Source organism: Dama dama, chromosome 20 (genome assembly GCF_033118175.1).
Source record: "Dama dama isolate Ldn47 chromosome 20, ASM3311817v1, whole genome shotgun sequence".
NCBI classification, from domain to species: domain Eukaryota; kingdom Metazoa; phylum Chordata; class Mammalia; order Artiodactyla; family Cervidae; genus Dama; species Dama dama.
In genome coordinates, this window is record NC_083700.1 from 107,157,423 (window position 1) to 107,222,421 (window position 64,999).

The following is a 64,999-nucleotide window of genomic DNA, read 5'->3' on the forward strand; positions in this document are numbered from 1 at the left end:
GAATAGTTATATACATCTTAGTGTTCTTCAGAGAAACAGAACTAACACACACACACACATTTTTGAGGGCAGAGGGGCACACTTTTGATTAAAAAGGAAAATAAAGCTTCCACATATTTGGAAGAAAACAAAATATGGTTATAACTGCTATTAAGGAAGAATTGAGCAGACACCAGTACAAGGTAGTTAAATAAGATGAATGTAAAAGAGTAAGTCTATTTGAGGCAGGAAAGTGGGTAGTCCATGGAGTTGATATAGACTTCTTCAAGGGACATACTGGTAGAAACTCAGGTGGAGGGACATACTGGTAGAAACTCAGGTGGAGTCTAACAAGAGAACAAGAAGAGAGGGCTTTTTGGTTTCATATGCATATATAAATTTAAACATGCATGTTGGAGACCTTTCAGGGTGCTGCTTCTCCTGAAGATTCTTGTAATGTCACTGTAATTATTAAGATAAATTTTTATCCATCTTGGTTTAATGGCTATTTTGTAAGTTTGCATGAACTAAAAAAAAAAAAGGCAAGGAGGCTCATAGGGAGACTCACTCGAACAGTGTTCCATATGAGCTGGCCTGGGACTGTAGTAATCTAGGAACATATATATATATATATATATATTTTAAATAATATTTTATATATATAAGTGAAAGAAAAGTGTTAGTTGCTCAGTTGTGTCCGACTCTTTGCAACCCCATGGACTGTAGCCCGCCAGGCTCCTCCATTCATGGAATTTTCCAGACAAGAATACTGGAGTGGGTTGCCATTTCCTTCTCCAGAAACATTTTTCAACTTGCTTATTGCCCTTGCCATCTCCCTAGAAAATTTGGCCTGCCTAGAGAGGAAGTAGAATAACTTTAACATCATTTCCTAGATATAAAAATGGATGAGATAAGATGCTTACTTTTTACTTTTCTAATTTTTAATGTTTCTAATAGATGGTAAGCACTCAGTAAAATGGTAGATAATACATACTGATAATTTTAATTTGGTATTGCATATTTAACTTATATGCAGAGTACATCATGAGAAATGTTGGACTGGATGAAGCACAAGCTGGAATCAAGATTGCCAGGAGAAATACCAGTAACCTCACATATGCAGATGACACCACACTTATGGCAGAAAGCGAACTAAAGAGCCTCTTGATGAAAGTGAAAGAGGAGAGTGAAAAAGTTGGTTTAAAACCCAACATTCTGAAAACTAAAATCATGGCATCTGGTCCCATCACTTCATGGCAAATAGATAGGGAGATGATGGAAAACAGTGACAGACTTTATTTTTTTGGGCTCCAAAAATCACTGCAGATGGTGACTGCGGCCATGAAATTAAAAGACGCTTGCTCCTTGGAAGAAAAGCTATGACCAACCTAGACAGCATGTTAAAAAGCAGAGACATTACTTTGCCGACAAAGGTCTGTCTAGTCAAAGCTATGGTTTTTCCAGTAGTCATGTATGGATGTGACAGTTGGGCCATAAAGAAAGCTGAGCATTGAAGAATTGATCCTTTTGAACTGTGGTATTGGAGAAGACTCTTGAGAGTCCCTTGGACTGCAAGGAGGTCCAACCAGTCCATCCTAAAGGAAATCAGTCCTGAATATTCATTGGAAGGACTGATGCTGAAGCTGAAACTCCAATACTTTGGCCACCTGATGTGAAGAACTGACTCATTTGAAAATACCCTGATGCTGGGAAAGATCGAAGGCGGGAGGAGAAAGCGACAACAGAGGATGAGATGGTTGGATGGCATCACCAACTCGATGGACATGAGTTTGGGCAAACTCTGGAAGTTGGTGATGGACAGGGAAGCCTGGCATGCTGCAGTTCATGGGGTCACAGAGTCGGATATGACTGAGCAACTGAACTGATAATGTTATACATACTATTGTCTAGGTCTTTATGTACCTACTAATAAATATATTACCAACAATTTATTGTTAGCAGAAAATATCTTTTATTCTAATTTTACCAAAGTTTGAAAAATCAGGCACAAAAGTTAAAGCTTTAGCAATGCTTTGGTATTTGATATCATTTTCTTAATTTGATATATTATTCTGTTGCATTTCATAAATTTCCTAGTATTAAAACACCTTTACATTCCTGGCATGAATTCCAATGGGAAGTAGTTCATCATTTAGTAACATTCTTACAATAGAAAACTTCACATGTAAAAACTGAGTTAACAATACAATGAATCCCTACGTACCCATCACCTAGACTTAACAACTATGAAATCATGGAAAATTTTTCATCTTGATCCTCTCATACTCCCTCTCTTCTATGATTATTTTGAAGCCCCAGATTACATGTTGGTAATTTCATGACTAACGGCTTAAGTATTTTTCTCTAAAAGTGAATTTTTAAAAAACACATAACCGCAATGTCATTATAAATATCCATTTTTTACAGCTGCTTAAAGATCTAAACATGGTCTACACAAACCACAATGTCATTATAAATATCCATTTTTTACAGCTGCTTAAAGATCTAAACATGGTCTACACAAAGATATATGGCTCCTACTTCTATTTTTAAAATAACAGCTTTATCGAAATATAATTCATGTATCATAAAATTCTCTTTTGAAAAAGTATTTCCTCTTTGGCTACACTAGGTCTTCGTTGCTGCACTTGGGTTTCCTCTAGTTGCAGTGCTTGGGGGCTCCTCTAGATATGTGGGGTGCAGGCTTCTTAAGTGTGCTGGCCTCTCTTGTTGCAGAGCACGGGCTCTGGGGACATGGGTTTTAGCAGGTGCGGCTCATGGGCTCTAGAGTGCGGGCTCAGTAGTTGTGCATGGATTCAGTTGCCCCGCAGCATGTGGGGGTCTTCCCAGGCCAGGAATTTAATTGTGTCCCCTTTTAAACCACTGGGCCACCAGGGAAGTCCCTCAATCCCCTCATTTTAAAGTGTACAATTCAGTGACATTACCCTCAGGACTGTAATGCAAATTTTTTTTTCAGTTATACACATACATGTATTCTTTTTCAAATCCCACTGCTCTGTTAGAGGATCCTCTGCCATTTTTTCCTTGTCAGTTTTTGCTGAAGTCTTTATCCTGTGCAGTTTCCTAGGATTTGGACTTTGCTGGTTAATCCCATTGATGTATGTTCCTCTGACCCCCTACATTTCCAGTAAACCACCAGCTAGCTCTCGGGTTTTGACAAGATTCCAGATTGAATTATTTGGCAAGATTCATAGCTAGTGTTATATCAGGCAACATCCAGTCAGGAGACTGGAACCATATGAGTTATTTGAACTATATGACTAGGAAGGCTGAAGAGCACCAAGGAGGTACCACAGCAGCAGCAACTGCAACTAGTTGCTAAGACTGGGAGAATAAAAAAGCTGAAATTAATACTCAGCAGCCCGAGAGTCCTATGGAATGGAAGTTCAGATCTCTGAGAAGGATGCCTTTCTTAACTAGTGCTAATACCAATTAGGAAGTACACAATGTCTGACTGTATTACTGGTATTAGCATAGGTAATCATTAAGGTAATATTCTAATTTTACTCATTTAATACTTGCAAAGCTTTATCACCTCTTACGTTAATGCCTCTCCTATTAATCTGGTTATCTGAACCTTATTCTAATAGATTCCTCATGTAGGGTTCATGGAAATAATGTTCTATGAGTTAGAACATTATTTTTCTAACTATTGATGATAGTTTGTGGCTTGCTATGCTTGAAAGTCCATTTGGTTGGATATAAAATCCTGTTTGCGGACTTCCCTGGTTGTCCCATGGTTAAGATTCTGGGCTTCTAATGCAGCGGTGCGTGATCCCTGGTCAGGAAACGAAGATCTCACGTGGTGTGACCAAAAAAAAAAAAAGAAAAATCCTAAGTTCATGTTACTTCATTATCTTTTAACATAGTGTCACTATCAGAAAGTATGAAAATGATCAGATTTATCTTCCCTATAAGTGACCTACCCCCTTGCTTTTTTTTGAGGGCCTGGACTCCCAAGGACTTTTTCTTTTAAAAAACCCTTTCAAAATTGTTTCATTCTCTTTTTTAGGCCATGACTCAGCACTGACCATTCTGGGTCAATGTTCCTAGGTGTACAGTGTGTCTTCCCAATATATAAAGTATTTCTAATTTCAAGCAAGTTCTCTTGATTCAGTGTATCAGAGTTCAGTCAGAACAGAAACCATACTAGTTATCTGAACAGAATATAATTTGCAATCTCGTGGACTGTAGCCCACCAGGCTCCTCTGTCTATGGAATTCTCCAGGTAAGAATACTGGAGTGGGTTGCCATTTTCTTCTCCAGGGGATTTTCCCAACACAGGGACTGAATCTGTGTCCCCTGCTTGGCAGGCAGATTCTTTACCACTGAGCCATCAGGGAAACCCAAGGAGAGAGCAGCTAATATCCTGAAATGAGAGAACGAAGAAAGGAGTGGAATTAGAACAGCCTCGTGGAGCTGAAAGTTAAGGCACTGAGGAGGGATGGTGCTTGTGCTGGTCTCTGAGCTTGGACCTAAGACCAAGATCCCTGAAAAGCGGCCGCTTGTATCTCTGACAGTAGGCATGATGAAAAGTGCTTCTTCAAGTGTTATAAAAACTGCAACCTGATTCAGCTGAGGCTAGGGAAGAAAAGTGCTGGATCTAACAGCACTGGCTGGAATAATGCTCACAAGAATCACAAGCAGACATAAAGCCCACAGAAAGTAGACAGGATGAAACATAATCCTGTTTCCTTCAGACCCGCCTTCTCCCTCTAGTGACCCCCTATTGACAGAGGCTAATATAAATACAGCTAGAGCAGAAATGGGGTCACAGAGTCGGATACAACTGAAATAACTGAGCATGCACTTACGCAGAGCAGAAACGTGCAGGGTTCCAGCTTCATCACCACAAGACTGAGGACAGAAGGGTGGCTGTATAGACAACAGCATAATAACCTGCACCAAGTTTTTAGTATTTGCTCTTTTCCATTGCTTTGGATTTCTTCGCAGACTCCTTTTTTTAATGGATATCAGGTTTTCAATGACGTATCACTTTTCTTGATTTAAAACATTTTCCTTTTTTCCATTTCCATCTATTTCTCTTAGGAATTATCAATTGTTTATTCACGTTTGAGTTCCTTCTAGTTTTCACTTTGACTTTTATTCCTTTTAACTTCTAATACTTTCCTGAATTCTTTGCATTTATTTTTACACCTTTTATCCACTCACCTGAGCATTTCTAATTCTAGTTTACACTGTTCTTTTACAATTTTACCATCTAACCTTGGTTTGAAACAGTAGGTTGTTTTGTAAGGATTTAGTTTTATATTCTTCTAATTTTCTATCACATTCCACAATTCTATTGATCAGTTTTAAATACTTTTTAAAAAGGGATAGAATAAAAATAAATAAATAAATAAAATAAAAAGGGACAGAATAACTTTTCTATCCTTGTGGTTCATGAAATATATTATTTTCACAAAGTGACTAAAATAGATGACCTAGTTCTGACAGCTGCTTCGTTTCTCCCCCACTTCATTCTGTTCTTTCCTTTGCCCCTACTGTCCATTCCTGCTCAAACTGGTGTTTACAGCCAGCAGTTTCTCCTTGAAAAGGCTGTTTTGGAAGAAAGCTTACATTTATTAGTTTCAAAACAAGTTTGGAGTTTAGCAGTCCTCTTAAACACCTGCATGTTAGCAGCGGCAGGATCCTTCACTTTCTGCGGCTGCTTTGAAACTGGCCCGCCACACTCTCCTGTGGCGATGTTTCGGGAGATCCCCTTTCTCAAGGCCATGGATGTCCCACTGCTTTCGTCTGTGACCTTCCCCACAGATAGCTGGCGCTGCTCAGGTTTTACAGCTGCTTCTGAGTCTGTCACTTATTTTGGGATTTTATTTTGGGATTGTGGGGATACCGTATCAACAAGACTTGCTACAGATGCCACGCATAGATTTTTGCTTTTATGAAGGAATCTGGGAGATTAAGAGTACACAGCTATTTCTGTCATCTTCTATTCTTCAATGTACTCCTGGTAGTGAACTTTTTATTTAGAACATCTGTGATAATGGTTTGTATAAAAGGTAGTAGAACATAGTGATTAGAAGCATGAGCTTTGGAGTCACATTCTCTGGGTACAAATCCTAGATTCATCCAACATTTACTAATTACGTGATCATTAACTTCTATGACTTAATTTCTTCCATAAAATAATTGGTTGTGAGAAGTGAAATAACAAGCACTGAGAAAGGTACTAAGGTTAAATAGTAAACATTCAACAAAGAAAGTGGCTTTTTTTCCTTGGCTGCACTGCACAGACTATGGGATTTTAGTTCCCCAACCAGGGATTGAACCTGGACCCCCAGCAGCAAAAGTGCTAACTACTGAACCACCAGGGAATTACCAAGAATCCCATTTTAGTTATTGTAGTTCTCATTTTCCTCTTTCTCAGTTCTAAATTTATTACTGACTTTAGACTACATTTGGCAAAAAACACCCAAGCTCTTGAAATCACAAATGCAAACTGCTAGAAAATAATGAAAATGAGACAAACACATGGTAGGCAAAGGTGACTTCAGAGGAAAGGTCACAGTGTTAAGCACTTTCATACAAAACAGAAAGAAATGAAAATGTATGCAATAAGCATGGAATGCTAAAGATTAACTCCCTTCTATTAAAGCAGAAATCAATGGATTAAAAAAATAGGAGTAAAGTGACAATATTAAATGTTGGCAAGGATGTGGAACAACAGATACAGATATTATCTGTAGATATTATCTGGGAGTAGAAAAATGGTTCAACTAGAAGTCTAATGCACAGTCTTGACCCATCAAGTCCACTTCAAAGAAAGTACCTCAGAACAGACCTTCCCAACTTCAGGCCAGCTGGGTAAAACCTGAAGTGGCCACTTAAGAGACAGCTGGACCACAAAGAAGGCAGAGTGCCAAGAATTGATGCTTTAGAACTGTGGTGCAGGAGAAGACTCTTGAGAATCTCTTGGACAGCAAGGAGATCAAACCCAGCCAATCTTAAAGGAAATCAGCCCTGAATACTCATTGGTAGGACTGATGCTGAAGCTCCAACACTTTGGCCACCTGATGTGAACAGCTGACTCACTGAAGATTCGGACACGACTTGGCAACTGAACAACGTAAGTGGCCTCAGCTCTTTCAAAGCCTCATCTTTTATCCTATGCAGCATACAAATATTCTTTTCTGTATTATAATCTATCTATTGGAGCAACCTCCAAGCAACCTCTTCTAATATTTTTGATTTCCACATGAGAAAGCTAAGCTTCACTGGAGTCAAGGCCTTATTTTATTCTCTGCTGGATCTCTGCCAGCTAGAAAAGTGTCTGGTGTATCATACATGCTGAAAAAATATTTGCTGGATGTACAAGTGTATATCACATACACAAAGGATCACTGCAGTATTATAAAAATACAGAATCAGATTATGTGAAATGCCTATTTAAATAAAGGATGAACATGTATATTCATATTATGGAATGGGGAAAGGGACAACAGAGGATGAGATTGGCATCATCCATTGGTTTGATGGCATCACTGATTCTGTGGACATGAGCTTGAGCAAACTCTAGGAGATGGTGAAGGATACGGAAGCCTGGTGTGCTGCAGTCCATGGATTGCACAGTCAGAGAGGACTGAGCGACTGAACAAAAACAAATTCAGCAGTTAGAATGTATCAACTAGAAATCCATGTATAAATCTCAAACACTAAGTGAAAAAGGCAAACTGCAGAAAGATAAGTAGAATGTAACTTAAAGATTTATATAAAGTTTACAATCAGGTGGAGCAAGGCTATGTATTAAGTATAAAATTATATATGCATGGAATGATGCACACCAAGTGTGAAGACAGAAAAAGAGTTCCATCAGAATTATTTCAAAAAATAGTCACATTCTCATAAAGCAGATTAGGAATTCCTACTGTCACCCAGCTATGTGTCAACCAAAACCACAACAAAATTTAGTTTTAATGTTTAAATGTGAGATTTCACAGAAATGGAAATTCAAATGAGATTCATGTGATCCCTATCAAATTACCAATAGCATTTTTCACAGAACTAGAACAAAAAATTTCATAATTCATATGGAAACACAAAAGACCTTGAATAGCTGAAGCAGTCTTGAGAAAGAAGAGTGGAGCTGGAGGAATCAACCTTCCTGACTTCAGATTACACTAAAAAGCTACAGTCATCAAGATAGTATGGTACTGGCACAAAAACAGAAATACAGACCAATGGAACATGATAGAAAGTCCAGAAATAAACCCATGCACCTATGGGTACCTTATTTTTGACAAAGAAGGCAAGAATATACAATGGGGCAAAGACAGCCTCTTCAATAAATGGCTTGGGAAAACTGAACAGCTATGTGTAAAAGAATGAAATTAGAACACTTCCTAACACCATACACAAAGATAAATTCAAAATGGATTAAAGACATAAATGTGAGACCAGAAACTATAAAACTCTTTTAAGTGAAAACAAAAAACTCCACTGAGATTTCATCTCCACAGAGATTAGTATCAGTCAGTTCAGTTGTGTCTGATTCTTTGTGACCCCATGGACCGCAGCACACCAGGCTTCCCTGTTCATCACCAACTTGCAGAGTTTACTCAAACTCATGTCCATCAAGTCGGTGATGCCATCCAACCACCTCATTCTCTGTCGTCCCCTTCTACTCCTGCCTTCAGTCTTTGCCAGTATCAGGGTCTTTACCAATGAGTCAGTTCTTTGTAACAGGTGGTCAACATATCATTGTTCAAATAACACTTTGCAATAATCAAAATGTTTATTAATACTTAATAAAGATTCAAGGAAACAGGCACTCTCACATTGTTGGTGGGACTATAAGATTATACAATCCTTATAGAAAGCACTTTGCCAATATCTATGAAAAATAAAAATTTGCAAATCTTCTGACCTAGTAATTCCAGTTTAAAATTTTATTTTATAGCAACTCACTAATGTGCAACGGGACCTATGTACAAGGTTATTAAATGCAGCATTATCTGCAATTTAAATAGACTGGAAAGAAAATGTTTATCAGTAGGGACTGCTCCAATATATTATGGTACATCCATACAATTAAATCTTATGTGGTTATTAAAAAAAGACTCAAAAACTCTATGTACTGATATATAGAACATGAGAAAAATGTCATGTTAAATGAAAAAGGCAAGCTGAAGAACAGCGTGTACTGCACAGTACATTTACAACTAAATATCTCCAGAATGATATTTAAGAAACAGAGAATACTTGTGGGAGGGGGAAATGAGTATTTAAAAAGGGATGGAGCCTTTTCACTATGTATCATTCTATGTCATGAATTTTGAACCAAGTAAATGCTACATGTTCTGATGAAAAACCTTTTTTCTTAAAAAGACACACATATGAAATAAAAACTGTAATATACAACAGAAATCAAAATTCTTTCAGGTGAATTCAAGTTAGCAAGTACTATATTTCTTTCACCTGAAGGATAAACTTTTCCACAATTCCACTGAGCCTTTCAGGTTCCATCAGTTTATCTACCAATTCCTGTTCAACAGCCATTAGGGCTAAGCCACTAAGCTTTTCTTGTCCCCTGGTACGACATAAATATGTTTTAAGACGAGACAGTGTAGAAAATGAGTTTTCAACACTTGTTGAAGTGACTGGCCAAGACAAAGCAATATATAATAGCTTTGATATGCAAGGAATATTATTGTGAAGACCATGCTGAATAAATAAATGGCCAAGATTGCTGAAGTTGATAAAATCATATTCCAGGACAAAGTTGAGCTTTGCATAGTGCCGATAAAATCTAAGTTCTGGGATGATGTCTGCGTCAAATTTATAAAATTCTTGGACATCTTTGGCTGTTGCTTCATTTAAGGGTTCATTCCATTTAAGTAACAGTTCTGAAATTTGCTTCATTTTATAATAATCAAACTCTAAAAAACACAATTTTAAATTTTGCAATACAGTATCCAAGCCTTGGTAATAAATATTAACTTTGTATTGTTCTTCTGTTGAGGTAGGAAAAAACATACTGTCTGAATTGCCAGGATCTATAGTTTTCTGAATTTTTCTTCTTTTCTGAAATGAAGGTCTTTCAACTTCAAAACCTTTACAGGTTATTTTTTGACATATTTCCTCTGCTCCATCCCAGATAGTTTTGAAATAAGTATCATTTCTTTCAGATGATAAACACTCCAAAATTGCTTCTATTTTTGAAGACAAAGAAAAAATGTCTATTGTTTCACTTTGAAACTCTTTGGAAAGAATTCCTATAACACTTAGTATTCGATAAAGAAATTTCAAACAAAAGATAAATTCAAATTTGGAAACCAACGCCAACAAATCACTCAATTCATCAACTAAACTTGTGTTTGAAGAATGGTTTGATAGAACTTCCAGCGTTTCAATGATTTCTGGAAGACCCTCAATCACAGACAGTAATGTATTATCATGGGCTGTCCAACATGGTTGTGATGTGTGTTTCTTGCATGTTTTGTTTTGACTTAGGTTATAAATGTTTTGAAAATTTACCGACATTTCCCCATGAATAGTGCTGAACAAAGAACTGAGAGTATTTAGAGCACTTCGGAGCTCTTTTACTTCTTTACAAAACCTAATCACTGCTAAATCCAAACAATGTGTGTAACAATGCAGGTATAAAGCTCTTGGCTCTTCCTTCTTAAATTCTGCTGCAATTTTATTAAATTTTCCCCTCCAATTACTGGTGCTATCATAGGCCTGGCCTCGTATTTTATTCAAATCAACTCCAATTTGCTGCAGGTAAGCTTTGATACTCCTGTGTAAGTTGGTCCCAGTTATCTCTTCAACATCTATAAAACCCAAAAATCTTTCTTTAATTAATACAGCCTTTGATGTTTTCTGTGGGTATCTTACACAAACTGAGAGCTGTCCTTTAGTGGCACTATCAGTTGTCTCATCACATATTACTGAAAAAGCTGAGGAGACATTGATCTCATTTACAATATCTTGCAATATTTCAGTCTTTATTATTTCAATAATATCATTTTGAATTTGTGTACTATTATAGAAGTCAACTTGTGAATTCATAAGTCGAAATATTTCTTCTCCTTTATCTTTTGCTCGGATTTCTAACAATTCTAAAAAATTGCCTTTATTCACAGATGAAATAGACTGGTCATTTCCTCTTAAGAATAAACATTGTTTTCCAAGAAATAAAATATTTTCAATTATAAGCTTTAGGTACATTTTATTTCCTTCAATCTCTTTTGAATGATTAGATAAACTGTCATTAACAGCTTCATCACAAAATTGGTATTCTCTCCAAAACTGCAATGACTTTAAATGCATTTCACTTTTTTCATGCTTTCTGAATTTTTCCAGAGTTTTTTTCCAACTGGAAATTCCTTGCACTGTAAGTGACTCTCTACCATAGTTAAATTTTTTCTGGCAGAACAACTGGCATGAATAACAGAATATTACATCCTTTTTAATACTGTTTTCTAATCGTTGAAAATTTGAACACCAAGATTTTTTAATACTTCGTGATTTACCTTTAACTTTACGTATTTTGGATGTAAATTTTGGGTGACGTAGTCTGTCACTTTTTTTCATGGATTTCATATTGTTTGGAGCATCTTGGTTTAACATATGATCTTTTTGTTCTTCTGTATCTAAGGCAACCGTACGCTGACTGACTACAGATGATGGTGGTGAAAGGCTAGGCTGTTGCACAATATTACTTGATTCAGTGGGCGAAATCTTGGGAGAAAAAGACAACATTTGTTTAAACAGTTTTCAAACAGTCAATTAAAATAACAAACATATCCATTCTAGTAACACAAAATCAATGGGTAAGTTACAATATGAACTCCACTAGAGGGAAACATTAACCATTATTATAACTCGGAATTCTTATTAATAATTTCAGGTCAGACTTGAGATGTGGGAACCTGAATGTGAATACCAAAAGGTGTTTATTGCTCTATATTTTTGAGCTCCAGGATCAAAACAGGAATGAATATGTTCAAATACACATATAATACGTTTAAAAAAGGAAAGCTTAAAAAAGAAGGCAGTTAGCAGGCTTCCCAGGTAGCTCAGTGGTAAAGAATCTGCTTGCCAATGTAGGAGACATGGGTTCAATCCCTGGTCCAGGAAGATCCCACAAGTCTCAGAGCAACTAAGCCTGTGTGCCACAACTACTGAGCCAGCGCTCTAGGGCCTGGGAACCACAACTACTGAACCACAGGTGCCTAGAGCCTGTGCTCAACAAGAGAAGTCAACACAATGAGAAGCCCATGCACTGCAACTAGAGAGTAGCCCCCACTCATGGCAACTAGAGAAAAGCCCATGCAACAACAAAGACCCAGCATAGCCAAAAATAATTAAAAAAAAAAAAAAGGCAGTAGCAAAAACAATTAAAAATAAAACTCACATCCTCAACGACATTTGCTGTTACTGAAGAAACTGTACCTGTTAAAGCATAAATTCAAGATCTTATACTGTAATCTATAAAATAGTATCACTAACTATAATTATTCATTTCATATTAGACAACTGAAAGGAAACTTAGGATAAAGACAGATTCTATAATCAAGTATGGCAAAACAGTGTATATGTCAAATATCTTCACATCAATTTTTACCTTGTAATACATCAGAGTTCACAATGGGCAGGGCATCGTGAGTATCTGCCAATGACACTATATTGCTTATAACTGGAGTTGCGTCTTTCTTTGGAGAAGGGAGATTCGTTGAAGCATCACGTACCACTGAAACATTTATTGATAAAAATGAAAAGATTTCTTATAAACCAGGTGGAATCTACCAATCAGAAAGCACTGTTTAATAACAAGTATCTCAATGAATAACATAAATATCTAATACCTTTAAGTATTGCCGAGTATTGGAGTACTTTTTATTAGGGCTTATTAGGATAGCCAGGTTCTTTAGGATAACGTTAATACCAACATTAAACTGATAATTTACAATTTTTCATATCTTTTACGTTTGCACAGTTTCTTAGTCCTCTCGTATTATTTGCTTGAAGTTTCAAGCAAATCTCTACTGTGAAATTACCCATGAAGAACACAAAAGAGATTCCTGTAGGATCTCCTAACAGGTATCATTTATAACCATTCCAGGATTCATCAACTTCAATATGAAGGAGCGACGTTGGTGTCTAAGCATTGCAGAGATTGCTATAGTAAGTCCATCTGCATGACGCATAAGCTCCAGGGGAATCGCTCATTCCACTGTCTATGAAATTAACACTGTTGGTCCTACATGAGGTTCTTTGGTGGAATACATAGTTGGTTCTGGATTATCTACCCCTTTCTATTAGTGAACATCACAGTATTTTCAAGTAGCTCTGCTTCATGTGAAAAATGTTAACTTAGAGCCTTGTTTTTATAAAGCAGGGCTAAGTAGAAGATTCTGTATTCTAATACAAGAATCTTTACAATATTAAATCTTGTGATGAAGTGGTCTTCCTATCATGCAAAAACATTGGAAAACCTTTCTTTGAAACAAGTTTTAGATTGTTTTGACTTTTTGTCCCCCTGCTTCCTCCTCACCCTCCCAGGCCTCAACTCCAGTCACTACCTGTTTTAAGTCAGCTTAATTTGGCAATGAATCAAAGTTATAAATTAAGGGAAAGCAGTAATATTGTTCAACAGTTACTAAATCTCTGATAACTGCTAAGCAAATAATACCTGTAGAAGATTCCATCTTAGCTTTACTGTAAGCAGAGAAACAATTAATAGAGCAGAAAAGCTCTGTCTTCCCCAAGTCATTGGTAGTCTCAATCATTTCATCTGAGGGCTTCAATGATTCACAAAGAACAGATGGGAGTGTTTTGGCTGGTTTCTGTTAAGAGAGTAAAATAAAGTTCAGATTCCTGCTCTATGACATATACCCACTACCACTGCTTAATTGAAATATTATAATAACAATGAAGTCACATTTTTGCACTTTCTTAAAAACCAGAAAAAAGGCCCTTATAGGTTGTAATGACTAAAATGAAAGGAAACTGATTAATCTATTAGATAACTATTTGTATTATTTGTTAGGTATATTAATAGCAATAACAGCACATATGCAAGCAATGAAGTGGTCATAAAAGATGTTCTTCATCCCAGGAAATCAAAACCAACTTCATACATGAACACAAGTCTTATAATTACAGATCCTTCCCCAATGCCAAGCTGGGCATCAACCAAGGAAAGCCTTCCACTGGTGCTAAGGAGGAGTCAGAAAAAAGCGCCTAATACACATTACAAAATGCTGTGGCAATCAGTTTTCTAGCCTAACTTCATGGTAAAAATTGCAAACACATTCTAAGAAAGCTACATACAAGCAGCGAGAGGCACAGAACATAGTGCATTCTGTAAGCAGTTAAGTGTGCCAAGGAAAAGAATAGAAACTGAGAGGTTCACCACCTACTCTTTCTGGTGAAATGGTTAGGTAACACTAACAATGATGAAACAGTCTTAGGGGTACAAGATGCAAAGACAAATACAAATAATACAGATTTTCTGTGAAAGAATGTTGGCAAAGGAACAATGTAACAAAAAAGTATAATTTTGAAAATTACTATTTTTGTCCCTTACCGGTATGAATTTTCATATTTTGAGAAATTAACAACTCACCAATATTTAATATTAACCAACAAATAGTGATATAATTAACATTACTCATGTGGGAAAGTCAAGACTTAACCTAATTCTTGACTACAGTTCACTAACTATACGCATTTTCTCCATTATCAAAATCATACCAAAAACAAACAAACAAACAAAAATACAGTACCTTAAATGTAGCATGGCATTGTGTTAGATGTGCCTTTTAACTCATCTAGCCAAATCAGTCATGCCCTATTACACAGGCTAAATAACTGAGTACTCAAATATAGGCTCTTAAAATGGGAAGTCTATTTACTGACTGTGAGGGGTAAAAAAAGAAAAGAAGGAATGGCATTAACTGCTTTCAGAGAAAGGGTTCTATGCTCTTTGTTCTCCCATTTGTGGTCCCAAGGTAGGATACTCTCATGGTGTGGGAATTCTGCCACAGAAAAGCTGTGGCTCCCAAATGACCTATTTGAATTGTGGCTTGTTGAGACTCATATTTTCAATTGCTTGTTTTTAAGGGAGAATTTATAGGCATAAAGTTGTATTTCAAAACAGTATCTGAACGCGCAAGACGTGTGATAGTCCACCTCATGAAAGGGACTCAGAACACTAATTGTGTTATCTCAATCCAGCAGAGCAGGGCCAGCTTCTCTGCTCTCAGAGCCACACATCCAAGGCCACACATCCTCTATCAGAAATAGAGGATTATTTCTCATTGGTTTACTGCCTCCTAGGATTCCTGATTCAGAAAAAGCATGTGACATTCTTGATTCATCTTTCAGCCTTGCTTATGAGGTGTAAGAATTAAATATATGGAATTAAAAATAAAACACATTTCTGTGGTTGAGTCTTACTGACCAATAGACTACTGTTATTGTTGCTATCTAGTTTATAAATAAGCTTCCTTCCGCTTGCCTTTTCTTCAAGGTAAGGAGATCCCCCTGAGATTCTCTAGGAAAATCTCCATGTGTCTTTTATAATGAATTGTGTAAGAAAGACCTGTTCTTTCACCTCTTTCATTATCTTACCAACTAAAAATAATTCCAATGGTACTAACATCTATACCCCCACATTCTCCTAAGGTGGAAACATTCACAAACCAACTGACAGAAGTCAACTGTCCATTTTTCACTAGAGTCTTATGCAACAAATTCAAAATGAAGTGATCTTTATTCATACCTGCTTATGTGCTGTAATACTCTTTGAACTATTAAAGTATTGAGACTGTCCTTCCATTTGAAGCATATGAAACATACTAGAGCTGGTGGAACAGTAAACTCCACAATTCTCACAACAGTTCATGATGAGGTTGTTAGCAGAGTGAAATTTTGAAAAACAGGCATTACAGCAAAGACTATGTTTCACGCTCTGGTATTTTACTTCATACTGAATCTAGGATTAAAAAAAACATCCAGTAAAAACTCTGATATTTAAGCAGAATATTCAGAATCCCTAAAGGTTAAGAAATATTGTAACTTACAGCAGTAGTCTTCTGACACATGCTGCACTTGTCTGAAACACTATTAGTACACATGCTAACAACTGGCTTTCTTTTTTCTTCATATGATGAAAGACAAGACTGACTGCAAAAAGTTTTGCTAGCGGTAGTATCTTCCAGCTGTATACTGATCACATCCTTTAGATTTAAAATGTCTCTAAAAAATAAACAACAAGGGCACCATTAAGCTTTACCATAATTATTTTTTCTCTTCATAACCTAAATCACTCCCTTAAATAACTCTCTCCCCTTGTTTCATATACCTGAAGAACTATGAAATAGTAGAAACATAATCCTTGAAATAAGAAAATCTGAATTTGGTTTGATCCCTGGTTGGGAAACTAATAAGATCCCACATGCCACAGGGAAAGGCCAAAAAAAAAAAAAAAAAGCCAAAATAGAATTAAAAAAAGGAGTAAGAACTAAATAAATTACAAAAAAACAAAAGCAAACAAAACCAAATCTGATTTTTAAAATACTGTAGAATGAAATGACAACATTTGGAAGTCTGTATACCTCAGGGAATCAGTATTTTCCAAATGATGATAGTATGCAGCAAAAATCATTTGCAGGTAAAAGAACCATTATAAGTACAAACAGACCACTAAATTTTCAGGTGACAGTACAAAAAATTCACTGACATGGTTTCAGATTCCACATTACAACTAACATTTAAGAAACTACCACAATTCAACATAGTGTTGGAAGTTTTGGCCACAGCAATCAGAGCAGAAAACGAAGTAAAAGGAATCCAGATAGGAAAAGAAGAAGTGAAACTCTCGCTGTTTGCAGATGACATGATCCTCTACATAGAAAACCCTAAAGACTCTTCCAGAAAATTACTAGAGCTAATCAATGAATATAGTAAAGTTGCAGGATATAAAATTAACACACAAAAATCCCTTGCATTCCCATATACTAACAATGAAAAAACAGAAAGAGAAATTAAGGAAACAATACCATTCACCATTGCAACAAAAAGAATAAAATACTTAGGAATATATCTACCTAAAGAAACAAAAGACCTATACATAGAAAACTATAAAACACTGATGAAAGAAATCAAAGAGGACACAAACAGATGGAGAAACATACCATGCTCATGGATTGGAAGAATCAATATTGTCAAAATGGCTATTCTACCCAAAGCAATCTATAGATTCAATGCAATCCCTATCAAGCTACCAACGGTATTTTTCACAGAACTAGAACAAATAATTTCACAATTTGAATGGAAATACAAAAAACCTTGAATAGCCAAAGTAATCTTGAGAAAGAAGAATGGAACTGGAGGAATCAACCTGCCTGACTTCAGACTCTACTACAAAGCCACAGTCATCAAGACAGTATGGTACTGGCACAAAGACAGAAATATAGATCAATGGAACAGAATAGAAAGCCCAGAGTTAAATCCACGAACTTATGGACACCTTATCTTTGACAAAGGAGGCAAGGATATACAATGGAAAAAAGACAACCTCTTTAACAAGTGGTGCTGGGAAAGCTGGTCAACCACTTGTAAAAGAATGAAACTAGAACACTTTCTAATACCATACACAAAAATAAACTCAAAATGGATTAAAGATCTAAATGTAAGACCAGAAACTATAAAACTCCTAGAGGAGAACATAGGCAAAACACTCTCCGACATAAATCACAGCAAGATCCTCTATGACCCACCTCCCAGAATATTGGAAATAAAAGCAAAACTAAACAAATGGGACCTAATGAAACTTAAAAGCTTTTGCACAACAAAGGAAACTATAAGTAAGGTGAAAAGACAGCCCTCAGATTGGGAGAAAATAATAGCAAATGAAGAAACAGACAAAGGATTAATCTCAAAAATATACAAGCAACTCTTGAAGCTCAATTCCAGAAAAATAAATGACCCAATCAAAAAATGGGCCAAAGAACTAAACAGACATTTCTCCAAAGAAGACATACAGATGGCTAACAAACACATGAAAAGATGCTCAACATCACTCATTATCAGAGAAATGCAAATCAAAACCACAATGAGGTACCATTACACGCCAGTCAGGATGGCTGCTATCCAAAAGTCTACAAGCAATAAATGCTGGAGAGGGTGTGGAGAAAAGGGAACCCTTTTACACTATTGGTGGGAATGCAAACTAGTACAGCCGCTATGGAAAACAGTGTGGAGATTTCTTAAAAAACTGGAAATAGAACTGCCATATGACCCAGCAATCCCACTTCTGGGCATACACACTGAGGAAACCAGATCTGAAAGAGACACGTGCACCCCAATGTTCATCGCAGCACTGTTTATAATAGCCAGGACATGGAAGCAACCTAGATGCCCATCAGCAGATGAATGGATAAGGAACCTGTGGTACATATACACCATGGAATATTACTCAGCCGTTAAAAAGAATTCATTTGAACCAGTCCTAATGAGATGGATGAAACTGGAGCCCATTATACAGAGTGTGTAGTAAGCCAGAAAGATAAAGAACATTACAGCATACTAACACATATATATGGAATTTAGAAAGATGGTAACAACAACCCTATATGCAAAACAGAAAAAGAGACACAGATGTACAGAACAGACTTTTGAACTCTGTGGGAGAAGGTGAGGGTGGGATGTTTCGAAAGAACAGCATGTATATTATCTATAGTGAAACAGGTCACCAGCCCAGGTGGGATGCATGAGACAAGTGCTCTAGCCTGGTGCACTGGGAAGACCCAGAGGAATCGGGTGGAGAGGGAGGTGGGAGGGGGGATCGGGATGGGGAATACGTGTAAATCTATTGCTGATTCATGTCAATGTATGACAAAACCCACTGAAAAAATAAATAAATTAAAAAAAAAAAAGAAATACAATAGGAAAACTTAAAAAAAAAAAAAAAAAAGAAACTACCACAATTCAAGTAGTATCAAAAAACATTTACAACTATCTCAAAAGCTATTAAAACACTACTCCCTTTTCCAAATATTTATTTTTAAGGTCAGATTTTCTTTAGACTTCAACCAAAACAACATTCTGTAACAAACTGAATGCAGAAGCAGATATTTAAACCCAGCCAAACAGTAAAGCAGTTTGCCATACTAATAAAACAATGCTCACTAAATTTTTTAAAAGGCTGTTTTCATAAAAAAATACTTATGTCAACATGCACTATTTATTGAGTTAATAAATAGTTAAAAATTCCTCAGTTAAAATTCTAACACAATATATGTATAGCTAGATGTAATCTACATAAAATAAAGATCTTTGGATCTTCAAAAACGGTTGAGTGTAAAGGGATCCAGAAACCAAAAAATCTGAGAACTGCTACTACAGGAAAAACCAAAATATCTGGCTACCTAGATCCTTCAGAATATCAATCTTTCAAGATAATAGTTTTCCAGATGAAATACTCCTGAAATCAACACTACTTAATACCCCAATATTAACACATTTTTAGTGTATAAATCTTCCTTGACTTATGACGGGGTTATGTCCAGATAAACCCATTTTAAACTGAAGATATCATAAGTTGAAAATGTACATCTAAAAAAAAAAAAAGAAAATGTACATCTAACCTATAGAAAATCAAAGCTTAGCTTAGTCTACTTTAAATTTGTTTAGAACACTTACCATAACAACCTACAGATGGGTAAAATCATCCTACAAAAAGTCTTATTATAAAGTGATGAATATATCATATAACTTAATGAATATGGTACCAAACGTGAAAGAAAGTTGGTAACGGTACGTAATGATTTTAAGTTTATGAGTTGTTTATCCTTGTGATCATGTGACTGGTTGAGAGCTGGGGCTCACTGCTCCTGCCCCCCATTGTGAGACTATCATACTGCATATTATTGTACTAGTCCAGGGAAAGATCAATATTCAAAATTTGAAGTAAGTTTCTACTGGATGCATATTGCTTTAGCACCACTGTAAAGTAAAAAAATCATCATGGAGAACCACTGGAAATTGAGGACTATCTGTACTATAAGCTTTCTGCCTCCTTAAACACCACCAAAATAATAGGTCAATTTTCATTATCATAACACCAGTCATTTTATTGGTTTAAGCTGTAGCTCTAAATGCAGTATCTAAGTTGTGACAAAATTTTTTCTAGGATTCACTGTGTTCCTAACAGTGTTTAGGAATTGGGCATACCAAGATGAATATAATCTGGTCCCTAAGGTCCAGAGGTTCATAGTCTAACTGGAGCAATATCAGTTCTTTAAGAACATTATTTTAAGATAAGTGTTTTGGGAGTTATGGACACTATGAAAACACAGACTATGGAACAATTATCTGGGTGGTGGGTGGGGGAAATGAGAGGAAGGAATGGTATGGGAATTGATAAAGGGTACAGATATCTGAGGCAGATCTTTCAGATAGTAAGAAATTAGCCAGAGGGGAAGGAAGGTAGAAGAAACTGCACTGGCAGAAGCATGAAGTCTAAAATGCTTACTGGCTTTTACTGCTGCTAGCATACTAGATTGCTGGCTTCTAATATACTAAGGCCTTATTTAAAAAAAATAATAAACCGGGAATTTCCTGGCAGTCCAGTGGTTAGGACTCTGTGCTTTCACTGCCAAGGGTGAAGGGTCAAACCTTGGTCGGGAAACTAAGATCCTGCAAGACATGTGGTTCAGTTCAGTTCAGTCGCTCAGTCATGTCCAACTCTTTGCAACCCCACGAACCGCAGCATGCCAGACCTCCCTGTCCATCACTAACTCCCAGAGTTTACCCAAACTCATATCCATTAAGTCAGTGATGCCATCCAACCATCTCATCCTCTGTCGTCCCCTCTCCTCCTGCCCTTAATCTTTCCCAGCATCAGGGTCTTTTCAAATGAGTCAGCTCTTTGCATCAGGTGGCCAAAGTATTGGAGTTTCAGCTTCAACATCAGTCCTTCCAATGAACACCCAAGACTGATCTCCTTTAGGTATGGCCAAATAAATAAAGGGTCTCATCTTTCTAACATGATTTAAAATGTCATTTTCAAAGCTATCTTTCAATTGGCTCATGAAACAGAATAAAAACTACATTGATTCTAACACAACATTGTAAATCAACTGATCTTCAAAAAAAAAAACCCCTACATTGACTCAAAACAGATTTTAAATCACTGCTATTAAAAAAACCTCATGGGTAACTGGTAATCAGCTAAAAATCTTGAGAACTACATATCAATACAAGATACTAATGAACACAGACGAACGCAGAATAAAAAGTTCTAAAAAAAGTACACGTTATTCTGAACAATGGATGGCCTCTCCTAGCCTAAGCATCACTACCTTTCCTCCCAACCTAAGCATCACTACCTTTCCTCCCAACCTATTAAGTATTTTGTATCAAAACATTTTTATTCCAAAGAAAGTAAAACTTGTTTGTTTGTTCATATTGGATTTCTTTGCCTTAAAGAACAACTTACACACTAAATCTTTCCTGCTTCAGCCTTTTCAATCTGCCTGGGAGCTCTGCTGAAGATGTGTAAACGGATAAACTCCAAACACAGGAACATGATACCTTAACTTCTCAGGGCCTCAGTTTCCTCAAAACCAAAAGAAAATGTTTGAACAGGATGATCTCTAAGGTCCCTTCCAGTTTTATGATTCTGCAGAGAAAGAAAGCATGCTGAAGAGAACGCCATACAGCCCACAGCAAAAAAAGAAAAAGAACAAAGTACAGTGTTAAACAGTTTACAAAGCACAAGAGAAAAGGTAAGTAGAATTCTGGGGAGGAAGATGAAGCAAGGGCTAACTCCTGAAGCAGCAGCCAAATGAGAAGCTAAAGCAACCAATGTAAAGAGCTGGTGAGTTTGTTCAGAGAATACCGATAGTCAACATTTACTGGGTTCTTATTACATGTCAGTATTGTTCTGAGCACTTAAATGTATTATTGAATGATCATAATTCTTATGTACATTTAACAAGACAGATGGGAATACTAAGTTCTCAACGTTGTTTGAACTTTGGCATGTATATGAATCACTTAGGGATAAACGCAGTTCTGATTAATAGGCCTGGGGAAACCTGAGATTCTACATTTCTAACAGGCTCCCAGATGACATTAATAAAGCCACTCAGGGATCACACATAGTAGCAAAATGTGAACTAAGGAAGCAAGATTCAGATCGTGGCAATCTGATTCCAAAACAAGGTACTATTTGAAAGGCATTTAATCACATTCAGTGGCAAAACTGGAGGCTCATGTATTCTCTTGTTCTGAAACAAAGAACATTTAAAATGTTTAATACTAGCATTTAATGAGAAATAACAAACCAGAATTATAATACCATATGATTCTCAAAGCACTGAACCTTTATATATCTCAGTGTAGAGCTCAAAATTCTGGATGTTATGAAATCACTATTACGTCTTTTCTCCTTACCTAAATTGTCTCACATAAGTAAAAAAGTTAGCAAAAGAGACCCCAATAGTAAGTAGTTCACAGAAACCTTAAGACTACATACATACATCTATGTTTACTGAAGGCCATTAAATTTTTCAAAGGAAAATTATGAAACAACTTCACTTGCCACTACAAGAGAAGCATTATAAAACTTTACCCCTTGGAAGGTCAAAAAGTAACTCATTATGATTAATTTTTTAGTAAGTTACTTCCTATACAGTTAAATGATAAAACAGAATGGACTCACAATAACCCCAATTGTAGAGAATTTCCAACGTAAAGAAGAGGAAAATAAGTTTCGGAAGTCACATTATTTAAAGGTGAAGAGAAACACAACTCCTACCGTTTCAATTTCTGCAATTCTCTTAATAAACACACACACAAAAACTACTTCTGAACAATCTATTACAGGAACTAAAAGCAGAAGCAGCTTCTTTACCCTAAACCAAGGTAGTTACTTCAGAAAAATACAAAGAAAATTACAACCAACATTCTGATCAAGATCTATGTAGGGAAGTAAAAGAGGGCATAATTTAGAATTATATACTTTGAGCAGTTTGAACAAGTTCTCTTCGGAAGAGCTGGTGAACTGACAGATGAAATGTATTCAGTGATGCACGGTCTGGAGCAGAAAAGCTCAGTAGAACCTTTCCTCTGATAAGCAGTTTGTCCCTTTTGAAAAACTTTTTTACAACCAGAACAGGAAACCTGAACAGCTGTGGTTGAAACTGAAGGAAGCATCTTATTCATGCCAGATGACGCCAGAGAAAGCTGAATGCCTGTAGTCATCTGAGGAGCTATAAATACAAAACAGGAAGGAAAAAAATTAGTATTTATATAAAATTAAGTATGCATTCTTTCACTATCTTTTAGAGGTTACTTCTCCTGGACTTGAAACACAAAACAAACAATGCACTATTCAAGGGGATTCTAAAAAAGTAGAATAAACTGGCCATCATATTGGTTAGAAGAAATATGATTAACTTAAGTAATTCTATTACCACTGTCTGAAAACGCAGAGTTTATTTTCAGGTCATTCTCCTGAGTTTTGGGCTGTTGGGCTTGACAGTACTCCTAAAAAAAAAAAAAGTTGAAAATAATGAAAACAATCAATCAATAGAAAACGATATATTATGCTCAAGTCTGTTCAGTGAACTGTATTATTGCACTGAACCATGGTATATAAGTAAACACTCCCCTTCTGGTGACTTCTGGCTGGTAACACCCACTAATTATTGCAGTATTTTCTACTGTACCTAGATACGACTTTATAAATTTTTGTTAACATAGTCCCTCAGCAGCTACTACAAAAAGAGGGGAGACATACTCAATAATGGTACTTGTTTCCCCTTCTTGTTCTGATCACTAACAGCTAACTGTCTTCATAAAGACCTTAGACATAAAAATTCTTAGACTGGGCTGAATGAGTCTTACAAAGCAGGATTTTTTCAGAGCGTCAGGCAATCAACCTAAACTTGCTCCATGTCTTTGAATGTTCAAGGACTGAAGAAGTAACAGGTATTTCTTAGATGGACAATATTAATATTGGCCATTGTCACCCAATGGGAGTCATACCCTTTACTTGGTACTAATTTACTTTATGTTATTTCTAAACAGAATACTAGAAGTAAATTTAAAATGAAATTGCTTTTCATTGTAAATTTCAGCAGGTTCATATATAAACAATCTAAGGAAATTTAGCCCTGCTTACAGCTTGATCTAATTTATCCTTTACGGGTTCTTTAGCATTTGATAAGTCTAAAAAAGTTTAAGGATAAAAATGAATCTAATCTGGATAAACAAAGAAAAATTCTAAGTACTTGAAATGTACTAAATAATTATATTACTTAATAGAGATAGTAGCACAAAAGCATGTAACTAGTTATTTGTATTGTTTCAAGTTAAGAAAAATGAAAACAAATATGTGCTAACCTCAAATAGACCCGTAATATCCTAAGCAATCTTTTTTATTAAACCCAGTACCCACATCCAAACAGTTCATCTTTCTCTCACATTCTTGCACATGCTTATTATGGCACTTAACCACATATTCTACATTACTTGGTCAACTGCTTTGGGGAAGGAATTAAGATTTTTAACCAATAAACTAGCATTTGCATACCTAAAGTTTATAATTAAATGCTACTATGGAAAACAGAGGTAAAATGCTTACCTGAATATTGTCGGGCTCTACCTTAATCTCATCTAGCCTCTTCACCTGTGTCTCTACCGCCTTGTCACATTCACCACTTGTTGGGGATTCTTTCATCTTAGCGTCTGATGCAAAGAAATCCTCTAGTTCCAAACTAATGGGTTTTTTCCTTTGGAAACAGTTTCCAGATTCCTAAAATAAATCATGAACTGATGAAGAGTCTGATTTTTAAAAGCCCCTTCAAATATAGTAATTTTCTGGAGGCACAAAAGGCTCTTACAGTACCTTTCCTTCATCCACTACTCTGCAATATAGCTTTGCTTTTTACACTTCTCCAGTAAATAAACTTCTATGCCTTCTTCCGGCATAAAAACTAGTCTTCTCTACTTCTATTCCCTCAGGCCCCCCATCCCCCTGATTATTGGTTCCTCTCATGCTCAGTCACTTCAGTCATGTCCGAAGTCTTTGCGATCCTATGGACTGTAGCCCGCTAGGCTCCTCTGTCCATAGGATTTCCCAGGCAAGAATACTGGAGTGGGTTGCCATTTCCTCCTCCAGGGGATCTTCCCAACCCAGGGATCAAGCCTGCGTCTCCCAGTTCCTTTCACAGAAGCATTTAAATACATTAAAAAAAAAAAAAAATCCAGTTTCTAAAGCTACTGCCTTCCTTCTGACCAATTCTTCTCTTGTCTTTGAAATTCTTTCCTTCCTTGATTCTTGTAACTCCAAGACCTATTTCTCCTCCAACCTTTTTTTACTTCACCTGCTTCTAAATATCCGTGTTCCTCTAAGCACAATTCCTCAGGACTCTTCTCACTTGCTCATGGGTACAATCCAGGATTCAAGTATCATCCATATGCTCTTTCCCCCCTTTATGCCTGAGCACTAGCCCAGGTAACCAACTACCTATTAAATATCTCCACTTGAATGTTCCAGGCATTCCTCAAATTCAAGAGACTTAAAACTACATTCCTGGGCTTCCCTGGTAGATCAGTGGTTAAGAAATCCGCCTTGCAATGCAAGGGACACCAGTTTGATCCCCGGTCCAGGAAGATTCCACATGCTGAGGAGCAACTAAGTCTGTGTGCCACAACTACTAAGCCCATGAGCTGCAACTACTGAAGCCTGCATGCTGGAGCAGGAGCAGCCCTGAAATGAAGTGGGAAGCCCTTGCACACACAACAAAGAGCAGCGCCCCTTCTTCGCTACTGGAGAAAGCCCGAATGAAGCAATGAAGAACCACCACAGTGCCCCCCAAAAACAAACTTAATTCTCGTGTTATCCCCACAAGCCTGCTTTATACATGCTGTCTTTCTTGGGAAATGGCTTTAAGGCATATACCCAATTTTCCAGGCCAGAAATCTAGGGATAGCCATAAACTTTTCTCCCAAAGTCCTCACATCTAATCACCAAATTGGATCAAATAATTATGTCTTGAATCTATTTTATCATTATACTTAATGCCGTCTCCACCTCCTATCAATTCCTTTTTGGTAAACAGTGAAGAAGAAACAACAAGCCCAAGATGGACTTATTTGTGCTAAGTCCCATCAAGACTTAATACCTAACTGAATTGCAGTTTCAAACTCTCCAAACAGTGAAATTTTAAGCCAGTCAGTTAATTTCTTGGTCAGCACTAATGAGGTAATCTGCCCAAAACTTTGTCTGAACTAGTCTACTCTTTTAGCTTCCTTATCCTACCCTCTTCCTGCCTATAAAACCTTCCATCTTGTATAGCTCCTTGAATATCCTGTTATTCACTAGATGGCATATTGTCAGATTTCTGAATGAAACTGATTAGATCTTCAAATTTATTGGGTTGAATTCTTTTTTAACAGTAGCTAATATCCAAAATCAAAATATAAGATTGCTGTGCATTTAGCTTAAAAAAGAACTCCATTTTATAACTTTTGAGGAACTACAGGAGTCTTTTGATTGTGCAAGGCAGACAGATTAGAGTTTCTGGAGAAGGAGAACCACATATGGCTTTCTCGACTTAAGAGAACCATTTTGGCCTAAACCATTTTGTGATCTAAGCCTGACTTCAATGCTTGTCCTTTAGCAGGTCAAGCATTAGCATTTAGCAGGTTAGTAATTAATGATCTTGCTGGTGGTAGCTGCTCAGTCATGTCTGACTCTCTGCAACTCCATGGACTGTAGCCCACCAGGCTCCTCTGTCTGTGGAATTCTCTAGGGAAGAACACTGGAGTGGGTACCCATTCTTCTTCAGGGTAGCTTCCCGACCCAGGGATCGAACCCAGGTCCCCAGATTCTTTACTGTCTGAGCCACCAGGGAAGTCTAAAATTAATGGGTTGAACTAGATAATCTAACGCTAGTGCGTGTGTGCTAAGTCACTTCAGTTAAGTCACTCTGTGACCCTATGGACTGTGGCCCGCCAGGCTTCTGTCCATGGGATTTCCCAGGAAAGGATTCTGGAGTGGATTGCCATGCCCTTCTCCAGGGGATGTTCCCAACCCAAGGCTCAAACCCACACCTCCTATGTCTCCTGCATTGGCAGGCGGGTTCTTTACCACAAGTGCCACTTGAGGGAATGCTGAAACAAGGGAGGAGCAGTCAAGAAACAACACTGCCACAGCAGGGGCAGGGTCCTGGTTCCTCAAGGGAATAATATCTTTGAGGTCCACAGGAACTAAGGCTCCCTCCCAGTTGGAGGGTGGGAAGATGATGTTGACCCTCCAGACTTCAATCAACTAAACCTTGGGCTCTGTTGGCCTTTGTTCCAATTCTATGTTGAATTCTTCTCTGTTCAAGCCCCTTCGTGAATATGCAGGTACGCTCAGTTTAAAGAAGAAGGGCTTTTGTTCGTCTGAGGGGAGGGCTGTTGGCAGGGGCCTGCGGTACGCCGCTTCAGTGAGGGGGCTCGACAGTGGTCACCCGACTTGTTGCTTTTCTGGTCGCCACTCCCCGGCCAGCCGGACAAGACCCACCAGTAGCACGGCACCGATTTCTCTCGGGTTTGTGGGCACTGCTTTGAGCAGCGTCATCCTTTATACCAGAAAGCTGGCGGGCACTATGGGGAAAAAACAAAACAAGAAGAAAGTGGAGGAGGTGCTAGAAGAAGAGGAGGAAGAGCGTGTGGTGGAGAAAGTCCTAGACCGCTGAGTGGTGAAGGGCAAAGTGGAGTACCTGCTGAAGTGGAAGGGGTCCTCAGATGATGATAACACATGGGAACCAGAAGAGAACCTGGATTGCCCTGACCTCATTGCTGAGTTTCTGCAGTCACAGAAAACAGCACACGAGACAGATAAATCAGAGGGAGGCAAGCGCAAAGCTGATTCTGATTCGGAAGATAAGAGGGGAGGAGAGCAATCCAAAGAAGAAGAAAGAAGAGACAGAAAAGTCAAGAGGCTTTGCCCGGGGTTTGGAACCAGAGCGGATTATTGGAGCCAGGGACTCCAGTGGAGAACTCATGTTCCTAATGAAATGGAAGAACTCTGATGAGGCTGACCTGGTTCCTGCCGAGGAAGCCAATGTGAAGTGCCCGCAGGTTGTCATATCCTTTTATGAGGAAAGGCTGACATGGCATTCTTACCCCTCAGAGGATGATGACAAAAAAGATGATAAGAATTAACTTTCTCGAATACCAGCCCCTGTCACATCTGACTGGGTTTCAAGTGGGGAAAGAAGGAGTTCTACTTGTCTTAACACCATAAAGGTGGCTTGAGAAGATGTCCTTTGAAGAGACAGTATAGTTTCTGTGCCCTACAGCAGCCCAAGTGCTTTAAAATCATTCCATGCTGTAGAGTTTGCATACCCATCCCCGTGGAGGGGAAGGAGGGTCAGTGTTTCAAGGCAACCCGTTCTGAACTTTGCTTAAAAAAAAAACAAACCAAGCGCCTTCTATGAAGGACAAAATGCAGAATGGGATGTGAGAGAGCAAGCGATACTGTAAATCTTTAAGGAGCATCTCCACAACCCACACAGCCTTCTTCCCGATAGTGTTAACTCTGCATTTTTACAGCGTAGCATCTGTGTGGTGTTTGTCAATTACTGGTGTATTATTTGGGGTGGGTGGGAAAGAAGGGAGATGGGTCAGGATCATTTTTGTTAAAATTTGGGGAAATGGTGAAACAAAAGAAAGAACAACTAATGATTGGCTTCCGTGTCCAGAATATTGTACCCTTTCAAAAAATGTCATTGGCAACCTAAATGAGGACTCTGAGAGACTGTTTAAAAGCTGTGAATGCCTGAAACTTAGAAGCCAAGGTATTCCCTGCCCGAGCTTAATGCTGTTCCCAACAAAGAACTAAGAAGCTGCCAAAGCTGCCATTTGGGGGATGGAAACTGGTTGAAGAGGAAAAGTCTTATTGGAGTGTATACACAGGCAGATCATTCTGTCTTAGAGGTGCTACTTATGAAACTGACAAGACGACCCTTTCTTTTCCTATTGTGAAATTAACAGTATCAGCTTCTCCATCCAAGCCACTGGTGAAGTATTTAGGGAAGGGCACAGAGTGGTATAGGAGGTAAGTGAGTAGGGAAAGACAAGGGTCGGTGCTCATAGGGTGGAAAACTCTTGGAGCCTCTGTTTTTTGAACTTTGAAACCACTGGTGGCAGGGTTCAGTCACTGACAGCATAAGTTCAAGAGTTGAATGATTTCAAAAGCTCTGGACTCACGAGAAGGTTTAATTTTCATACTGGGGCAGTGGTTCACTTTAAAACAAAACAAATTTTTTAATTCTAAGAATTAACTAAAATCCAAAACACTGTCTTCAGTCATAAGATCCATCAGTTGTTGACATCGTCTTGACCTGCATCTAGAACGCCACTGTAATTTTTAGGCATGTGATAGGTTTTTGTGAAAACTTTTGTTTAAATGTAAACTTCATATCAACACGGTCAGTTTTTTGTCTTAATAAAACTATATAGATTTATAATAAAAAAAATAGAAAATAAAGAAGAAGAAGGAAGTGGCAACCCACTCCAGTATTCTTGCCTGGAAAATCCCATGGACAGAGGAGGCCGGTAGGCTACAGTTCATGGGGTCGCAAAGAGTTGGGTCACGACTGAGCGACTTCTCTTTCTTTCTTTCACTTTAAAACTTTCCCAGTTTTGCTGCTGGGGAGACAATGCTTTGGGTAAGATCCCCAGTGTTCTCCTTACTTGCTGCATGAATATGTGCCCAGTCTCATCTGATTCTTTGCTACCCCATGGACTGTAGCCTGCCGGGCTTTTCTGTCCATGGGATTTCCCAGGCAAGAATACTAGAGAGGGTTGCCATTTCCTTCTCCAGGGGATCTTCCCAACCCAGGGATCAAACTTCCATCTCCTGCACTGGCAGGTGGATTCTTTACCACTGAGCCACTCAGGAAGTAAGTTAATAAATATTTCCTTCTCCCAGTATTTGGTGTGGTTGTGTCTATTGGCTTGACAACCACCAAGAGGTAAACCCAGTTTTCAGGCAACAACTGTTCAGTCCCAAGGCCTCTATTTTCAAGGACAGACTGGTTCCTTGCATTCTCCTTCTTTCCTTGCATGCTAAGTAGCTTCAGTCGTGTCCAACTCTTTGCCACTCTACAGACTGTAGCCTGCCAGGCTCCCTTGTCCATGGGATTCTCCAGGCAAGAATACTGGTGTGGGTAGCCATGCCCTCTGCCAGGGGATCTTCCTGACCCAGGCATCGAACCTATATCTCTCTCTCTTTTTGAACCTGCATCTCTTACATCTCCTGCGTTGGCAGGGGGTTCTTGGCCTATTTTCCATTTTTCTTGTAGCTGCCACCCCCAATTCTAAATCCTCTGGAACTCTTTCCCTTCCTAATCTTCACTGCAGAGGACAAGTCTCCTGGATTCCTTTTCTTATACCACCTCCATGAGAAAAGGAAACTCTTTTTGCTTTACAAATAATGATTATGGAGGGCAGGAGATAAGTAAAACAGATATGGTTAAGTTAAAGTTCTTACTGGAGTAATGGTTTTATACTGAGTTAGTATGTTGAAAATCCCCAAATTCTGTCACTATCTTTTATTTTTGAGGTTGGAGCTCAACCACCAACATCATCCTGATCTTTAACCCAGCTTTCACTGTAATCTCCTAGCTCTAGGCAGAAAATTAAATAAGGCCTCACTGTGAAGTGCAATAAAAACTCATACAAGGCTCTGCTCAGTCCATTTGAGCATTATATACAATCAGTAAAGTAAAACTCGCTGGAAGTTAAATACTAGACTGTAGATCCCCCTTCACTTGAAAGTAAATATGCTATATTAATTTTAAAGATCAATTAAAAATAGAATATCGAGGAATTCCTTCAAACATGTCATCACACAGGCAAAGAATAGAAAGTACCTTGAAAATGTAACTAATCTAAAATATATTTGAGACAGAAGAAAATGGTACATTAACACTTCTTTAGCTACTAAAAAAACAAAAAGAGCAAAAGACATATGTGAATAACAAATTCATTACTTCCTTTCTCAATAAGATGAACAAAGGAGTAACAAGTCCTAGAGACCTCTTTTTAACATAATCGCATCCATCTTCCCAAACTGGAGCTAAACCACATATACACTGGAGACTATAAATAGTCACAGAATAAATGTGGTGCATCTTCCTGCTAGTTAATTAAAAAAATTTTAATTTAAACCAAAGAGGGACAGATTATGAAGCAGAAAACTCACATTATTTTAAAAGGAAAGCATGAGTATCAGAAAGAGAGTAAAAAGGACTTCCCTGGTGGTGCAACAGATAAGAATCCACCTGCCAAAGGAGGGGACATGGGTTCAATCCCTGGTCCGGGAAGATTCCACATACCAAGGAACAATGGGGTCCGTGAGCTGAAACTACTGAGCCTGTGTGCTGCAAAAAGAGAAGCCACCGCAAAGAGAAGGCTGTGCACCACAACAAAAGGGCGGACCCCGCTTACCACAACTAGAGAAACTCTGGGTGAAGCAACCATGACCCAGTGCTGCCAAAAGTTAAAAATAAATAAACAAATAAAATTACATTTAAAAAAATCCCATTTGATACGATGTCAACCCCTTCACAAAACTCTAAGGAATAAATTTAACCAAGGAAGTGAAAGACCTATACACTGAAAACTACATAACACTGATAAAAGAAACTGATTATGGTTCAAAGAAATGGAAAGATATCTCATGATCTTAGATTTGAAGAATACTGTTAAAATGGCCATACTACCTAAAGCAACTATAAATTTAATGTAATCCCTATGAAAATACCCATGACACTTTTCACTGAACTAGAACATATAATCTTAAAATTTATACAGAACCATAAACACAAAAAACAACATTGGAAGCACAGTACTTCCAGACTTTGGACTACATTACAAAGCTACAGTGATCAAAAACAGCATTGTACTGGCACAAAAACACACACATAGCTCAGTGGAACTGAACAACCACACACATATGGCGCACACACACTCCTATGGCAAACCAGGTGAGAAAACACAGTGGAGAAAAGACAGTCTTTCCAGCGAGTGGTGTCAGGAAAGCTGGACAGCTATGTGTTAACAAGAGAAATTAGAACATTCCCTCACTCCGTGTACAAAAGTAAACTCAAAATGGTTTAAAAACCTAATTATAAGATGCCATAAAACTCCTAGAAGGGAACACAGGCAAAACATCTTGGACATAAATCATAGAAATATTTTCTTAGATCAGTCTCCCAAGGCCAAAAGAAAGCAAAAATAAACAATTGGGACCTAATCAAACTAAAGAACTTTTGAACAGCAAAGGGATTAATAAAATGAAAAGACAACATACAGAATGAGAGAAAATACTTGCAAATGATAGCTTAACTTCCAAAATATACAAACAGCTCATACAATTCAATATCAAAAACACCAAATAACCCAATTAAAAAATGGGCAGATTTAGTCATTTCTCCAAAGAAGTCAAATAGATGGTCAATAGGCACATGGAAAGATGTTTAACATTATTAGAGAAATGCAAATCAAAACTACAAAGAAGTATCAGCTCATTGCAGTCAGAAAGGTTATCATCAAAAAGTGTAGAAATAATAAATGCAGGACAGGGTGTAAAGAAGAGGGAACCTTCCTACACTCTGGTGGGAATGTAAATTGGTACAACCACTATGGAAGACAGTATGGAAGTTTCTTAAAAAACTAAAAATAGAGCTTCCACATAATCCAACAACTCCACTTCCAGGCATATATAAGCAAAAGACGAACATTCTAAATCAGAAAAAGACATGCTGCACAGCAGCACTATTTACAACAGCCAAAACACAGAAACAACCCAATGTCCATGAACAGACAACCGGCTTAAGAAGATGCGGCGCATACATACAATGGAGTATTATTCTGCCATAAAAAAGAACGAAATACTGACATCCGTAGCAGCAGTAATGAATATTATACTAAGTGAAATAAGTTAGACAAAGACAAATATATCACTTTTAAGTGGAATCTAAAAAAAAATACAAATAGTCTATACACAAAACAGAAACAAACTCACAGACACAGAAAATAAGCTTAACAGGTTACTAAAAGGGAAAGGGGGAGGAGGGATAAATTAGGAGGATGAGATTAACAAATACAAACCTCTATACATGAAACAGGCTTCCCTGGTGGCTAGGATAGTAAAGAACCTGCCTGCAATGCAGGAGACCTGGGTTTGATCCGTGGGTTGGGAAGATCCCCTGGAGAAGGAAATGGCAACCCACTCCAGTATTCTTGCCTAGAGAATCCCATGAACAGAGGACCCTGGCAGGTTACAGTCCATGGGGTCACAAAGAGTTGACTAACACTTTCTTTCATACATAAAACAAGGATTTACTTTATATATAGCACAGTAAACATACATACAGCCAATATCCTTTAGTAATCTATAATGGAAAATAATGTTATGGAAATATACATATTTCCATATGTGTGTATACATATATATATATAAATATATAACTGAATCACTCTGGTATACACCTGAAATTAACACAATACTGTGTCAACCTCAATGAAACAAACAAAAATCCATGAGACTGCAAAGAATTTGCAAGTTATTAGAAGTTACTTCCAGATACAAAAACAGACCTCCAGAGGGAATGTATATACTTCCCTCCTGGAAATGACAATACTGCATATATAAACCTGTTGATGAAAAATGAAACAATTGTCAATCTGAGAGAGAGGATTTTATTTGAGCCAACCTGAGGACTATAAACTGGAAAGTCCTTCAGAAAGCACTGAGGACGGTTTCATCTATTAGGAGATGAAGGCACCATCACGTTCATTTTCAAGACAAAGGATCATATGTCAAAATAACATACTGACACTTTACATAAAGGTCATCAAAGATACAAAGTCTATATAAGCATGTAGACAGTGAGCAGTAAGTCATCATGACTCCTCAATGAGTTTGGAAAGAAAGCTAATCTTTTAGGAAATTCCATTGCTGCTGCTGCTAAGTCACTTCAGTCGTGTCCGACTCTGTGCGACCCCATAGACAGCAGCCCACCAGGCTCCGCCGTCCATGGGATTTTCCAGGCCAGAGTACTGGAGTGGGTTACCATTTCCTTCTCCATTCCATCGCTAGACGGGGGAAAAATAATTGGCATTATAATAATATTATTGGCCATTATATATATTGGCATTATAATTAATGCCAGAAGGCATTCCCATTTTTGAGGAGGTCTGGTTAATGTATAATGCAGATGAACACTACACATTAAAGGGGGAGAGAGGAGGCCCAAAGGGACACAGGAGATAATTCTATGCTTAAATTTTTTCTTTCCTTAAGATATAAACTTCATCAAACTTGATGCTTCAAACTGAGTCACTTTAATCTTTTCATTCCTCCCCGCTATACTTCTGCTGTTACTCTTCTCCTACTTGCAAAGTCATTTTTGCCTATTCAAATTCTATTCAGCTTCTAAACCAACTCAGCTCTGGATTTCATCAAATTGGAGAGAATTAAAAACAAGATATGCCTAGACAAGATAAATAGATAGGCCTATCAGAATAGCTTCTAGCATGGTAAAACCCTGCCACTGGCAACAATTATAAAATTAAGACTACCTCTGAGGACACTCTCCAGGATAAAGCAGTCTTATCTCTTAGGAATTGTGACCTTTACTTCTAGGGTTTGGCCCCCCTACCCCAGAATCTCAACTGAAAGTCCACATCTTTACCAAGTCCCCTCTACCTTAACTGGGCTTAAATTTCAAGTGCTCCTAGCTTTGCAAAGCTACTATAATCTATTTTTAGGTGTTTATCCTCCCAACTGCTGTTTTCTGCTAAGTTTTTTTGAGTCTTGCTTTGTAGATGTGCAGTTCAGGAGATAGTTAAAAAGTGGAAAGTCAAAGTGTTAGTTGCTCAGTCCTGTCCGACTCCTTGCAACCCCATGGTTTGTCCACGGAATTCTCCAGGCAAGAGTATTGGAGTGGGTAGCCATTCACTTCTCCAGGGGATCTTCCCAACCCAGCGACTGAACCCAGGTCTCCTACATTGCAGTCAGATTCTTTACCATCTGAGCTACCAGGGAAGCCCAAAGAGTGGAGGAGGGGATCTTTGCAAATTTGGGGGCTTATGTCTCAGAGGTTCTTTCCTCCCAGATTGTACCACTTGAGTTTCAACTACTTAGGCAACCCAAAATTCCTCTCTCTTTAACTCACTAGGCTATAAGAAGATACTGTTTGAGATAAAATGCAAGAGTGCTAGAGGAAGGAAATAAGGTTAGAAGAGCAGATGTGAGTCATATCAGGAAAGCACTTGAATACAAAAACCTTGCACTTAAGCTTTTGGGGTTCAGCAACTATTTCATTCATAGTTCTTTTAAGTAAAAATTTACTTAAAAAAAAAAAAAACACCTAATAAAATCCTAAGATACACTCAACTGTGTCACACACCAAACGTTAGGTATTTTGGAGACCTCCAAAGCATTAATTTGTGCTAAATTACACAAATTTATGTAAATAAATTACACAAATTTATGGAAAATAATTTTTCCATCCAGGTGAATACAGTTGATGTATCACTAATAAAGAAGATTACAGCTTTGGACCTATCCTCTTTGGGTTCTGAACTGTGTACTACGCTCACAGAAAATCCTAGACGGAAATTCACTATTTAGCAAAGGAATCTACTCCTCCAAGTAATACTCTTGATTTAAGACTAAGATTTTAGATGGGCAAAGTGCTGAGTCCTGATTCCATCAGGTCTAACTGTAATATAATTCGTGTTATACATTTTGCGGGCGTCTTGTCATATATTTGTGATGAGAAATACAAGCTATCGTCAGATGTTATTAGTGATTCAACCCTTAGAGAACTCTCCACTTGCCTACCTTTGAGCTTTCGGTTCAGTTTAAGTGAAAACTATCAGGCTGTAACCTGAGAAAGTTCAAAACGTAACCATCCATGAAACCACGTTACTTTCAATCTTGTACACTAAAGCAAAATACTGAAATAAAATGATGAAGACTGCCTCTTCATCTAATTCGAATTTCAAATCCGAAATTCTTATAATTTGAAAATCTCTCTTAGCAAACATCCCGTGTATTGCAAACATCCTATTTGCAATAAGGAGTGTCAAGATTTTTTAAGTTTGAAAAAATAATTGCCTTAACGAGGGAGAGCCACAGGTGTGATCTCATGAAATGTTTTAGAAACAGAGAACGCAGAGAGACACCCAAGGCTGAAAAGGAGTTACGGCGCAGGGGTAGTAGGCGGCGAGAAACGCGGAAAGTGGGGGCAAATACGCCCCGACTCTGAGGGCAAGGAGACGACAAACACTAGCCAGGGGGACTGACCCTGAAGTTCTCGACCCCCACACGGCGGCATCCACAGGCAAGGCTGGGTTCCTAGAACCCCGGCTCTCCCGGACACTTCATCTTCCCTCTGACACGCGAAACTCTCCGCTCGCCTCTGGTAAAGCATATGAATAAAGATCGACGCCACAACCGCTTAAGGAGGCTTACTACTTTCTTCCAGGAACGCCCGCCACGCGAGGTTTCTAAAAGCAGTTTCGACGCAAAACGGTCGCGTAGGCCCCGCCCCTTTCCCGTCGTGCGCGGCGGCCGAGCTTGCGCAGTGCATCCGGCCAGGCTCGGCCCCTTGAAAAGGAGACCTCGGGCCTGGAAAGCTGGTGGGGGTGGGGGCGGCAGGCGGGGCGTTTCGGTTTCCTGAATTTGAGTGATGGCTCTATAAGCAGTTTGTGTAAATCCTAGTGTCTTCGTCCTAGACATCCGCTTGCAATGCAGGAGACCCCGGTTCGATTCTTGGGTCGGGAAGATCCCCTGGAGAAGGGATTAGGCTACCCACTCCAGTATTCTTGGGCTTCCCTGTGGCTCAGCTGGTAAAGAATCCGCCTGCAATGCGGGAGACCTGGGTTTGATCCTTGAGTTGGGAAGATCCCCGGGAGAAGGGAAAGGCTACCCACTCCAGTATTCTGGCCTAGAGAATTCCATGGTCGCAAAGAGTCGGACGCGACTTTAACTTTCACTTACGTCCTAGAAGCCGGGATAATTTTACTGTTTGCATCGTAAACTTGTGAAGATCAGCAAGGCGATGGTACTTAGTAAAAATACCAGGTACCAAGTAAATTCCTGGTAAAAGGAATTATCCCCAGAGATAAGAGAGGGTTTTCAGGTTTCTTCCGTTTTGAGGAGCCAATAGTATGTTAGCATTAATTTCAAAACGGTGTGGCAAAAATCATGACTATTTTAAGTGCTACTTAAAAAATTAAATTTCAACCCTAAAATAGTATAGAATCAAACACTTGGGCTCTTTCTCAAGTCATACTAGGATTATAAAAGATTTATAAAGTTCAATGGTGAATTTACTGCCATCCTGTCTTTGAACATGCTTCCTGAGATGGTATCAAACGGCTAAATATGAGGCCCTTTGCAAATGTGACGTCCAGGTCAAAAGGGACTCCTCTGCTGCTTTGGTCCATAAATATATACTCTACAGTTAAACTCACTAGAATACTAGACTGGTAACTAAAGTTTCTCCAACAGTTATTCTTGCCTTCCTAATGCAGTTACATAGTAATCAGATATACCATTTTATTACTCTGTTCCCTTTGTTCCCCTTTCCTGCCTTATTTGACTAATTCGAACATTTTTTAGTGTTGCATTTTATCAATTGTGTTTATGACATATCTCTTTTTATGTATCTCTTTAATGATCACTTTGTGTTTACAGTAAACATAAGTAACTTTTCATAGCCTATTTAGAATCAATGTTTTACACTTCAAGTGGAATGTAGAAATATTATTACCATATAAATCCCTTTGTGCTGTTCCCACTATTTATGTTATAGTTGTCTCATATATTAGAATTATAAACCCCATCAGTTAGTGTTATAATTTCTCTGTCACCTATCAAATATTTTTAAAGAACTCAAAAAGAGAAGAAGAGTCTATTATGTTTACCCAAATATTTACCATTTCTGTTCTTCATTCTTGGATATTCCAGCTTCCTTCTCTCTGATGAGCTTCCTTTAGCAGGGCTGTTGGTAACAAATTCTTTTGGTTTTCCTTTTCTAATAATGTCTTTGTTTTATACCCATGCCTGAAGGATATTTTCACTGGATATGGAAGTGTATTTCTTGATAAGTTAGGAGGAAAAAAATCCCGGCAAAGTGCTGATTCCATCGAATGACCATCACTGACCTAATCACAATGCCCAGGAGAATGAGTACTCAGATTCCAGCCTAGGACATATAATGACAATTTTGACACCTTCCTTCCCCAATCATCCCCATCTGTGATATCCAACTCTTAAAACTTTCAAATTATCTGAGCCAGTAGGTTTTCTTTTGTACTTAACCTACGTTGTCCTGGTTTTCTGTCTGTTGCAGCCCAAAGTCTTATCTTTTCATAAATGTACTCATGAGCAATTCCTAACAATAAATGTATTTTAGTTTCTAGGTTAATAAAATGTGTCTCACGATAAAATAAAGCAGTTGAGCCTGTAAGATGTGTAGGCTCCTGTTTCTAATGAATGACTCTTAGAAGTGAAAAATATCAGAATCTGTGAGACAAGCCTTACCTTTTGTGTAACAACTTTAAGAGAACTCGAGCTGGAGAAGGAAATGGCAACCCACTCCAGTATTCTTTCCTGGAGAAGTCCATAGACAGAGAAGCCTGGCGGGCTGCAGTCTATGGGGTTCCATGACCGAGCATGTGTGCACGAGGGAGGAGGGAGATGGGTTGAACTCTGTTTGTCTCTGTAAAGAGCCCTTTTCCCTCCTCAGTGGTAGAACTGAAAAAAAAAAAAAAAAAAAAAAAAGAGAACTGAAGCAGTGAATGCACACTTCCGCTTCTGACAGAGAGGGGAAAAGTTCAACACTTGACTAGGTTGTATAATTCTCTCAGTTCTACCCTCTGTTTTTTTTTTTTTAAGTTGAAATATAGTTGACTTACAATAGTATGTTAGTTTCAGGTATATTCCATAGTGAAGCTCTGCCCTCTTTGATTGACTTTATTTTCAAGGTGGCCTCCTTCATGGTAGCAAGGTCATTACCAGGGAGTCTACTTCCTCATTCACAAACAGCAGGCCTATCTAGGATCTTGTGATGTTTTTGAACCAATTAGTTTGGTAAGGAGTCTAGGATACTATTACTGAATTATACCAATCAGGGACCACTCTTGGACTTGGGAGGTAGTATCAGTCCCATTCAAAGCACATGGCTACCACACAGTGAGGAGGGATGGGATGGAGGATTGCGTAAGTAGCACGATTTCAAATAAATTTTAAAAAATGACTCACAGAAGATATGGAAAAATATGCTAAATGTAAAGAATAGTTGCCTTTGAGACAATGAGACTGATGGTTGATTTCTTTTTGCCTTACAGCTTAAAATATTTGTTTGCTTACTTATTTATCTCCCTACCACTCCAAATGTAACCTTGTATCACTTTTATAATGGGGGAAAAGTCTCATAAATTTGTTGGGAAAAAAAAAAATCAAGAGTCAAAGAATGATGCAAATAGTAGTGTGAGATTTCAACAGCTTGTTAGTATCCAGCCAACAGGCAATAAGTGGAACAATGTGCCCCAGGGAGGGTAAGATGAGTCATAATTCTGTTTGTCTCTGTAAAGAGCCCTTTTCCCTCCTCAGTGCTCTTCATACTAAAAAAGGGCATTTTTAAAGCCCCTAGTACTTCACTGCTGGTACAATGGATAGAGATCCACTTGCAAATGCAGGGGACATGGGTTCAAGCCGTGCTTTGGGAAAATCCCACGTGCCATAGAACAATTAAGTTTGTGAGCCACAACTACTGAAGCCTGTGTGCCTAGAGCTTGTACTCCACAAGAGACGTGAATGAAATGAGAAAACTGCGCGCTGCAACGAAGAGTCACCCCTGCTCCCTGCAACTAGAGAAAGCAGGTGCATACAACCAAAGCCCAGCACAACCAAAACTAAATAAATAATTAAAATAAAAGCACCCTAACTATGTGTCTCAGGAGAACTATTTGAAAGATATATTGGATTTTCTTTGCTGGTTATCACACAAACTCAAATGAAACTCACTATCTAACTCTTGCTCTGCGTTTCTGACTGACATGTACTTTCTCTGTTTCTGAAACAGGGTATCTTGGCTCCTATAGCTCTTCTCCTAGTACTCAACGTAAGAGTAGGCAAGGAGTCACTCTATGGCAATACTATCTTTGGGGTCAGACCGCCTATGTGTAAATTCTGGTTCTCTTATTTACTAGTTGAATGACCTTGGACATTAACCTGTGTGAGCCTCAGTTTCCTCAAGTGTAAAATGGAAATGACAATAATACTTTCTTTATGGGATTGCTGAGAAGATCCAAGTGGGATAATGTACATAAAGTATAATATTTTCCCTAAAGTAAGTACTGACTAAATATCAGTAATTATTATTTATTAACAAATATCTGTTGAGTGTTGTTTATGTGACATGCACTATACTCAGTTCAGTTCAGTTCAGTGACTCAGTTGGGTCCGACTCTGCAACCACACGAACTGCAGCACACCAGGCCTCCCTGTCCATCACCAATTCCCGGAGTTCACCCAAACTCATGTCCATTGAGTCAGTGATGCCCTCAACCATCTCATCCTCTGTCGTGCCCTTCTCCTGCCCTCAATCTTTCCCAGCATCAGGGTCTTTTCAAATGAGTCAGCTCCTCACATCAGGTGGCCAAAGTATTGGAGTTTTAGCTTCAACATCAGTCCTTCCAATGAATACCTTAAAGGACTGATCTCCTTTAAGATGCACTGGTTGAATCTCCTTGCAGTCCAAGGGACTCTCAAGAGTCCACTCTAACACCACAGTTCAAAAGCATCAATTCCTCGGCGCTCAGCTTTCTATGATCCCTGTCTCCTGTACAATGTCACGAACCTCCGTCCATAGTTCATCAGGCTCTCTGTCTATCAGATCTAGACCATCCCCATGGCAAAGAAATGCAAAAAGGCAAAATGGTTGTCTGAGGAGGCCTTACAAATAGCTGTGAAAAGAAGAGAAGCAAAAAGCAAAGGAGAAAAGGAAAGATTTCCCATTTGAATGCAGAGTTCCAAAGAATAGCCAGGAGAGATAAGAAAGCCTTCCTCAGCAATCAATGCAAAGAAATAGAGGAAAACAATAGAAAGGGAAAGACTAGAGATCTCTTCAAGAAAATTAGAGATATCAAGGGAGCATTTCAGGCAAAGATGGGTTCGATAAAGGACAGAAATTGTATGGACCTAACAGAAGCAGAAGATATTAAGAAGAGGTGGCAAGAATACACAGAAGAACTGTACAAAAAAGATCTTCACGACCCAGATAATCACGATGGTGTGATCACTCACCTAGAGCCAGACATCCTGGTATGTGAAGTCAAGTGGGCCTTAGAAAGCATCACTACGAACAAAGGTAGTGGATGTGATGGAACACCACTTGAGCTATTTCAAATCCTGAACAATGATGCTGTGAAAGTGCCACACTCAATATGCCAGCAAATTTGGAAAACTCAGCAGTGGCCACAGGACTGGAAAAGGTCAGTTTTCATTCCAATCCCTAAGAAAGGCAATCCCAAAGAATGCTCAAACTACCGCACAATTGCACTCATCTCACACGCTAGTAAAGTAATGGTCAAAATTCTTCAAGCCAGGCTTCAGCAGTACATGAACTGAGAACTTCCAGATGTTCAATCGGGTTTTAAAAAAGGCGGAGGAACCAGAGATCAAGTTACCAATATCCGCTGGATCATCGAAAAAGCAAGAGAGTTCCAGAAAAACATCTATTTCTGCTTTATTGACTATGCCAAAACCTTTGACTGTGTGGATCACAATAAACTGTGGAAAATTCTGAAAGAGATGGGAATACCAGACCACCTGACCTGCTTCTTGAGAAACCTGTATGCAGGTCAGGAAGCAACAGTTAGAACTGGACATGGAACAACAGACTGGTTCCAAATAGGAAAAGGAGTACGTCAAGGCAGTATATTGTCACCCTGCTTATTTAACTTAACATGCAGAGTACATCATGAGAAACACTGGGCTGGAAGAAGCACAGGCTGGAATCAAGATTGGCAGGAGAAATATCAATAACCTCAGATATGCAGATGACACCACCCTTATGGCAGAGAGTGAAGATGAACTGAAAAGCCTCTTGATGAAAGTGAAAGAGGAGAGTGAAAAAGTTGGCTTAAAGCTCAACATTCAGAAAACTAAGATCATGGCATCTGGTCCCATCACTTCATGGGAAATAGATGAGGAGACAGTAGAAACAGTGTCAGACTTTATTTTTTTGGGCTCAAAAATCACTGAGGATGGTGACTGCAGCCATGAAATTAAAAGACGCTTACTCCTTGGAAGGAAAGTTATGACCAGCCTGGATAGCATATTAAAAAGCAGAGACATTACTTTGCCAACAAAGGTCTGTCTGGTCAAGGCTATGGTTTTTCCAGTGGTCATATACGGATGTGAGAGTTGGACTGTGAAGAAAGCTGAGCGCCGAAAAATTAATGCTTTTGAACTGTGGTGTTGGAGAAGACTCTTGAGAGTCCCTTGGTCTGCAAGGAGACCCAACCAGTCCATCCTAAAGGAGATTGGTCCTGGGTGTTCATTGGAAGGACTGATGCTGAAGCTGAAACTCCAATACTTTGGCCACCTGGTGGGAAGAGTTGACTCATTGGAAAAGACCCTGATGCTGGGAGGGATTGGGGGCAGGAGGAGAAGGGGATGACAGAGGATGAGACGGCTGGATGGCATCACCAACTCAATGGGCATGAGTTTGAGTAAACTCCGGGAGTTGGTGATGGACAGGGAGGCCTGGCGTGCTGCAATTCATGGGGTCGCAAAGAGTCGGACATGACTGAGCGACTGAACTGAACTGAACTGAACTGAACAGCTTTCTTTATAGTTCAATTCTCACATCCATACATGACTACTGGAAAAACCATAGCTTTGACTAAACGGACCTTTGTTGGCAAAGTAATGTCTCTGCTTTTTAATATGCTGTCTAGGTTGGTCATAACTTTCCTTCCAAGGAGTAAGTGTCTTTTAACTTCATGGCTGCAGTCACCATCCTCAGTGATTTTGGAGTCCCCAAAAATAAACTCAGTCACTATTTCCACTGTCTCCCCATCTATTTCCCATGAAGTGACGGGACCGGATGCCATGATCTTAGTGTTCTGAATGTTGAGCTTTAAGCTAACTTTTTCACTCTCCTCTTTCACTTTCATCAAGAGGCTCTTTAGTTCTTCTTCACTTCTGCCATAAGGGTGGTGTCATCTGCATATCTGAGGTTATGGATATTTCTCCCACTAATCTTGATTCCAGCTTGTGCTTCTTCCAGTCCAGCGTTTCTCATGATGTACTCTGCATGTTAAGTTAAATAAGCAGGGTGACAATATACTGCCTTGACATACTCCTTTTCCTATTTGGAACCAGTCTGTTGTTCCATGTCCAGTTCTAACTGTTGCTTCCTGACCTGCATACAGGTTTCTCAAAAAGCAGGTCAGGTGGTCTGGTATTCCCATCTCTTTCAGAATTTTCCACAGTTTATTGTGATCCACACAGTCAAAGGCTTTGGTGTAGTCAATAAAGCAGAAATAGATGTTTTTCTGGAACTCTCTTGCTTTTTTGATGATCCAGCAGATGTTGGCAATTTGATATCTGGTTCCTCTGCCTTTTCTAAAATCAGCTTGAACACCTGAACTTCACAGTTCACATATTGCTGAAGCCTGACTTGGAGAATTTTGAGGAGACAGCCATTTTACTTTTTTTGTATTTCTTTTTCTTGAGGTGGTCTTGTTCCCTGTCTCCTGTACAATGTCACGAACCTCTATCCATAGTTCATCAGGCACTCTGTCTATCAGATCTAGTCCCTTAAATCTATTTCTCACTTCCACTGTATAATCATAAGGGATTTGATTTAGGTCATACCTGAATGGCCTAGTGGTTTTCCCCACTTTCTTCAATTTAAATCTGAATTTGGCAAGAAAGAGTTCATGATCTGAGCCACAGTCAGCTCCTGGTCTTGTTTTTGTTGACTGTATAGAGCTTCTCCATCTTTGCCTGCAAAGAATATAATCAATCTGATTTCGGTGTTGACCATCTGGTGATGTCCATGTGTAGAGTCTTCTCTTGTGTTGTTGGATGAGGGTGTTTGCTATAACTAGTGTGTTCTCTTGGCAGACTCTATTAGCCTTTGCCCTGCTTCATTCTGTACTCCAAGGCCAAATTTGCCTGTTACTCCAGGTGTTTCTTGACTTCCTACTTTTGCATTCCAGTCCCCTATAATGAAAAGGACATCTTTTTTGGGTGTTAGTTCTAAAAGGTCTAATAGGTGTTCATAGAGTCATTCAGCTTCAGCTTCTTCAGTGTTACTGGTCAGGGCATAGACTTGGATTACCATGATATTGAATGGTTTGTCTTGGAAACGGACAGAGATCATTCTGTCATTTTTGAGATTGCATCCAAATACTGCCTTTTGGACTCTTTTGTTTGACAATGATAGATGGGGATTTAAAAAAGTGCCAAGATAGGGACTTCCCTGGTGGTCCAGTGGTTAAGAATCTACTTTCCAATGCTGGGGATGTGGGTTTGATCCCTGATCAGGGAACTAAGGAGCTTCCCAGGTGGCCTTAGTGGTAAAGAACTCGCCTCCCAATGCAGGAAATGTAAAAGATGCAGGTTCCATCCCTGGGGGGAAAGATCCCCTGGAGGAGGGCATGGCAACCCACTCCAGTGTCTTTGCCTGGAGAATCCCATGGACAGAAGAGCCTCGAGGGCTACAGTTGATGGGGTCAGACAGGACTGAACGGCTAACACACATACACACACACACATGCAAACAAAGTAGGAGTAGCTAGGCTTGAGGCCAAAAGTAAATGGGATCATATCATGTTGAGCCTTATAAATCAGGTTAAAGGGTGGGAAAAGTAGTGGGGAGACAAGAATTTTAATCAAGGAAGTTACACAGTCAGATTTACACTAAAGAAAAATTTCTCTGGCTATTGCTGTTGTGGGTAAGGGTAGAAAGGATAGAATAACTAGGTACAGAGACCACTTCTGAAGACCAATTCAGAGACTGCTGGAGAAATCCACATGAGAGATGATGGTGGTCTGAACCTGGAGAGTAGAAGTGGGGGATGAAGAGAAAGGAACCAAATAAAGAGATATTTAAGAGAAGAATCACTGTGGGTTAGTGTGGGAGATGAAGGAGTTAAGTGTGATGATCAAAAACTTGGTGGATAGAGGTATACATCATCCATGGGATAGGGAAAACAGGGAAAGGAGAAGCAGCTGTGGGGGGCACTGGGGCAAATACTGGGTTCAGTTTTAGATTTGTTCATTTTCAGATCATATGGAATAGCCATAGGAAAATATTTAATAGGCAGCTGGAACAGTTTAGAGAAAATATTTTGGGAAAGATTTATAGAATTGTGAGTCCTCACAGAGTTGATGATTAAAGACATAGAAGTGGGTGATGAAAGTACACTCATTGTGGGTAAAATGAGGTGAAAAGAAGACCAAAGAAAGAAACTTTGAGGATTTGGCAACTGATAACTAAAAAATTAGTACAGATGTGGGAACATAAGAAAGAAATTAAAAAGAAATGGCCAAGGCATATGAGAACATGGTATCACAAAGCAGTGGATATGGTATCATGGCAGCAGGTTGAGGAGTGAGTGTGATGTGAAGGAATGAAAAAAGTGATTATAATTAGCTCTTCTGAAAGGTGTGACATCATACAGGAGGCAGTGATCAAGACCATCCCAAAAAAAACAGATGCAAAAAGGCAAAATGGTTGACTGAGGAGGGCTTACAAATAGCTGTGAAAAGAAGAGAGGCCAAACGCAAAGGAGAAAAGGAAAGATATACCCATCTGATACAGAGTTCCAAAGAATAGCAAGGAGAGATAAGAAAGCCTTCCTCAGTGATCAATGCAAAGAAATAGAGGAAAACAATAGAATGGGAATGACTAGAGATCTCTTCAAAGAAAATTTAGAGATACCAAGGGAACATTTCATGCAAAGATGGGCACAATAAAGGACGGAAATGGTATGGACTTAACAGGAGCAGAAGATATTAAGAAAAGGTGGCTAGAATACACAGAAGAACTATACAAAAAAGATCTTCATGACTCAGATAACCACGATGATGTGATCACTCATCTGGAGCAAGACATCCAGAAGTGTGAAGTCAAGTGGGCCTTAGGAAGCATCACTACAAGCAAAGCAAGTGGAAATGATGGAATTCCAGCTGAGCTATTTCAAGTCCTAAAAGATGATGCTTTTAAAGTGTTGCACTCAATATGCCAGCAAATTTGGAAAATTCAGCAGTGGCCACAGGACTGGAAAAGGTCAGTTTTAATTTCAATCCCAAAAAAGGCAATGCCAAAGAATGTTCAAACTACCGAACAACTGCACTCATCTCCCATGTTAGCAAAGTAGTGCTCAAAATTTTCCAAGCCAGGCTTCAGCAATACGTGAGCCGTCAACTTCCAGATGTTCAAGCTGATTTTAGAAAAGGCAGAGGAACCAGAGATCAAATTGCCAACATCTGCTGGATCATCGAAAATGCAAGAGAATTCCAGAAAACATCTATTTCTGCTTTATTGACTACACCTAAGACTTGACTAGGTGGATCACAACAAACTGTGGAAAATTCTGAAAGAGATGGGAATACCAGACCACCTTACATGACTCCTGAGAAACGTGTATGCAGGTAAAGAAGCAACAGTTAGAACTGGACATGGAACAACAGACTGGTGCCAAATCTGGAAAGGAGTATGTCAAGGCTGTATATTGTCACCCTGTTTATTTAACTTATATGCATAGTATATCATGTGAAATGCTGGGCTGGATGCAGCAAAAACTGGAATCAAGATTTCTGGGAAAAATACCAATAACCTCAGTTATGCAGATGACACCACCCTTATAGCAGAAAGTGAAGAGGAAATGAAGAGCCTCTTGATGAAAGTGAAAGAGGAGAGTGAAAAAGCTGGCTTAAAACTGGACATTCAGAAAACTAAGATCATGGCATCTGGTCCCATCACTTCATGGTAAATAGATGGGGAAACGAAGGAAACAGTGACAGAAAAAGCTATGGTTTTTCCAGTAGTCATTTATGGATGTGAGAGTTGGGCCATAAAAAAAGCTGAACGCTGAGGAATTGATGCTTAAAAATTGTTCGTATGAATACCTTAAAAATCAGCAAAACATGCACACATATAAAGATTACACAATTGACTACACTTATATCTAAGCCTATCCAATGCCATAGGTTAAATATACTTCATTGTTTTTGCACTGTTTTATACTTAAGATTATACCTATATATTTTGTTATCTTCTTAAAGTTTCAGTAATATTATTTTAATTATGTTCTGGGCCTTTAGAAATATTACCAAACCCAATAGAAATATAAATACAATTTTACACCAGTTGAAGTTCTGGGATCTGTGATATTAGCTAATCTTTCTTAGTTTGGATTTAAGATCTAGTTTTGATGTTCAAGGTAATTTAGACTGTTAATGCCCTCTAAGTTTTGCATAATCAATCATCTTGCCATTAATAACATTGTTCTGCTTGAAAACTTAGGTATTTCTCATGAGTATCTTATTATATGTAGTAGGGCCATTTAGTTGTTTTATCACCTGAGAGATAAAGGATTGATTCACCATTCTCATGTTTAGAATATCTGTTGAACTCTATTTTTACTTGCTTACTGTTAAATGGTGCTGGCTGGTTAATATGACTGCTGGACTCTCTTTTTATCTGGTGGTGATACATTTATGAAATCACTAGTACTAATGATTTCTCCCTATATTCGGTACTTTTTAAAGGTGCTTCAGCTTATTCATAAATTTTTGTTCATTTTTATCTGCTTGCTCATACGTATCCATATAAACATAAAGATAAGGAAATTATATAAGCATGCTATGTCGCTTTAGCTGTGTCTGACTTTGCGACCCTATGGACTAGGGCCCCTCCAGGCTCCTCTGTCCACAGGATTCTCTAGGCAAGAATACTGGAGTGGGTTGCCATGACCTCCTCCAGGGGATCTTCCTGATCAGGGATTGAACCTGAGTCTCCTGCATTGGCAAGCAGGGTCTTTACCATTAGTGTCACCTTGTAGCCAGCCCCTTCTCTGGGGTATCTTCCCAACCCAGGGATCGAATCTGGGTCTCCTGCATTGCAGGCAGATTCTTTACTGTCTGAGCCACCAGGGAAGCCCAAATTATATGTCAGTCAGTTCAGTTCAGTCGCTCAGTCATGTCCGACTCTTTGTGACCCCATGAATCGCAGCACGCCAGGCCTCCCTGTCCATCACCAACTCCCGGAGTTTACGCAAACTCATGTCCATCGAGTCAGTGATGCCATCCAGCCATCTCATCTTCTGTTGTCCTCTTCTCCTCCTGCTCCCAATCCCTCCCAGCATCAGGGTCTTTTCCAATGAGTCAACTCTTCCCATCAGGTGGCCAAAGTATTGGAGTTTCAGCTTCAGCACCAGTCCTTCCAATGAACACCCAGGACCAATCTCCTTTAGGATGGACTGGTTGGATCTCCTTGCAGTCCAAGGGACTCTCAAGAATCTTCTCCAACACCACAGTTCAAAAGCATCAATTTTTCAGCACTCAGCTTTCTTCACAGTCCAACTCTCACATCCATACATGACCACTGGAAAAACCATAGCCTTGACTAGACGGACCTTTGTTGGCAGATGTATTTAAATCAACATATCATTTACAGAAGAAAAAAAATATATGCATTCATACTTCTTGCAGACACACATATTAAAGATTATTAAACATATCATGTTGTATTCATCCTTTTATTGTATTAAAGTTTTTTTTACTTTTCTCTTTTCAGTCTTTGTATGAATGCATAGCCTTTATAGATTTGACTTATTCCAATTAGCCGAAACGATCATGTTTTACAGTCAAATTATTACAAGTTGTCCAAAAGAAAACATAGGCATAAATTGTAGCGATATTTTTTGGATGTCTCTTAAGGCAAAAATAAACAAATGGGACCACATTAAAAGCTTTCGCACAGTAAAGGAAAGCATCGATAATGAAAAGATAATCTACTGAGTGGGAGAAAATATTTGCAAATGATATGACTGATAAGGGGTTAATATCCAAAATATATAAACAGCTCATACAACTCAATACCAAAAAACCCCCAAATAATCTGATTAAAAAAATAGGCAGGAGACCTGAATATACATATTCCTGAAAAATAAATATTTAGATGGCAAAAGGCACACGAAAAGATGCTCAACATTGCTAATCGTCAGAGAAATGTAAATCAGAACCACAATGAGATATTACCTCACATTTGTCAGAATAACTATGATCAAAAAGTCTATAAAAAATGTTGATGAGGATGTAAAGAAAAGGGAACCCTAGTACACTGCAGGTGGGAATGTAAATTGGTGTAGTCACTATGGGCTTCCCAGGTGGTGCTAGTGGTAAAGAACCTTCCTGCCAATGCAGAAGAGTTAAGAGACACAGGTTCGATCCCTGAGGTTGGGAAGATCCCCTGGAGAAGGAAATGGCAACCCACTCCATTATTCTTGCCTGGAGAATCCCATAGACAGAGGAGCCTGGAGGGCTATGGCCCATAGGATCACAATGAGCTGGACATGACTGAGGTGACTTTTATTTATTTATTTTTTTTTCATTTTTTTTCCATTTATTTTTATTAGTTGGAGGCTAATTACTTTACAATATTGTAGTGGTTTTTGTCATACATTGATATGAATCAGCCATGGATTTGCATGTATTCCCCATCCCGATCCCCCCTCCCACCTCCCTCTCCACCCGATCCCTCCGAGTCTTCCCAGTGCACCAGGCTCGAGCACTTGTCTCATGCATCCAACCTGGGCTGGTGATCTGTTTCACCCTAGATAATATACATGTTTTGATGCTGTTCTCTCGAAACATCCCACCCTTGCCTTCTCCCACAGAGTCCAAAAGTCTGTTCTGTGCATCTGTGTCTCTTTTTCTGTTTTGCATATAGGGTTATCATTACCATCTTTCTAAATTCCATATATATGTGTTAGTATACTGTAATGGTCTTTATCTTTCTGGCTTACTTCACTCTGTATCTGAGGTGACTTTTAATGCACGTAGTCACTATGGAAAACAACATGGAAGTTTCTTAAAAAACTAAAAAAGAACTGCCATGATCCAGCAAATTCACTCCCTCAGATATATATCTGAAGAAAATGAAAACACTAACTCGAAAACATACATGCATTCCAATATCCATAGCAGCATTATTTACAATTGCTAAGACATGGAAATGACCTAAGTGTCCATCAATAGATGAGTGTATAAAGAAGATGCATATATATACAGTGGGTTATTACTCAGTCATAAAAAGAATGAAATAATGTAATTTACAGCAAAATGGATAGATCTAGAGGACATAACGTTTAGTGAAATAAATCAAAGAAAGAAAGGCAAATACTATATATTATGACTTATGTGTGGAATCTGAAAAATAGAACAATCAAATGAATACAACAAAACAAAAACAGACTCACAGATACAGACAACAAACTAGTGGTTATCAGTGGGAAGAGGGGAGAGGCAAGATAGGAACAAGGAATTAAGAGATGCAAACTAAAAGATAAATTTAAAATAAAATAATTACAAGTTGGCCAATGAGTGTATCTATTCATTTATTAATATGTTTTGACTCTGCTGGGTCTTCTTGGCTGCTCGCTGGCTCTACCTACTAGTGAGCAGCAGGGGTGACTCTTCTTCGCGGGGTGCAGGCTTCTCACTGGGGTGGCTTCCCCTTTTGGAGCATGGGCTCCAGATCACAGGGTCAGTAGTTGTGGTGCACGGGCTTACTTGTTCAGCAGCATGTGGAATCTTCCAGGACCGAAGATCAAACCATATCCTCTGCACTGGCAGCTGAATCTGTAACCACTGGACCACTAGGCAAGTCCTACATCCTTTTTTAAAAAAATAATTTTTATTGGAGTATAGTTGCTTTAACATGTTGCGTTAGTCTTTGCTATAAAGCAAAGTGAATAGGCTCTCAGTTCAGTTCAGTCGCTCAGCTGTGCCCGACTCTTTGCTACCCCATGGGTTGTAGTATGCCAGGCTTCCCTGTCCATCAGCAACTCTCAGAGCTTGCTCAAACTCATGTCCATCGAGTCCAGTGGTTGCCATCCAACCATCTCATCCTCTGTTGGCACATTCTCCTCCTGCCTTCAATCTGTCCCAGCATCAAGGTCTTTTCTAAGGAGTCAGTTCTTCGCATCAGGTGGCCAAATTATTGGAGCTTCAGGTTCAGCATCAGTCCTTCCAATGAATATTCAGGACTGATTTCCTTTAGGATGGACTGGTTGGATCTCCTTGCAGCGCAAGGGACTCTCAAGAGTCTTCTCCAACACAGCAGTTCAAAAGCATCAATTCTTTGGTGCTCAGCTTTCTTTATGGTCCAACTCTCACATCCATACATGACTACTGGAAAAACCATAGTTTTGACGAGATGGACCTTTGTCGGCAAAGTTGTGTCTCTGCTTTTTAATATGCTGTCTAGGTTGGTCATAGCTTTTCTTCCAAGGAGCAAGCATCTTTTAATTTCATGGCTGCAGTCATCATCTGCAGTGATTTTGGAGCCCCCCAAAATAAAGTCTCACTGTTTCTATTGTTTCTGCATCTATTTGCCATGAAGTGATGGGACCAGATGCTATAATTTTAGTTTTTTGAATGTTGAGTTTTAAGCCAGCTTTTTCACTCTCCTCTTTCACTTTCATCAAGAGGCTCTTCATTGATCACCGCACAAGGATATACACAAATTCATGAACTGTTCTACATATTTTATAAATGGCATATATTACTTTCATTACTGGAAAAGGCTAGGTTGGAGGATATAGCCTCTTTATGTGGCAGGCCTGCTCCTATGAGACTTAAAAGACAGATAATAACTAGGAAAACTAGTGTTCTCTGTTAACAACTTGCTTCCATGTAGAAAGAGGAAGAGGCTAGACTGTACACAATCAGTTTCTCCTTCTAAACTCTCCATTTAGAGAAGTCACGACCTAAATTGTGGAAGAATGAAAGGGTAGAGAGAAATCAGTAGTGTACTGCTAATAACTGACCCTTTATATAAAAAATAAGAAATAAAATATATATCTTACTCATCAGCAGATTGATAGCTAGATCATGTTTTTGCTACTAGAAATATTTTGTTTTACTTCTGATAATACATCATTGTCTGAAACACTGAAACAAAGTCCCCTTAGAGTCTACCCATCTCAGGTAAGAGCTGTTAATAGTTTAGTCTGTATCTTTCCTTAGGGCCATTCTAGAGTTCAGAGTTGAGTATTAAAGGATTAATCTATAAAAGAAAGAGAATTCCAGAAAAACATCTATTTCTGCTTTATTGACTATGCCAAAACCTTTGACTGTGTGGATCACAATAAACTGTGGAAAATTCTGAAAGAGATGGGAATACCAGACCACCTGACCTGCTTCTTGAGAAACCTGTATGCAGGTCAGGAAGCAACAGTTAGAACTGGACATGGAACAACAGACTGGTTCCAAATAGGAAAAGGAGTACGTCAAGGCTGTATATTGTCACCCTGCTTATTTAACTTAACATGCAGAGTACATCATGAGAAACACTGGGCTGGAAGAAGCACAAGCTGGAATCAAGATTGGCGGGAGAAATATCAATAACCTCAGATATGCAGATGACACCACCCTTATGTCAGAAAGTGAAGAGGAACTAAAAAGCCTCTTGATGAAAGTGAAAGAGGAGAGTGAAAAAGTTGGCTTAAAGCTCAACATTCAGAAAACTAAGATCATGGCATCCGGTCCCATCACTTCATGGAAAATAGATGGGGAAACAGTGGAAACAGTGGCAGACTTAATTTTTGGGGGCTCCAAAATCACTGCAGATGGTGACTGCAGCCATGAAGTTAAAAGACACTTACTCCTTGGAAGGAAAGTTATGACCAACCTAGATAGCATATTAAAAAGCAGAGACATTACTTTGCCAACAAAGGTCTGTCTAGTCAAGGCTATGGTTTTTCCAGTGGTCATGTATGGATGTGAGAGTTGGACTGTGAAGAAAGCTGAGTGCTGAAAAATTGATGCTTTTGAACTGTGGTGTTGGAGAAGATTCTTGAGAGTCCCTTGGACTGCAAAGAGATCCAACCAGTCCATCCTAAAGGAGATTGGTCCTGGGTGTTCATTGGAAGGACTGATGCTAAAGCTGAAACTCCAATACTTTGGCCACCTGATGGGAAGAGTTGACTCATTGGAAAAGACCCTGATGCTGGGAGGGATTGGGGGCAGGAGGAGAAGGGGATGACAGAGGATGAGATGGCTGGATGGCATCACCAACTCGATGGACATGAGTTTCAGTAAACTCCAGGCCAGAGAGGCCTGGCATGCTGCGATTCATGGGGTCGCAAAGAGTCGGACATGACTGAGCGACTGAACTGAACTGAATCTGTCTGAAGCACTGGCACCTGGCATAGGGCCTGGTATAGTAGGAGCTCATTTGATTCCTTCCTTTATTCCTCCTTAGGGCCCCAGAGCCTTCTCTAGTCTGAGAATCTGTGACCAGTGTTGAGCTGGGCCAATGTGACCTGAGAGTCCAAGGTGTGCTCTGGCTTCCAGGATGCAGACGTACATGCCCACCTGGACTGCCAAAGAACTACAGTAGTTAGAAGTCCAAGCCCATCACAGGGGTCCATCAGGCAAGAGCTGCTAAGCCAGGCCAAGCTCATAGCCTTTCCTACTCTCTGGTCTAAGGATCCAGACCACCACCAGTGCCAGCGCTTAGGACCATCTCCTGCATTAGCACATTGTCCTGCAGGTGAGCTGTGACAGGGCTTCCCCCGGATCAGGGTCTGTCTCCTCCTTCTGGGCCTCTCCCAAAGTGGGGGTTAAGCATAAGTCTGAGTCTTCATACATTCTTCACAGGCAGCATGTTAAAACCTAAGCTCATCACTAAATACTCACTCACTAACCCAAACTTATAAACACTCCCTCGCTGTAATTAAAACTTTTTCTACTGCTTCCAGGCCCAGGTAAATTATGTAGCTCCTTTCTCTTGGGACTGGCCAGGCAGTCCTGAGAGGAGGAGCAGTGAAGAAGGTTTAGCCTGCCTGTGATACATGAAATTAACCTACTAAGCTGAAGAAACTAAATAATTAGCTTCCTAATCACTCCACAAGCCAGCCTTGCTATAGCTGAGAGAGGAGGGTACTTTGAGACCCAGACAATAACCTAGAGGTAGGGGTGGGGTGCTTGTGAAGGGAAGCATGGACAGAGCATGTCCAATTAGTAGTGACCCCATGGACTACAGTACACCAGGCTCACCTGTCCTTCACTATTTTCCAGAGTTTGCTGTCTAACCATCTCATCCTCTGTCACCATCTTCTCTTCCTGCCTTCAATCTTCCCCAGCATCAGGGTCTTTTCTAATGAGTTAGCTCTTCACATCAGATGGCCAACGTATTGGAGCTTCAGCTTCAGCATCAGTCCTTCCAGTGAACATTCAGGGTTGATTTCCTTTAGGATTGTCTGGTTTGATCTCTTTGCTGGACAGGGGACTCTCAAGAGTCTTCTCTAGCACCACAAATTGAAAGCATCAATTCTTCAGCACTCAGCCTTTTTTATGGTCCAACTCTCACATCCGTACATGTCTACTAGAAAAACCATAGCTTTGACTAGATGGACCTTTGTCAGCAAAGTGATGTCTCTGCTTTTTAACATGCTATCTAGGTTTGTCACAGCTTTCCTTCCAAGGAGCAAGTGTCTTTTACTTTCATGGCTGCTGTCACCATCTGCAGTGATTTTGGAACCCATCTGTTACTGCTTCCACTTGTTCCCCTTCTATTTGTCATGAAGTGATGGGACTGGATGCCATGATCTTAGTCTTCTGAATGTTGAGTTTTAAGCCAACTTTTTCACTCTTCTCTTTCACCCTTATCAAGAGGCTCTTTAGTTCCTCTTCGCTATATACCGTTAATGTGGTATCATCTGCATATCTGAGGTTGTTGATATTTCTCCCAGCAAGCTTGATTCCAGTTTGGGATTCATCCAGCCTGGCATTTGATGTACTCTGCATAAACAGTTACCTTGTTAAGCAAGGTAACAATATACATCTTTGTCATACTCCTTTCCCAATTTTGAACCAGTCCTTTGTTCCGTGTTCAGTTCTAACTGTTGCTTCTTGACCCACATGCAGCTTTCTCAGGAGACAGGTAAGGTGGTCTGGTATTCTCATCTCTATAAGAATTTTCCACAGTTTGTTGTGATCCAACACAGTCAAAGGCTTTAGGATAGTCAATGAAGCAGGAGTAGATGTTTTTCTGGAACTTCCTTTCTCTATGATCCAACAAATGTTGGCAATTTGATCTCTGGTTCCTCTGCCTTTTCTAAATCCAGACTGTACATCTGGAAGTTCTTGGTTCATGTACTGCTGAAGCCTTGCTTGAAGTATTTTGAGCATTGCCTTGCTCGCATGTGAAATGAGTGTAATTGTATGGTAGTTTGAACATTCTTTAGCATTGCCCTTCTTTGAGAGTCCTGTGACCACTGCTGAGTTTTCCAAATTTGCTGGCATATTGAGTTCAGCACTTTCACAGTATCATATTTTAGGATTTGAAATAGCTCAACTGGAATTCCATCACTTCCAGTAGCTTTGTTCATAGTAATGCTTCCTAAGGCCCACTTGACTTCATACTCCAGGATGTCTGGCTCTAAGTGAGCGACCACACCATCGTGGCTATCCAGGTCATTAAGACCTTATTTGGATAGTTCTTGCATTCTTGCCAGCTTGTCTTAATACCTTCTGCTTCTGTTAGGTCCTTACCATTCTGTCTTTTATCATGCCCATCCTTACATGAAATGTTCCCTTGATATCTCCAATTTTCTTGAAGATATCGCTAGTTTTTTTCATTCTGTTGTTTTCCTCTATTTCTTTGCACTGTTCACTTAAGAAGGTCTTTTTATCTTTCCTTGCTATTCTCTTGAATTCTGCATTCTGTTGGGTATATCATACCCTTTCTCCCTTGCTTTTCACTTCCCTTCTTTTTTCAGCTATTTGTAAAGCTTCCTCAGACAACCACTTTGCCTTCTTCCATTTCTTTTTCTTTGGGATGGTTTTGGTCATTGCCTCCTGTAGAGTGTTACAAATTTCCACCCATATTTCTTTAGGCACTCTATCTACCAGATTTAGTTCCTTGAATCTATTTTATCACCTCCACTGAATAATCATAAGGGATTTGATTTAGTTCATATCTGAATGGCCTAGTGGATTTCCCTACTTTCTTCAACTTAAGCCTGAATTTTTCAATAAGGAGCTCATGATCTGAGCCACAGTCAGCTCCAGGTCTTATTTTTGTTGACTGTACAGAGCCTCTCCATCTTTAGCTGCAAAGAATATAATCAATCTGATTTCAGTATTGACTATCTGGTGATGTCCATGTGTAGAGTTGTCTTGTGTAGTTGGAAGAAGGTGTTTACTATGACCAGTGTGTTTTCCTCACAAAACTTTGTTAACCTTTGCCCTGCTTCATTTTGCATTCCAAAGCCAAACTTGCCTGTTACTCCATGTATCTCTTGACATCCTACTTTTGCATTCCAGTCCCCTATGATGAAAATAACATCTTTGTGTGTGTGTGTGTTAGTTCTAGATTGTTTGTAGGTCTTCATTGAACTGGTCAACTTTGGCTTCTTTGGCATTAGTGGCTGGGGCATAGACTTGGATTACTGTGATAGTGAATGGTTTATCTTGGAAACAAACTGAGGTCATTCTGCTGTTTTGAGATTGCACCCTGTTGGGACCAGCCCAACAATGAACTGACCTGAGGGAGCAGTGCCACAGAAGAATAAGGAAAAATAAGACTCAGAAATAAGGTGGGGATCAAGGGCTGATGCTGGTCACAGGCAAAAGCCCAGATCCTAATCCCTACACACTTTTTATTGCTAACATCTACTTCCTTGTATGTGCTCTACAGATATCTGTTTTTCACAATCTCAGATTGGGGATAAAGATATACAGTGCACAGTCCTCAATGTAAAACTTTCAGGCCTTTCATGACTCTGTTTAGCCCTTTAGCTAGTGATGACCTTTCTCAGCAACTCCCTCAAGGCTCTGGAAAACTAATGGTTTTCCATTAGTCACATCAGTACTTCAACATCTTGTTTTCAACATGTTTTCCACCATGTACTTTCTACTGCTCCCAGCCCTTTGCCTGGGAGTGATGAGAAAGTCATTCTTATTTTTCAAAGAAGCCCTGTTAATTATAGTACAGGCCTGTGCATAGCATATTCCTTACACACGCCAGTACTGCATTTTGGACTCTTTGTTGACTATGAGGGCCACTCCCTCTCTTCTGAGGGATTCTTGCCCACAGTTATAGATATAATGGTTACCTTAATTAAATTCACCCATTCCCGTCCATTTTAGTTCACTGATTCCTAAGATGCTGATATTCATTCTTGCCATTTCCTGCTTGACAATGTCTAATTTACTTTGATTCATGGAACTAACACTCCAGATTCCTGTGCAGTATTGTTCTTCACAGCATCAGACTTTACTTTCACCACCAGACATATCTACAACTGAGCGTCATTTTTGCTTTGGCCCATTTGCTTCACTCTTTCTGTAGCTATTATTAATTGCCGTCTGCTTTTTCCCAGTAGCATATTGGAATCTTTCCAACCTGGGGAGCTCATATTCCAGTATCATGTCTTTTTGCCTTTTCATACTGTTGGTGGGGTTCTCTCAGCAAGAATACTGGAGGTATTTGTCATTTCTTCCTCCAGTGGACCATGTTTTGTCAGAACTCTTCACTATGACCCATCCATCTTGGGTGGCCTTGCATGGCATGGCTCATTACTTCATTGAGTCATTCAAGCCCCTTCGCCATGACTTCCCACTCATGGCAGGCCCATTTCCTGGCATGGGGTAGAATGGTAGGAGACAACCCTTTACATAGGTTTCTTTGCTTCCCTCAGAAAGTAAAACAGTGAAAAATATTTGCGAGTAGAATTGATTGGACTAAATTCTAGTAAAAAAATGTTTCTTCCTGCAATTCAACTAAACTGACATTAAAAGGAATACAGAAAAGATACATGCTTTAAAAGGGCAAAAAATACGGGAAAGGAGATACTAAAGAACAGAAGAGTTCAACACAGTTTGGAAGACTGAAGGCTTGTGGTAGAGTGGTAAAACTTACACAGGAAAACCTGTATAGCTGCAGAGGTGAGGTATCTCTAGAAGAAAGTCAATCCACTCCACAGAAGCCCACAAAGGCTCAGGACACAGAAGCGCCGGGGCTTCCCAGGTGGCACTAGTGGTAAAGAACTCACCTGCCAGGGCAGGAGACTTAAGGGAAGTGGGTTCAATCCCTGGGTTGGGAAGATCCCCTGGAGGAGGGCATGGCAACCCACTGCAGTATTCTTGCCTGGAGAATCCCTTGGAGAGAGCAGCCTGGTGGGCTACGGTCCCTAGGGTGGCACAGAGTTGGACATGACTGAAACAACTTAGCATGCACACACAGAAGTACCAGGCATCTCATATGGTGAGTGTTGGCATAAGGAGGGAAATTAGGAATTAATAGACACTCAAAACTTAAAACATTTAGATCCCCCAGCACTCTCACCAGCATCTATTACAGCCAGGCAATTACCCACTCCCAACTCCTTTTTGTAGAAATTGAACCAGAGAGCCTTCAGGGTTGGAGACATCAGGTACAATGGAGGGTGGGATGGTGAGTGGAGATTAAAATAGGGTATGAAAACAATGAAAGTCTGCAAACAGAAGGGTGAGACTTGAAGTCTTTTCCCCCCATGTTGTGCCCAGGTCACACTGATCATCAGGTGAGAACTTGAAGAACTGAAGAATTCTTCCCCAGAGAAACAGAACCCTTGAGAAATCTTTAGATGAGCCATTTGGAGATCTCGCAGTGAAATATCCAGTGAAATCTACTCGTCTATGAACTTCACTAAAAAATTAATAGAGCACCAAGGATCAGCAGACACATGAGGAAAGTTTTAATGTAAAAAGGAGAAACCAAAAACTAAGAAGCAGGAAAAAGAAACCTGGAATAAATAGACACAATATAGGAAACAGAAGAAAATGACTTAAAAATTCATCAACTTTAATTCATATCTCCCGAGAGTTAAGACCTGGAGCTGACTGTGGCTCAGATCATGAACTCCTTATTGCCAAATTCAAATTTAAATTGAAGAAAGTAGAGAAAACCACTATACCATTCAGGTATGACCTAAATCAAATCCCTTATGATTATACAGTGGAAGTGACAAATAGATTCAAGGGATTAGATCTTATAAACAGAGTGCCTAAAGAACTATGGACAGAGGTTCATGACATTGTACAGGAGGCAGTGATCAAGACCATCCCCAAGAAAAAGAAATGAAAAAGGCAAAATAGTTGTCCAAGGAGGCCTTACAAATAGCTGAGAAAAGAAAAGACATGAAAGGCAAAGGAGAAAAGGAAAGATATACCCATTTGAATGCAGACTTCCAAAGAATAGCAAGGAGAGATAAGAAAGCCTTCCTCAGTGATCAATGCAAAGAAATAGAAGAAAACAACAGAATGAGAAAGACTAGAGATCTCTTCAAGGAAATTAGAGATACTAAGGGAACATTTCATGCAACTGCTACTGCTAAGTCACTTCAGTCGTGTCTGACTCTGTGCGACCCCATAGACGGCAGCCCACCAGGCTTCTCTGTCCCTGGGATTCTCCAGGCAAGAGTACTGGAGTGGGTTGCCATTTCCTTCTCCAACTTCATGCAAAGATGGGCAAAATAAAGGACAGAATGGTATGGACCTTACAGAAGCAGAAGATATTAAGAAGAGGTGGCAAGAATACACAGAAGAACTATACAAAAAAGAGCTTCATGACCAGATAACCACAATGGTGTGATCACTCACCTAGAGCCAGACATCCTGGAATGTGAAGTGGGCCTTAGGAAGCATCACTACGAACAAAGCTAGTGGAGGTGATGGAATTCCAGCTGAGCTATTTCAAATCCTAAAAGATGATGCTGTGAAAGTGCTACACTCAATATGCCAGCAAATTTGGAAAACTCAGCAGTGGCCACAGGACTGGAAAAGGTCAGTTTTCATTCCAGTCCCAAAGAAAGGCAATCCCAAAGAATGCTCAAACTACTGCAATTTTACACTCATCTCACTCCATAGCAAAGTAATGCTTAAAATTCTCCAAGCCAGGCTTCAGCAATCCATGAACCGTGAACTTCCAGATATTCAAGCTGGTTTTAGAAAAGGCAGAGGAACCAGATATCAAATTGCCAACATCTTTTGGATCATCAAAAATCAAGAGAGTTCCAGAGAAACATCTATTTCGGCTTTATTGACTATGCCAAAACCTTTGACTGTGTAGATCACAACAAAGTGTGGGAAATTCTTCAACAGGTGGGAATACCAGACCTTCTTACCTGACTCCTGAGAAATCTGTATGCAGGTCAAGAAGCAACAGTTAGAACTGGACATGGAACAATGGACTGATTCCAAATTGGGAAAGGAGTACATCAAGGCTGTATATTGTCACCCTGCTTATTTAACGTATATGCAGAGTACATCATGAGAAATGCTGGACTGGATGAAGCACGAGCTGGATTCAAGACTGCTGGGAGAAATATCAATAACCTCAGATATGCAGATGACACCACTTTTATGGTAGAAAGTGAAGAAGAACTAAAGAGCCTCTTGATGAAAGTGAAAGAGGAGAGTGAAAAAGTTGGCTTAAAGCTCAACAATCAGAAAAGTGAGATCATGGCATCCGGTCCCATCACTTCATGGCAAATAGATGGGGAAACAGTGGAAACAGTGGCTGACTTTATTTTTCTGGGCTCCAAAATCACTGCAGATGATGATTGCAGCCATGAAATTAAAAGATCTTTGCTCCTTGAAAGAAAAGTTATGACCAACCTAGATAGCATATTAAAAAGCAGAGAGATTACTCTGCCGACAAAGGTCCATCTAGTCCAGTAGTCATGTATGGATGTGAGAGTTGGACTATAAAGAAAGCTGTGCACCAAAGAATTGATGCTTTGAACTGTGGTGTTGGAGAACACTCTTGAGAGTCCCTTGGATTGCAAGGAGATCAAACCAGTTCATCCTAAAGGAAATCAGTCCTGAATATTCATTGTAAGGACTGATGTTGAAGCTGAAACTCCAATACTTTGGCCACCTGATATAAAGAACTGACTCATTGGAAAAGACCCTCATTCTGGGTAAGATTGAGGGTAGGAGGAGAAGGGGACGACAGAGGATTAGATGGCTGGATGGCATCACCGACTTGACGGACATGAGTTTGAGCAAGATCTGGAAGTTGGTGATGGACAGGGAAGCCTGGTGTGCTGCAGTCCATGGGGTCGCAAAGAGTCAGACATGACAGGGTGATTGAATTGAACTGAACTGAGAGTTAAGAAAATTAATTACATTTACAAAACAAGAGCACTATGCTTTGAAGAAATTGAACAATAAGAGAACAAGAAGGAACTCAGAAATTTTAAAAAAACCCTTAATACCTAATATTAGAAATTCAACAGAAAAGAAAGTTGAGGAAACAACTATGAAAGTAGAATTAAAAAATTATATCACAGCAACTGAACCTTCTCCCTGAGAAATGAGGAAGGCTATATTAAGAAGAAATAGACTCTAATCAAAACTTTAGCAAGCTTCTTTGCAGAGATGGGAAAGTTGATCCTAAAATTCATATGGAAATGCAAGTGACTCAGAACAGCTGAAACCATATCAAAAGTAAAAATGAAATTGGAGGACTCATACTATCTGATTTTAAAAATTACCACAAATCTGTAGCAATCAATACAACATGGTACTGGCATAAGTACTGACATCAACTGAAAAAAAATTGTAAGTCCAGAAATAAACCTTCTTGTTTACAGTACATTCATTTTGACAAAGATGCCAAGACAATTCAATGGGGAGAAAGAACAGTCTTTTCAGTAAATGGCGATGGGACAACTGATATCCACACACAAAAGAATGAAGTTGGATGCCCCCCCAATTCACTCTATATACAAAATTAACTCAAAATAGATCAAGCACCTAAAAGTAAGAGCTAAAATTATAAAATCCTTGAAGAAGACATAGCCATAAATCTTTATTACTTTGGACTAGGGAATGGTTTCTTAAATAAAACGCATAAGCAACAAAAGAAATCTGATATCAGTAAAGTTAAAAATTCCATGAAGAACATAAAAATGCAATCCATAGAATGGATTAAAACTCTTACAAATAGTAAATCTGATGGGGTACTAGTAACTAGAATATATAAATAACTTTTACATCATAATAACGAAAAGACAAGCCTGTTAACAGACAATTGATCTGAATGGACAGTTCACCAAAGAAAATAAACAATTAACCAATAAGCACATGAAAATACGCTCAACATCGTTAGTCATCAGGAAAACGCAAATTAAAGCCACGATCAGATACAACTCCACACTCACGAAGATAGCTATCATCAAAAAGAGAGACAATAATAAATGTATGAAGGATGAGAAGAATACAAAACTTTCATACACTGCTAGAGGGAATATAAAAATGATACCACCACTTTGGAAAACAATCTCAAGTCATTAAACATAGACCTTTCATATAATTTAGCAATGTCACTCTTAGGTATATACCAAAGAGAAATAAAAACCTACGTTCACAAAAGAACTTGTATCTGACTGTCCATAGCAGTCAATATAATCAAAAGTACCTTAAGTAAAAAAAAAAAAAAAAAAAGTACCTTAAGTGATAAATGGGTAAATAAAATGTGGTATATCCATACAATGGATAAATAAAATATATTAATCTGTCCACCATATTATTTGTAATAAAAGACAGTAATAAAATACTATTACATGTTATAACACAAATGAACCTTGAAAACATGCTAAATGAAAGAAGCCAGTCACAAAGGACCACATATTGTATGATTCTAGTTATAAAAAAATGTTTAGAATGTGCATATCTGTAGTGAAATAAAGTAGATTGGTAGTTGCTTAGGAGTTGGGAGGGTATATTGTATGGTATGTGAATTATATCTCAATAAAATTACTAAGAATTTTAAAAAGAAACCCATTCTGTGACAGCCACTTACAGGATATGCTCACTCTAGAGGACAGAAAAAGGTCTAGAGAATCCCAGAAGAGGAAATCCCAGAAGGAATCTTATGCCATCCCTTCTGGCCACTAGTTACAGAAAAGTTGTGTTTCTAGAGGTCAGATAACAAGCAGTCTGGTGGCTTCTGAGTCAGATAAGCTCAACTTAATGCCATAAAGGGTCTCTAGGACCCATAGGGAAAACTGCCTCTTCCTCTTGGGACCAGAAAAGAAGATGCTAAGGGCAGAGAAATAGCTGCAAGGAAAGTGCTTTGAGGCCTAAAGTCAAGGGGGAGAAATGAGAGACTTCACTCTGATGCCTATGGAGCCAAGTGGGGCACAGTGGGAGGTGAGGGTGAAGATCCCGGCAAGAGCAGGCAGAGACAGAAAGGCTGCAAGGCTGATGTGTGCACAGCTGGGGACCTGGGCCAGACCTGGTCATAGGTGGAAGACCTAAGGTTGAGCCTGAGAGAGAGTGAGAGAGGGAGACTGTCTCTGTTGCTGCGAGGATCCTGAAGTTTCTGGATTAAACCCTGAACCAGTTCTGGCTCCACAGCCTTAGAGCATGACCGGAGTGTTCATAGGTGAGCACAGTGACTGAGCATTGCTGACACTGCAGGAGGTCAGAGGAGCCCGACACAGGTCAGAGGGTGGCTACCCAGCAGGTGTAGCAAGTATTTTGGGGTGTGACACATTTACTGTATTACTCTTCTTGAGATGTCTCTGAATACGGCCCTTGTAATGACCTGTTTTGCTGTCTTAAATCCAGAGTTTGGTGTTGGAGCTGGAGATGGTTTTGTCATGATGCAAAGTTGGGCTTCTATCAGTCTGGTCTCCTGCTATGAACCATGTGACTTCTGTGTTGGCACCACTGTCCCCTCAGTTTCCCCTTCAAGTCCACTCCCTCATCTGGCTGCCAAAAGGCAATTTATCTTCCCAATTTAAAATGCAGTGCTCACAGAAGAGGGGATTCTGAAGTTTATTTCCCTAGAAGTGGTGGTACTGAGGGACTAGTGATGTCCTATATCTAGATCTGAGTGATGTGTGCAAGCTATGTTCCCTCTATAATAATTTATGATTATCTATATTACCTACATGTTATAACAAACTCATGATTCATGGACTTTTCTGATTACTGTCAATCTGCCATGCCAACATCCTATGAACGTCTACATGAGAGAAATAAACTCACATTTTGTTTAAGTCAGCTGTAGCCTTCCCTGGTGGCTCAGATGGTAAAGAATCTGCCCGCAATGTGGGAGACCTGTGTTCGATCCCTGGGTTGGGAAGACCCCTGGAGAAGGAAATGGCAACCCACTCCAGTATTCTTGCCTGGAGAACCCCATGGCAGAGGAGCCTCGGGGCCTACAGTCCATGGGGTCACATAGAATCAGATACAACTGAGTGACTAACACTTTCACTTTCAGACTCAAGTCAGTGTTCCCAAATTTCCAGAAAAGAGGTGGTGTAGACTGCATATTAACAAAACCCTTGCCCCTGATTCTTACCATTATAAACAAAAACTTCATAAGAAAGTAGGAAAAGTTTAAATCTAAAGGTCCACAATCCTTTACTTACAATTCTGAAATACAAAAGGCTCCAAAAATTGAAAGTTTTTTCACAATTCAGTTAGAGGCATAATGACTTAGCCTGAACTCTTTTAGCAACAAAATCTGACTAGAACTAATGGTGAAGCTCTTTTTAGTTTTTATTTATCCCATTTAGTATGAAGTCATTTAATTTTTACTGAAAAAGTAATAATGTACTTGGTTACTAAAGGAAAAGTGGCTCAGTCATGTCCGACTCCATTAGGTTCTTCTGTCCACGG

The 64,999-nt window shown here is 39.2% G+C and overlaps 1 protein-coding gene and 1 pseudogene across 8 annotated transcripts; one reads left to right on the forward strand and one right to left on the reverse strand.

Annotated features, from left to right (window-relative positions):
* Nucleotides 1-8,736: 8,736 nt before the first annotated feature.
* Nucleotides 8,737-38,761, reverse strand: ZMYM1 (zinc finger MYM-type containing 1). 8 transcript variants are annotated; one of them, XM_061122435.1, is made up of 11 exons: nt 38,606-38,755; nt 37,999-38,063; nt 24,629-24,799; nt 23,457-23,529; nt 23,003-23,252; nt 16,056-16,230; nt 15,755-15,967; nt 13,661-13,814; nt 12,593-12,718; nt 12,383-12,420; nt 8,737-11,706 (listed from the first exon to the last, which is right to left on the reverse strand). In XM_061122435.1, exons 2-11 carry the CDS (start codon nt 37,999-38,001, stop codon nt 9,424-9,426), a joined length of 3,486 nt encoding a protein of 1,161 aa, XP_060978418.1. In that variant the 5' UTR covers nt 38,002-38,063; nt 38,606-38,755; the 3' UTR covers nt 8,737-9,423. The 8 variants fall into 8 exon arrangements, with proteins under 8 accessions (XP_060978418.1, XP_060978425.1, XP_060978422.1 ...); XM_061122442.1 differs by lacking the exons at nt 37,999-38,063; nt 38,606-38,755 and adding an exon at nt 36,530-36,616 and having other exon boundaries at nt 8,737-10,172; nt 11,499-11,706; XM_061122439.1 differs by lacking the exon at nt 37,999-38,063 and having other exon boundaries at nt 38,606-38,761.
* LOC133041610 (chromobox protein homolog 1-like) lies at nt 27,357-29,505 on the forward strand (annotated as a pseudogene).
* Nucleotides 38,762-64,999: the final 26,238 nt, after the last annotated feature.

Bases quoted from the DNA above. Each gene is read 5' to 3' on its own strand.
- ZMYM1 (XM_061122435.1), bottom strand. The intron at 23,530-24,628 runs GTAAGCATTTTA...TTTTTTTTTTAG, and splicing joins TAGAGCCCGACAATATTCAG to GAGTACTGTCAAGCCCAACA. The intron at 12,719-13,660 runs GTATTATTTGCT...TAAATGTTTCAG, and splicing joins TAAGATGGAATCTTCTACAG to TGGTACGTGATGCTTCAACG.